The sequence below is a fragment of the Bos mutus genome, chromosome X (assembly GCF_027580195.1).
Source record: "Bos mutus isolate GX-2022 chromosome X, NWIPB_WYAK_1.1, whole genome shotgun sequence".
NCBI lineage: Eukaryota > Metazoa > Chordata > Mammalia > Artiodactyla > Bovidae > Bos > Bos mutus.
The window spans coordinates 68,251,593-68,323,681 of NC_091646.1; the positions used below are offsets into that span (position 1 = coordinate 68,251,593).

The 72,089-nt window shown below is 36.4% G+C and overlaps 1 protein-coding gene across 6 annotated transcripts; it reads right to left on the minus strand.

Annotated features, from left to right (window-relative positions):
• Window positions 1-7,732: 7,732 nt before the first annotated feature.
• On the minus strand, window positions 7,733-55,132 carry CHIC1 (cysteine rich hydrophobic domain 1). 6 transcript variants are annotated; one of them, XM_070365793.1, is made up of 8 exons: window positions 54,285-55,132; window positions 40,310-40,364; window positions 34,467-34,622; window positions 28,338-28,370; window positions 15,823-15,879; window positions 15,523-15,582; window positions 15,365-15,413; window positions 7,733-14,213 (listed from the first exon to the last, which is right to left on the minus strand). In XM_070365793.1, exons 1-7 carry the CDS (start codon window positions 54,581-54,583, stop codon window positions 15,387-15,389), a joined length of 687 nt encoding a protein of 228 aa, XP_070221894.1. In that variant the 5' UTR covers window positions 54,584-55,132; the 3' UTR covers window positions 7,733-14,213; window positions 15,365-15,386. The 6 variants fall into 6 exon arrangements, with proteins under 6 accessions (XP_070221894.1, XP_070221893.1, XP_070221895.1 ...); XM_070365792.1 differs by lacking the exon at window positions 15,365-15,413 and having other exon boundaries at window positions 54,285-55,125; XM_070365794.1 differs by lacking the exon at window positions 28,338-28,370 and having other exon boundaries at window positions 54,285-55,123.
• Between the last annotated feature and the right edge of the window lie 16,957 nt (window positions 55,133-72,089).

Genomic DNA, 72,089 nt, shown 5'->3' on the forward strand with positions numbered 1-72,089 from the left:
GAATCCAACAAAGGGACTGGGAATCCTCAGGAAATCTGACCTTGAAGACCAGACTTCCACACGCCTGGGGGAAGCAAGAGACTCCATTATTGGAGGGCACATACAAAATATTGTGCAAACCAGGACCCAGGGGAAAGGAGAAATGATCCCACAGGAGATTGACTTAGCCCTACCTGTGAGTGTTGGAGGGTCTCCTACAAAGGTGTGTGTTGGCAGGTATGATAGAGAAATCAAAAGTTTTCCAGGTAAGCAAAAGTTAAGAGAATTTAGCACAACAAACCAGCTTTACAAAAAATAATAAAGAAACTTCTCTAGGCAGAAAACACAGAAGGAAAGACCCACACAAAATAAATCCAGAACAACTAAGAAAATGGTAATAGGATCATCAGTTCAGTTCAGTTGCTCAGCTGTGTCCTGCTCATTGTGACCCCATGAATTGCAGAACACCAGGCCTCCATGTCCATCACCAACTCCCGGAGTTCACTCAGACTCACGTCCATCGAGTCAGTGATGCCATCCAGCCATCTCATCCTCTGTCGTCCCCTTCTCCTCCTGCCCCCAATCCCTCCCAGCATCAGAGTCTTTTCCAATGAGTCAACTCTTCGCATGAGGTGGCCAAAGTACTGGAGTTTCAGCTTCAGCATCAGTCCTTCCAAAGAAATCCCAGGGCTGATTTCCTTCAGAATGGACTGGTTGGATCTCCTTGCAGTCCAAGGGACTCTCAAGAGTCTTCTCCAATACCACAGTTCAAAAGCATCAATTCTTTGGCGCTCAGCTTTCTTCACAGTCCAACTCTCACATCCATACATGACCACTGGAAAAACCATAGCCTTGACTAGACGGACCTTTGTTGGCAAAGTAATGTCTCTGCTTTTCAATATGCTATCTAAGTTGGTCATAACTTTCCTTCCAAGGAGTAAGCGTCTTTTAATTTCATGGCTGCAGTCACCATCTGCAGTGATTTTGGAGCCCCCAAAAATAAAGTCTGACACTGTTTCCACTAGATAATTACCTTAACTGCAAATAGATCAAATGCCCCAACCAAAAGAAATAGACTGGCTGGACAGATGAAAACATGTGCATATATGCATGTCCACTTACCATGTTACTCTACTTAACCCCCCAAATTGTATGTAGTTATTTTATATTGTTAGGTTAATCATGTTTCCATTATAGTTTGCAAGTGTAATTATATTTTTTGTCTGGCTATTGACTGTGAAAACTGATAAACATCTTTTACTATTGTGATTATATAGCTATCATTTGCATAATACCATTGTAACATGATTGGTCAACCGAAAATAGAATTTTATGTTTTTCAATTTCTCCATCTCTTTTGGTTGCTGTTGTTCTTCTTTCTCAAGCCTTTATCAAGCATAGTAGAAAAGTTTTTGTGTATCCAAAATCACTGCAGATGGTGACTGCAGCCATGAAATGAAAAGACGTTTGCTCCTTGGAAGAAAAATTATGACCAACCTAGATAGCATATTGAAAAGCAGAGACATTACTTTGCCAACAAAGATCCATCTAGTCAAGGCTATGGTTTTTCCAGTGGTCATTTATGGGTGTGAGAGTTGGACTGTGAAGAAAGCTGAGCCCCGAAGAATTGATGCTTTTGAACTGTGGTGTTGGAGAAGACTCTTGAGAGTCCCTTGGCCTGCAAGGAGATCCAACCAGTCCATTCTAAAGGAGATCAGTCCTGGGTATTCTTTGGAAGGAATGATGCTGAAGCTGAAACTCCAGTACTTTGGCCACCTCATGTGAAAAGTTGACTCATTGGAAAAGACTCTGATGCTGGGAGGGATCGGGGGCAGGAGGAGAAGGGGACGAAAGAGGATGAGATGGCTGGATGGCATCACTGACTTGATGGACGTGAGTTTGAGTGAACTCTGGGAGATGGTGATGGACAGGGAGGCCTGGTGTGCTGCGATTCATGGGGTCGCAAAGAGTTGGACACGACTGAGCAACCAAACTGAACTGATATATATATATATATATATATATAGTATAATATATATATATATTTTAAAAATTTGTGAATTTTTGCCTAGCTAAAAAATTCATGACATTTTGATTCCACTTGTTTGTCTTAGTATGAATAAAATGCTAATTTCTAATCTATATTCACTGAAAACTTGATATAGTTTCATGTATTTTGGCATCTAGTATTACTGCTCAAAATCTAGAAAATTTATTATCTTAGTGATTTAAAAAAAATTGAATGAGGCTTGAAACTTCTAATCCAATTCTGAGAATATAAAGAAATGCTATGTTGTAAAATCAAAATCCAAAAATTAACAAGTGATACAGTATTATTAAGTACACATTTGTTCAAATTGCAAAAAATTTTGTTAATGTCCATTATTTATTTTCATACCTTATTCAAGATTCCATGTTGTATTTAATTACATTGAGTAGCTTCAGCTACATGCAACAAATTCTGGTAAATTTTTAAATTTTTATTCTATTACAAATATCTTCTAATTTTCTTTGTTATGTCTTCTTAGACACACCCATCATTTAAAAGTGGACATTTAATTTCCAATTATGGGATTTTGTTTAAAGTATCTTTAATATTAATTTCTCATTTAAATGCTTCTTCACAATCATCCTTTTTTTTTTTTCAGTCTAACTTTATTTGGGCTTTCAATGGCTAAATTGAAGATCTCTCTTGGTAAATGGTATATTGCACTTGAAAATGTGTGGGTTATTTTCAAATATCTTTTGATATTGATTTCTAACATAATTCCACAGTGATAAGAGAACAGACTGTATAATTTCAACATCTTTAGATCATTAAATTTTTGTATCTTTTTTTATTTCCTTAAATATATTCCAGTGTCTCCTAGTTTATAGTCTATCAGTTCAGTTCAGTTGCTCAGTCATGTCCGACTCTTTGCGACCCCATGAATTACAGCACGCCAGGCCTCCCTGTCCATCACCAACTCCTGGAGTTCACTCAAACTCACGTCCATCGAGTCGGTGATGCCATCCAGCCATCTCATCCTCTGTTGTCCCCTTCTCCTCCTGCCTCCAGTCCCTCCCAGCATCAGGGTCCTTTCCAATGAGTCAACTCTTCACATGAAGTGGCCAAAGTACTGGAGTTTCAGCTTTAGCATCATTCCTTCCAAAGAACACCCAGGACTGATCTCCTTTAGAATGGACTGGTTGGATCTCCTTGCAGGCCAAGGGACTCTCAAGAGTCTTCTCCAACACCACAGTTCAAAAGCATCAATTCTTCGGGGCTCAGCTTTCTTCACAGTCCAACTCTCACATCCACACATGACTACTGGAAAAACCATAGCCTTGACTAGATGGACCTTTCTTGGCAAAGTAATATCTCTGCTTTTGAATATGCTATCTAGGTTGGAACTTGAATAGAATTTGTATCCTACTGTTGCATGAAAATTGTATAAATCTTAATTATGGTGAATTGGTTCATAGTGCTTTTTAGGTCTACTATATCCTTCTACTTCTCTGTATATTCATTCTATTAATTTTTGAGAATTTGATATTGAAACTCCAACTAAAAACCTGAATTTACTTAAAAAATAATTGTAATATACAGTGGAACTATATGTAACTGTATTTTTCAAGTCTGTGTTATCATAATTTCATAATTTAAAAAAAAGACTTCAACCCTTTCATTCTATAATCCATTCATAAAAATATATCCAAAGGATCAGATTCAGGTAAAGATTTATGTATAAAGATACTCATGAAGTCATTATTTATAATATATAAACCACTGAAAACAGACTAAATACCAAAGTGAAATGAATAAATTATGGCATATTCAGACATTGTTCTGCTATTAGTTTCAAAGAGCATATATTGATATGGGGAAATATGAAAGTGTAAAAGCAATATACTTTGAAAAGTTTAATTATATACACATATACATAAAATTGTAGTATATAGTAAAATTATGGGAGATTTTATTTTTCTTCTTCATACTTCTATTTCATATATTTTCTAGTAGATGTAAGTATTTTTATAATAAAGAAAAACTAATCTTAATGGCCATATTTTCCATCCATCACACCCTAATACAGATCCCTATTTAAGCATAAACTGATTTATTTCTGGTTGCATTATCTGAACATATTGAATCTAATTTATTCTTGAAATGTTTTTCCGAATTAAAAAAATTAATATCATTTTGGTTCAACATAGTAAAAATGAGAAAAAATAATCAGTAGTCCTAGCTAAACAAAACACAGGACAGGTTTTATAGATTCTTACCTAGAGTTCTTAACATGGTGGTATCACCTTAGGCAATATTACTCTCGAGGATAACAAGGAAGGTGCTGTTTTGGGTGCATGGCAAAACTTTGTTGAAAGTTATGAAGTAAAGATCAGTTCTAACGTGTTGGTCCTACCTGCTTGTGGCTGTGTTTCTCCAGATGGGGTCTTTGATGCTATTGTTTGGAAGCCTGGTCAGTTTTATTAACACCGTCACTTCATCATCATAAACAGGCCCTCAAGGCAAAACAATTTTAAATACACCTATGTCACAAAATCATCTCATGGACACTCAGAATGTCAGATTTAAATGAGGCTGTAACAATTGTCTAGTTTATGGAATCATTAAATCAAGCGTCCATTATTACAAGGTAACATCAGTGAATGCAGTACGTGAATGTGAACGTGAAGTCACTCAGTCGTGTCCGACTCTCTGCGACCCCATGGACTGTAGCCTACCAGGCTCCTCTGTCCATGGGATTTTCCAGGCAACAGTACTGGAGTGGATTGCCATTTCCTTCTCCAAGGGATCTTCCCAACCCAGGGATCGAACCCGAGTCTCCCGCATCGTAGACAGACGCTTTACCGTCTGAGCCACCAGGGAAGTCCAATGAATGCAGTAGGTGCCGACTAAAAAAATGCACAACCTAACAGTTGAGAATTGTTTTATTTGGTGGACAAAATTGAGGCCTTAACCCCTGAACACAGCCTCTCAGGTAGCTCTGAGGGACTGCTCTGAAAGGGAGCAGGAGTTTTGCAATAAAAATCAGGTAGTTTGAACTTTAAATTAAAAAATTAGTTAATTAAAGAAAACCAGACTTCTAAAGTTGATGAATTAGGTGCTTTTGTGTGTATGGACTCATCAAAATTACTCTTTTGATATGCACCTTAACTTGTAGAGCCAGTATCCTGCTGGCCCATTGTAAATCACCTCAGGATGCACAGTTGGGGGTGGCTGCAGTGGCTGCTGGCTTGCAGGTTGCAACATCCTCCTTTGTTTACTGATATGGCAGGTGACATTTTTCATCCACATAGGTCATTAGTAAGTAAACACTTCCCTTCCACAAATAAGGCACTCTCTCCATACCTCCAACCAAATGAATATTAAATAATACATGTAGCAACCGTGGTCTGCATCTTTTCCTCAATTTTGAAAGAGATACGTGTTCAAGAAATATATTGCTTCCTTTTCAACTACATCATAAGACAAACAAAATAATCTGAGTCTCAGGGGGACAAGAGGGAATAGTATTACACTGGAAAAACAGAAAATAAATACTCCAATCTCACACCAGTCAGAATGGCCATCATCAAAAAGTCTACAAAGAATAAATGCTGGAAAAGGTTTGGAGAAAAGGAAGCCCTCCTAAATTGTTGGCAGGAATGTAAACTGGTACAGCCACCATGGAGAACAGTATGGAGGTTCCTTAAAAAACTAGAGTTACCATATGATCCAGCAATCCCACTCCTGGGCATATACCCAAAGAACACTCTACTTAAAAAAGACACATGCACCTCAATGTTCATAGCAGTACTATTTACAATAGCCAAGACATGGAAGCAATTTAAGTATTAATTGATAGATGAATGGATAAAGATGTGGTAATATACATACAGTTATAAAAAGAATGAAATAATGCTATTTGGAGCAACATGGATGGATCTAGAGATTAACATACTAAGTAAGGTCAGACAAATATATCACTTATATGTGGAATCTAAAAAAATTACATAAATGAACTTATTTATAAAACAGAAACAGATTCACAGACATAGAAAACAAACTTATGGTTACCAAAGGAGAAAGCGGGGGGCGGGGGGGAGACATAAATTCAGAGCTTGAAATGAACATGTACCCACTATATATAAAACACCAAGTTCCTGCTGTATAGCACAGGGAATTATATCAATATCTTGTAATCTATAATGGAAATAAATCTGAAAATGTATATGTAATAAAAGAACAAAAAGTATACACACATATAACTGAATCACTTTGCTGTACACCAGAAACTAATTCCACATTGTAAACCAACTATACTTCAATTAAAAATAAAAACCAAAACACAAATTGATAGCATTGCATTGTGTAAATGTACCAAAATTTACTTAGTTGGTCCCTCTTAATGGCTTTATTTTCCAAGTGTTCTGTTCTTATAATGAGTCATGCTGATGTCCATTTTCTTATTACACATATATTTGCACAAATGCTCCCCACACCCATTTGTTGTCATTGTCTTTGCTTGTGGTATGTATAAAGATCAATTTTGCTTCAACTGTATGTGGTCAAGTTTATCAAATATTAAAAAGAGACAAAAAGAAAAAATACTCCATCAAAAAGGGGCAGGTTGCTACTCAGCTCTTGCTGACTGTTTACATGTGGAATTTCTCACAAAGACAGAAATCTGGTTTTCTACATGAAATCACTTAATTGCTGGCAACTAATTCAAAATGTGTTAAAAAAAATTCTGCAGGTCAAAAAGACATGTATCTGAGAACTGGTTATAGTTTAGTTTGCAACCTTGCTCTAACCCAACTTCCTACCTTAGGGATGATGGATAAAATCAGACTAAATGACCTGATTTTTGCTAGAGGTCACTCGGGTGATAGAACAGGGATAACAACTCAGATTTATGGTAGTTACAACTGGAGAATTTTCTATCCCGCAGAGAATTTCCTACATTTAGGTAAGTGAAGTATCCCATAAACTGTTAAATATTATTTAATGGCAGATTTAAAGGCCTGGCTCTGCCCTCAACAATATAAAATGCAATGTAAAAGTATTTCTTACATAGCACATCCTATACCACATCCAAGAAATTATCAATGAAAAGTATAGATCTTTATCCACCCATATAGTAACATTTCAAAAAAGAATTTTAAAACAAAACATGAAACTTCTCTGTATGTTTAAGTGTGTCATCTTCAATTTAACATTTTGAAATTTACAGTCTTTGAAATGTTCAATACAATTGACAAAGATACTGGGAAACATTAAACAGTTTTTCTTGTTATGTTACATTTTGCCGTTTTGCTAAATTTGCAGGAGTTTGGAATAAGTTTTTAAAAATCTAGTATTATTGCATGTTAACCACCTTGAGTTAACACTTAGTGTCATATAGTCTGCTGACAAGAGTCAAAACTTTTGCCAAATAGCTTCACATTTCAACATTTCTTGTATTAAAACATTATGCTTAGTACGGTGGAAATCCACTTGTACTTTATTTTTATAATTCATAAGTAGGCATACAAGGTGAATGCAAAGTTGTTTAGAAACAAATTCCTACTTAGTCAAATGCCAAACCCTGGGCACAACAAAGGCCCACAAAACCAACAGAGAGCGTGAATTACAGTACTAGACATAACACTAGCAAATGTGGGAGGGGGCAATATGCAAGACAAACATTTTAAAAGGAATCCTTAGTTACCTTATAATGATGAAAGCAGGGACGGAAGAAGGAAGATGCACCAAAGAATACACAATTCATTAACAGAGATTTGCACTTTATTGTAATTTTGCATCCTGAGAGAATAAAATTTAATATCTGACAATTGAACAACAACAGAAGCAGCAGTGAAAGTTTCAGAGAGGCAGGTATCCTTCCTTTTGGCACAGGTATATAGGTTGAGTTTTTCCAGGAGAGTCACTCCGGAACTCAAGGGAGAAAAAAATGATTCATTCCACAGGCTATATAACAATACAAGATGCATGAAAGTTCTTGGCTTAAATGGACATATTCACTTTTACCCTTTTCTGGTAAAACTGTCTCAACAGGAATCCTCTGCCCCAAAGTAGAAATCCTAGGTTTTTCAGACAAATATTTTGATCAGTGCCCACCTTCTAGCAGGATTTCCTATTTTTGCAGCTGACTTACATTTGTACATGGTTAGTTCAAGGATGGCAAACTAGCTTGTAGATCATATAATTTCAAACATAGGTAACTGGTTTCAAAGTCCAGGCATTAAATCAATTTTATACTATTTGCTTACTATAAAATGAAAAATTAAAAAATTAAAGATCATAGCAAACAAAATAAGCAGGAATAAAAGAAACATTTGAGAAATTATTGCTTAAAGCAATAATTGACTTCATGTTGACTTTATACACAGAACTACTTTGAGACTCAGATATTGGTGTTTACTCCAGTGCTAGAAGACAACATTATAACACTTTCCACACTTGTAATCCTGTATGTGTGTATATGAATGATTTACACATATATACCCAGATAAATTAGCTCAATTATATCATCTTGAAACAAAAAAAAAAAACTGAAGGCAAATTCTAACCTGAAGTTATATAGCCCAGTCTAGCTAAAACACACACACATACTTTAGCATTTCATTATTTAGGGACTAGGTAAGCAACCTGTGGAGGTCAAATAATTTCGGTTCCTTTATGAAAGTGGCTCCTAACATTTCTGCCATGAGGATTCCTTTATTATTCCTTCCCCATATTTTCAAGTATTTATTAAACTGCATATTACAATAGGCTTTCTCATTTAAAAAATAATTAAAAGCCTAACCACCATTCACAGTTTCTGATCAATATAGATAACCAGTATTAGAATTGAAGAAATATAAGCAAAATGTGTAAAAATTCTGTCTTAGTTGGCTTCTGCAGTAGAAATGTTATGGGTAAATGCATGATTTCTAGTATACTTTTTAAAATGCTGAAAAAGGTTCAGGATGACCCCACTGCTATTTTCATCTGCCCCAAGTTGAGAACCATTGGTTTATATCCACGTGCTTTTCCTCTCTCAATCAGGTATTATAACACAATATAACACAATTATAACACAATTATCCATATTAACACATAAGGGATTAGTAACAAAATTACTACCAAAACTAGATTAATTGTAATACTCTTTCTGTAAGGTTTGACTGAGAAAGAAAACATAACAACATAGATTTAAAGGACTCTATTTAGAAGTTACAAAATTATGATATGCAATATATCCTTCAGTCAATTTCAAAAGCACATTTATATATGAAAAAATCCTCAATTCCCCTGTGAGGTAGGTCCAGATTATTGTCCCCACTTCCACCATGAGGACATGAGGTATAGAGGAATTAAGCAGCAGAGCTAAGAATTAAACCAGAAGTGACTTGGGTTTGACTTCTATACTACTTTCCTTTCTAATATTACTAATTTGTTCCAACAGATGTTTTTGAGGATATGGAAATAATTAAGACACTGAAGCAGATATTGGATGGGATATAAAATTCTTTTTCACATCAATGTCAAGGTGGGTCTTACCATACCTCCACATCTGTTGCAGCCGTAATTCTTGCTCAGGTACCAACTGCATATATAGTCAGATTCCACATAGGTAAAGCCCACAGACCTCAGTCCTCAGTTTCTAGAGAAACTACAATCATTCTTATCAGCAGGGAGGTGCTGAGATCTCACAGGCATCAGGTTCTTTGAGTCTGTATGATATGAACACATACCAGCTAGGTGCCTGTTGGCAAATCAAACTTTTATTGTGTGCAAGGCACTGCGAGAATTTCCACAAAGGGTAGTAGATTTGAGAAAAATCATTTCTGAGATTTTGTAGAGTAAAAACTTTCTAAGGATTCCTAGTATCACAGAATGTCAGGTGACCTCTAATTTTCTGTCCAGCTCTAGGTTAAATCTCATGATTTTACAGATGAAGAGACTGACATGTAATGTAAGTGACTTGCCTGGAGCACATTAGATCATTTCCTCATATAGTATGAATCTGACAAAGTTCACAGAAAATGGAACATATTCTCAGGTTGCCATCATAAAAATGAAAAGGCTGGCTCAGAATCAGGAAAAGAGAAACTGGGGGCAATAATAGGAAGATGTGTATATATAATATACACACACATACATATATATATACCACATATTACATGGACAGGTATTATTAATAAAATCTATTCATTATTCATTTTCTAGGGAAAATTTTCCAACAGTTCATCATTTAAAGTAACCCAAAGGATTTGACAATTGTTACACAATGGATTAAAGTAGAATTTTATAAGCATAAGAGGACTTAATTTCAGTGAATTTGAGCATCTTATTATCAAATTAGCAAAAAGTATTCCCACTATGTGAAACTGCTCCAATTAAATGGGTATATACAAATTTCTATATATCCTCTCAGGTCAATATAGTCAATTCTAATAAAAAACTGTTTGGAGGCTTTAAGTAGTGAGGCCTGATTTTTTGAGTGGTAATTTATAAACAAAATTAAAATGGTAATGATTTTTAAAGAGATTTTACATAAAAAAACCCATTTGTTTGAAGACTTACAAATGTTATAGAACTTCACTCAAATTATGATAAAACAAGAATAAATTTCATTAAAATGGTAGAGTGTTAAATAGTAACAGTTTGATTAACTAATCAGACATTAGTGTTTATAGGTCATGATAACATGAACAGTATGTTAAATACTTCAGTAGGCTTTAGTAGAGCTTCAGTCAAAGACTACTGCTATTACAGGACCATGTTAAATTACATGTTTACTAGCATTAGAGTTATACTAGTTTTATAAGTGCCTGATACTTCTGTAATATTTTGTCACTAATATATCTCATGATTGGGGAAAACCCAGGAAATAGGCTTTAAATAAGAAATAGAAGAAATACAATATACTAGTAAAATATTCTTATATTATACTTAGCTGAAAAGGATGGTTTTAATGTAATGATTTACCAATTCATTTGTTCTGCTTCCTTCAACATAAAATGTTATCTTTATTCAAAGACGACAAGGCACTTCTCCATCTACTTCTAACATTTGACTACAATGGTTTCTTCCTAGATTAGTATAGAGGGTAGAAAGAATCAAAGAGTAGCTTAAAAATGTTAAAGCTTATTTCATTTTATACACAATTTATGGGGGTAGAGATGCATAATGGAAAGTCAGAGAAGGAACAGTTTTAACTTGTAACCTCAAAACTTTGTAAGATTTATATAGTTCAGCAGATACATGTTATTTTCTCTGGAAACATCCATAGCAGGTTTCACAAATGAATATTATATAACAAAGAAAACTCAAATTTGTTTCTTTAATCTAAAAACAACTGGCACAAAAATACTTCATTAACTTAATGTGCTCTATCCTGAGGATATAAGAAAAAAGTCAGTGAGTGAGAAATTAATGTCCACAGTGTACTCTGTCATTTCAGCATTCACTGCTGCCAATATCACTGAAAAGAAAACAAGTCTCTTAAAGGACTCAAAAATACTCAACTGCTAATTAGTCCCCTCCAAAGGAAAAGAGCTTGAAAAAGTAGTCATAGAAGAAAGAAAAAAATTGGGTATTTTCTGAGTAGTTCAAGAAAATAAGTCAATCAACATAATGAATAATAAGATAATAAATTTAAGAGTTACTAGAATAGGTTTTAAAATTAAGTTTACACATGCTGGTAAATTTTTTTATGATAAATACTACTGTAACTTGAATTATATACTCTGTTACCTCCAGATGCACTCTATTCCTGTCTCAATATTTGTTTTATAGAAACAATTCACCACTTCCTGCTGTTCTTTGAGCAAAACAAGTGTGATCTATACATGGCAGAAAAAGTTACTATGACCATCATATGGCCAAATTCTAAGTTTACAGGAAAAAAATGAGATTATAAGGGTTGACTCAAAGTAATTATTCTATCAGTGATAATTAGAAATTTTGTATTATGCTGAAATCAATTTTGGTATTAAACTGTCATAATTTGAAACCTAAACATGATATTAGCTGGAACATAAACCACAGATGCAATTTTTCCCCGTATTAATCTATAAAACAAGACATTTGGTATACATTTTCAGAGGTTTCCACTTTGTCTATAAAAATACACCTTCAATTTTGCAGCAGACAGACAAATGATATTTGCAGGCACACACAATATATTAAAAGTTAGAGATTCTGGGTGGTATGGGGGTAACAGGGTTCTACAGAGAGAGGTGGAAAAGTTGTTCATGCAATTATATTCACATATCAAAAATCTCTTTTTTCCCCTCTTCTTTTACTGGTCCAGGACTGTGGATTTCAAATTAGGCATAAATTTTAAAAGTGGCTTTAAAAGGCTTGACCTTGTATGAAAAAATGATTGCTTTCTTCATTGGGATTAATGTTTGCCTAAAAAAGTTAACTAATAGACTAAAATAATAAATAAAATATTATTCAGTCTCAGATACTTTTATTTTTAACACTAGGAATTACAAATAGTGTCTGCATACAGGCATAAATTTGCAGTTGAACTAATGCAATGTAAAGCTTTCATTATGTTAAAAACTCAAATTCTAGAAGAATTAAGAGTGCCTGCTCTTATTCCAATGTGAAGAGAAATAGAGAAATATGCACATACCAATGAAAAGGCTGCATGTGTGGCTACTTTAGAAACTATTTTAGTTAAATTCTTGTCTTTCCTCATTAATAGTATCCATACCTTTACAAAAGATCCCCAAAATGAGGATTAAGAATATTTAATCAATTACGAATCTGCCACTTTAGGTAGAGCTTTTCAATTAGCTCTCTCTTTCTCAAAGTGGATCATAACTCCAGATAGGGGTTAGCGGTGGCTTTCCTGGGGATGGGGTCTGCTGCTGCTGCTGCTAAGTCGCTTCAGTCCTGTCTGACTCTGTGTGACCCCACAGATGGTAGCCCACCGGGCTCCCCCATCCCTGGGATTCTCCAGGCAAGAATACTGGAGTGGGTTGCCATTTCCTTCTCCGATGCATGAAAGTGAAAAGTGAAAGTGAAGTTGCTCAGTCGTGTCTGACTCTTAGCGACCTCATGGACTGCACCCTACCAGGCTCCTCCGTCCATGGGATTTTCCAGGCAAGAGTACTGGAGTGGGGTGGGTGGGGTCTAGATACTTTCTAAAACACCTGAAACTTGAGACACTCCTTAAAAGGTCATAATCCTGTGTATTTCCAAGTGAAGAAAAGGATACATAAAGGGAGACAAATGAGGAGAGTGAGGCTGTGAAATGTGTCAGACGTCAAATGAATTCTTTTGTAAGTGGAAGACAAAATGGGATGTATTGAACTAAATGGAAAAAATAAGGTTCTTGGTTTCAGGTGCAATGCAGAAGATCTCAGACAATGATTTCAATTTTAATCTTCTCATTACAAAGGGCCATCCTGCCCACACCTGAAATTTTTAACATACTTATTATGGCTTTGCCATAACACAGCATGTTAACAATCTATACATTCGAAAGGATGCTTGCAAACTTCATTCACATTAAAATTTATGCAGAATTGTTGGCAACATATTAAGAATAACAGTACATTCTGTAAACCATGACATATCACATTTTTTTACTTTATGCAAAGAAACAATATTTACAGGTCTTTAGGAGTTTAAGTATTTTATCTACTAATGTAAGTGATAATTAAGCAAAGTGCAGGACAAAACCAGTGCTATTAACCGCATGTCCTTTAAAAGCAGGTAAGAGTAAAACCGTTTCTAAAAGCTACCAAAAGCTTATTTATGTATGTTCAGTAAGGGATTACAGAGCATTAAATAGCCTAGAAAAATGATGCATATTTAGAAACAGTAAGTATGAAAATTATAAGGCAGCATGCTCAGAACATGTTTTTGTTTTTTAAACACCTGCACTGATGTTATATTTAGTGGCAACTATATATATATATATATATACACATATATACACACACACACACATATATATGTGTGTGTATTTATTAAAAATTGACAGTGCAAAATACAAGCCTCATTTAACAACAACAAAAGGATGTGCAAAATTTCTTCTTAAACCAACACAAATGAAGTGTGAGGAGAATATTCTACCATTATAAAGAATAAATTGAAAACAGCAAAGGAGACCATCTTCATTCCAAAATCATCTACAAGGCACTAAGGGTAGGAAATGACAGGTAAAACAGAAGTGACTGAATAAAATTCCTCAGTCAGGTCGGAATATGGGATATTTTGGTAAGAATTCTATTAGTATTACCTGTAAAATAAAAATAAATAAGAATATATTGACAAAATTTTCATTTACTGTAACTTATACATAACCCAAAAAGTCTATAATCATTTCTCACAGGACTATGTTTTGGTCTTATACTATAAAGCAAGTGAAATATATAAAACAGTTACAAAAGGAACTTACCACAAGTTATTGTTAGATTGGCAATTAAACTGAAAAACATAATTACTTGCTATAGCTCATAGTTTTTATTATCTGATTTACAGTAACCGTTTAGTTAACAGAAAAGCAAACCCTATTATATTTTAATGTCTTTTCCATTTTCCCTTGGTTCCCTTTTTTTGTAGCAAAGTGGAAGGGATTAAATGGGAAGGATACAAATTTTATTAGAATCTCTAACAAAAATTTATTAGGATTAGGATTAGAAAAAATACCTTCACTTATATTACATTTATATATTTTTCAATTAAAACAGCTGATATTGGTTGAGTATTACTATCTTTTAGAAGCTTTTTTGTAAAAAATAGTGTTCAAATGGATTGATTAAAACATTTTAATTTAAAAAAGGTTTGGGAATAAAAACAATATATTTATAAAGTTACATAAAGTTACAATAATTTATACAAGGTTTTACCTACAGAGAATTTTAGATTTGTGGTCATTTGCACATTATCCTCAAGACTATTCAAAGTGGAGAAAGATACATAATAATCCTTACTTATGAAATAGAAATGGAATGTTTATTATTAAATATATATTACATGTCAGCAACTTAAAGTTTGGATAAATTTCATATTCTTTTGAATGTTAATGATATTCAATTTATCACATTGGCTATATGTGACTTTATGCATTGTGACTAAGATCGCAGATCTTTCAGTTTAAAAAAATTAGAATCTATAGTTTCTTCACTGAAAGCTATTAATAAATATCAGCTAAGGGAACAAAAAAAAGCCAGGAATATGAATCCAGAAGTCAATTCCTATTTTATGTAAGTTTTGACAAGATTACATTTAGGAATATTTGTTCATCTGCACCCATCAACATGTGTTATGGTTTGCACCCACGTTAGAAGATTAAGGTTTTATCACGTTTTCATCTGAGCATAGTAGCTAAAGTTTCTCTAAGATATAAATAATTGTCAGCTTTCAAGATATTTTATGTTGGCTACAAACCTAAAAATGTGGAAGGAAATCTCTATGTTCCAAATGACAAAAGTTCAAGCTGAGAAGAAAAAAGGTAGAAAGAAGATGTGACAAATGATAAATACAGTAAAATGTAACATTCAGGATGGAATCCAAAAATATGCAATTAAAGATAACTGCATACTTACATACTCCATCATATTGCTAGTTTCACATTTCCTTTTAGTCAACTTCCAGTGCAAAGCAAGCTAAGAAGGTAAAGTTTGTTGAGAATTTTAACAACAATTTATATTAATTATTACCTACACATTAGAATAAACCACTGAACAACAATCCAGGAATAAGATACTTTTAAAAACACTTTGTAAAGAATAAATATTAAAAAGTGAGTATTCTCTAATCCATGCTTTTGTGGCTGAAAACTTTCCATTTTTTCAATTTATTAATGCAAATATGAATGGAATACTTATTTGCTTAAACTTTCTTACCTTGTGATACAATCTGTTATTTTCCCATTCTAACAACTTCTGAATTGATCTTCTGGTCTATGAGAAAGAATAAGACTTTGTTACAAGATGAAGAGCTTTGTAAACTATGTGTATATTCTTCTGCATACTTGTAAGATCCCATTATTTTCTCCTCTTGCCTTTTCTTTTCAAAACAAAATATGTACAAATTACTCTGTGTTGTGAGTCCATTAAATGGACTATATAAAAACATTACCAGTACTGCTAGTAGTCCATTTATGAACCTAAATCTAGACTTTCGTATATCTATTCACAAGGTTAGTTTTTTAATATACATATAATATGCCAAGCTAATCTGATTACTCATCAAATGTTTTCCTATCAGAGTTCTTAGCATAATACCTGACAAATAGTAGTCAAGGTCTACAAGTTGAGTAAAACAAACCAACACATATCAGAATTTACACTGAAAAGAAGTACAAAATCAGGCAGTTGAAAAATTTGTATTTAGAGGAAAAAGTAAAAACAAGAGAAGCAGTACTGTAGTAAACAGGAGGACAGAGGCTGAGTTTATCATTTGGAGTGCATGTATTTTGAAAGGAATAAGAAAAGTTTGCAAAATGTTCCAAAACATTAAAAGACTGTTAGGCATTTTTGATTTTTAACCAAACTTGGGTCTCCTGCATTGCAGGTGGATTCTTTACCATCTGAGCCATCAGGGAATCACAATAAATGGAGAGAGACTAAATATTTTCCTCCTAAGATTAGGAACAAAACAAGGATGTCTCCTCCCGCTAGTTTTATTCAACAGCATATAGATGTTATAGCCAGGGCAATTAGACAAAAATAATAAAGGCATCCAAATTGTAAAAGGAAACATGAAACCATCTTCATTTGCAGAGGACATGATCTTGTATAGAGAAAACCCTATGGAATCTAAAACATTACTTGAACTAATAAATAAGAATTCTGGCCCCCATGATCTTTACTTCCTGGAGTTACACCTGTGAATGTTATACTACATTGCAAAAGGGACATTGCAATTGTAATTAAAGTTATTAATCATTTGGCTTTAAAATAGGGAGATTATTCTAGATTATTTTGGCAGACCCAATGTAATTCCATGAGCCCATAAAAGCAGAGAATTTTTTCCAGCTGATGGAAGAATACCCAGAGGGGTCTGAAACACAAGAAGTACTCGAACCATCATTGCTGGCTTTAAGATGGAAAGGTCACATAGAAAGTCTAAGGAGGAGATGATTTCTGAAATCTGAAAGAGGCTGGGAGTAAATTCTTTCCCAGAATCTCCAGAAAGGCATGCAGCTTTGCCAACACCCTGATTTTGGCCTTATAAGATTCTAATAAAAAAAAAATGTGAAAGTGAAGTCACTCAGTTGTGTCCAACTCTTTGTGAATAAGAGAACCCAATTAAGCCACACTGTACCTAGACTTCTTACTGTGAATTAATAAAATAGTGTTAAGTCATTAAGTTTGTGGAAATTTGTTATGCTAGACAAAAAAGTAATACAAGGTTCTTACATATAAAAATCAATTATATTTCTATATACTATCAGTGAACAATCTGAAAAAGAAAGTAAAAGATTAATTCCATTCACAATAGATTTTTCTTTTTATATGTTAATCCCATACTCCTAATTTATCCCTATTCACAACAGATTTAAGTATAAAATATTTAGGAATAAATTTAACAAAAGAAGTATAAGATGTGTAAGGTGAAAACTAAAATACATTGCTAAAGGGAATTCCCTGGTGGTCCAGGGAGCCTGGGTTGGATCCCTGGTTGGGAAATTAAGATCCTGTAAGCTGCACAGTGTGGCCAAATAAAAACTCCAAAGAACAAAAAACACTGCTAAAATAAATTTCAAAAGAGGTAAATAAATGGAAAATATCCCATATATATATATTCATGAGTCAGTCCTCACATTGACATTCTGGGTGGGCTCTTACTAACTTGATGTTATATTTGACACATAAAAACTTTTAATTTGATTAAGTCAAATTTATCTTTTAAAGTAGTGTATGCACAAAACTAACTTAAAATGGATCAAAGACCAAGTCATAAGAAACATTAAAACAACTAGAAGAAAACACAGGAGTACATCTTTTAAATCTTGAGTTAGGCAAAGCCCTCTTAAGATATGATATAAAAGGCACAAGCAACACTATTTTAAAAGATAAATTTGACTTAATCAAATTAAAAGTTTTTATGTGTCAAATATAACATCAGGTTAGTAAGAGCCCACCCAGAATGTCAATGTGAGGACCTTAGGGAAATCTCTTTCCTGGAGAGACAACTATTAAGCTTATCAGTATTACCAAGTACAATCATTCAAATGTTCTAGAGATTGATCAAAGGGTTTACAACAGATTGAGAAGTAGTTATTCAACAAAATCTATGGGAAATAAGTAATAACTGTGGGAAGCCTTGGCATTGGAGCTAGACACTATACTCATATCTGCCTTGTGGAAGAACTGCTTCAGTGTAAGGCAGTTTCCACATCTCCCAGATACGTGGAGTAGAACAGTTCTTCTGGTTAGTTTGGGCAGACAATGAAAATAGGTAGATCCCATTTTCTATAGTTCTGTGCAATAAAAGGCCTAAATCAAGTGGGTGATGTCAGGAGAGCAGCACCTATTTCCCTACCCACAGCTTCTGAAAAATAGGCAGGATAGTTGGCAAAGAATGCAGTCCCTCTTTCTGGTACACATCTATGTTGTAGGTGAGCTGTTACAGTTGCTCTGACAACTGAGTGGCAGTTGCTATCTTCCCAGCGTCCTATGGCAGACATATTCTGGGTAGATATGAAAGATGGGGAATATTAGCAGACCCCACTCTCCCTGGCTTTAGGTTAAGAAAAAATCCACAACTAATATCATACTAAATGGTGAAAGATTGAAAGCTTTTCCTCTAAGACAGAAAGAAGACAATGATTGCCACTTTTATTCAACATATTACTGGAAATTCTAGACAGAGAAATTAAGCAAGAAAAGAAATAAAAGGCATCCAAATCAAAGAGGAAGAAATAAAATTATCTCTCTTTGAAGGTAACATTATATTATGTGTAGAAAACCTTAAAGAATCCACAAAAAACCCTGTTAGAGCTAGCTAACAAATTCAGGAACATTTCAGAATATGAAATCAACATGCAAAATTCAAATGCATTTCTATATAACAGCAGTAAACAATTCAAAAAAGGAATTAAGAAAACATAACATTTCTAATAATATCAAAAGAAGAAAATACTTAATAATTAATTTAAGCAAGGAGGCAAAAGACTTGTACATATAAAATTATAAAATGATACTAAAAGAAACTAAAGACTTAAATAAATGTAAAGAATCCCATGTTCATAAATTGGAAGACTTAATATTGTTAAGAAGACAATATTATCCAAAATGACCACAGATCCAATGCAATCCTTATTAGAATCCCAGTGACTTTTTATATAGAAATAGAAAATTTCGTCTTAAAATTCACATGGAACCCCAGAAGACTCTTATTAGCCAAAAAATCTTGAAAATGAGAAACAAATATAAAGGACTCACATTTCCTGATTTTAAAACTTATTACAAAGCAATAATAACCAAAAGAATATAGTACTGGCATAAAGATAGACATATAGACCAACGGAATAGAACAGAGAGCCTAGAAATAAACCCCTCAAATAAACAGTCAACAGATTTCTGACAAAAGTGACAACCGTTCAATGGGGAAAAAGGACTTTTAAATACTGCAAAAACTAGATATCCATATGTGAATGAATTAAGTTGAATTTTAAATTTATGCCATATGCAAAAATTAACTCAAAATGGATCAAAGAATTAAACATAGGAATGACAATCACAGAAGTCTTAGAAGAAAATACAGGAGACAATCTTCATGACACTGAATTTTGCAATTATTTCTTAGATATGACACTGAAGCACAGGCCAAAAGGATGGCAGAAAATATCTGCAAATTACATATCTATAGGGAATTAATAACAAGAATATATATGCCACACCTCAACAACAAATAACTAAACAAGCTAGTTACAAAATGGGCAAAGTACCTAATAGACAAATGGTCAATAAGCAAATGTAAAATGCTCAACACTACTAGTCATTAAGGAAATACAAATCAAAACCACAATGAGATATCACTTCACACTCATTATGGTGGCTATTATCAATAAAATGGAAAATAGTGAATGTTGGTGAAGATATGGAGAAACTGGAAACCTTGTGCACAGTTTACCAGAGTAGAAATGCAGAAGAGGAAAACTCTGTGGGAACTAGGACTAGGATAGCAATTTTTGTTGTTGTTGTTTGTTTGATATCAATGCCTGAACTTTAATTGATGAATTGTTGGAAGCTCAGTGGGGACAAGTTTGAGAGTTTGAAATTCCAAAGGGGTCCAGTCTTGGTGGAGACTCCCACACTTTTATGACTTTATTACCAGGAGACCTATCAGGTTCTCACAGTGATTGCAGAAAAATCCCCTCATCCTTCCAGCAGGAGAAAGGGAAGAACAGTCAGTCACATTTATATATGCCCATAACATTCTGTTCTTCTTAGCAAAGCCTGCTCTTCAGAGAAACTACTGTACCAGAGCCTAATCTACTAGGATATTACTAGAGCCTAACCAATCTCGGAGAAGGCAATACACAACTCTAGCATCCTCTAGCTTTCCTGTCCCACCTAAAGGGGAAAACAAAACAACAAAAAATCTGAGAAGCACTTCTGTAGGGTACAGCCGAGGAGCACAGTCTCAATAAAAAATTAAGCCTAGACAGAATACAATAGAACATGTCCAGTCCCCCAACACCTTGTTTAGTCGTTAAGTTGGTCCTACTCTTTGAAACCCCATGGACTGTAGCCTGCCAGGCTCCACTGTCCATGGGGTTTCCCAGGCAGAAATACTGAAGTGGGTTGCCATTTCCTTGTACTTGGGATCTTCCCAACCCAGGGACTGAACCTGCGTCTCCCTCATTGGCAGATGGATTCTTTACCACTGAGCCACCAGGGAAGCCTCCTTCCCCAGCACCTTACCACTAAATCAATAAGGCTTCTGTATTATAATACAAGGAATACAATTAAAAGAACTGTGCATCTCAGATGATATCTAAGAAGTCTGTAGGGAAATCCAAGGAAAATAGGCCAGACAAAAACAAGGACACTAAGAAATATTTAGCCTTCGATTTCTAATAGCTATGTGCACGTGTGCTCATTTGTGTCAAACTCTTCGCAACCTCACAGACTGTAGCTCTCCAGGCGCCAGTGTTCATAGAATTTTCCAGGTGAGAATACTGCAGTGTACTGCCATTTCCTACTCTAGGGGATCTTTCCGACCCAGGGATCAAACTTGTGTCTTCTGCATTGGCAGGCAGATTTTTTTTTATCATTGCACCACCTGAGAAGCCCTGTAACAGCTACAGTAAACAGTAACACAGTCAAACAAAAAAATAAAATCTCACTTTAAACGCCTATTTATCTCAGTTCCTTTTACCTAGGACATCATGTATAGCTTTCAAACAAAAGTCAGAAGTCATACTAAAAGACAAAAAGTTTGAAAAGACAGAGCAAGCATTAGAATCAGACTCAGAAATGGCAGAGATGTTGAAATGATCAGACTGGGAATATAAATCAACTATGAAAAATATACTACATGCTCTAATGAAAAAAGTAGGTAACATGAAAGAACAGATGGATAATGTTAGAAGAGAAATGGAAACTATAAGAAAAAAATCAAAAGGAAATGGCAGAGAGCCAAAATATCATAACAGAAATGAAGAATGCCTTTGATGGGCTCATCAATGATTGGAAATGGCTGAAGAAACCACCAAAGAAGATTGAAGGCATATCAGTAGAAACTTACAAAACTAGAAGAAAAAGAAAAGAAAAAAGAAAAACAAAACAGAATATCCAAAAACTATGGGACAATTACAAAAGGAGCAATAGACCCATAATAGAAACTCTACTTCTGTGCCACCAGGGAAGCCCTACATAATAGAAATATCAGAAGGTAAAGAGAAAAAAGAGGAGATGAAATAGTTAAAGCAATAATGACAATACAATTTCCCCAAATTAATGAAAGGCATCAAACTCATAGATAGAAAAAGCTCAGAATACAAAGCTGGATGGTGGTGGTAGTTTAGTCGCTAAGTTGTGTCCCGACTGTTGTGACCCCATGGACTGTAGCCTGCCGGGTTCCTTTGTCCATAGGATTCTCCAGGCGAGAATACTGGAGTGGGATGCCATTTCCTTCTCCAACAAAGCTAGATAAATACTCCAAAATCTACACCTAATCATCTCATATTCAAACTACAGAAAGTCAAGGAAAAATGTTCAAAGATGCCAGGGGAGAAAATACCTTACATATAAAGAAGCAAGGATAAGAGTCATATTAGCCACCTCCTTAGAAACTATTCAAGCAAAGAAAAAAGTGGAATGAAATGTTTAATGTTTTAAAATAAAATACTACCAATCTAGAATTCCATCTGTGCCCAGCAAAACTGTCCTTCAAAGATCAAAGGGAAATAAAGACTAAGACCAAAAATTAAGGGCCTCTGTTGCTACTAGACCCTCCTTGCCAGAAATGTTAAACTAAGTTTTATTTAGAAAGAAGTAAAGCCTGACGTGCTGCGATTCATGGGGTTGCAAAGAGTCGGACACGACTGAGCGACTGAAACTACTGAACTGAACTGAAAACACTACAACTAAGAAATCTGGATCTACATACAGAAAGAGTGTAGAGAAGAAACAAATGGATATAAAATAAAATCTTTTATTTCTTCTATTCTCAACTGATCTAATAGCAGTTTGTTAATAACAATAATGTATTCCATGATTATAGCTTATGGATAAGTAAAGTGAATGACAGCAATGTTATAAGGGATTGGAGGGAAGAGCTGGGAATATTCTGTAATAAGGTAATTGTTCTACCTGGGAAGTGGTACTGTGTTATTTGAAAGGGGACCTGGATTGGTTTTATATGTATATATATTGCAAACTCTCTTTAGTGAGCAACCACTAAAAAGATTAAAAAGTAGGATTAGTGATATAGTAAGGGAAGATAAATAATACTGTCATACAAAAATAATTAAGCAGAAGGCAAAAAGACTGCAAGATGAAAATATGAACAAAGAACAAGAGTAATGAATAGAAAACAGTAACAAACAAGGTAAATATTAGTCAAATTATAACAATAATCACTTTAAATATCAAAGGTTTAAATATATCAATTAAAAAACAGAGACTGTCAGAAGGGATCAAGAAATAAAACAACTAAGTGCTGTCTACAAGACAACCACTTTAAATATGAAGACATACAGAGACTATAAGTAAAAAGACGGAGAAAGATACACCATAGTAATACTAATCAAAGGAACGCTAGAGTCACTTTAGCAATTTTAAACAAAGCAGACTTCAGAGTAAAGAAAATATTCAGAAATAAAGAGATATTACATAATGAAAAAGGGTCAACTTTCTAAGACATAACAATTCTTAACTGAATTTAACTCAGAGGACCATTATATTACTACTGTGGGCAAGAATCCCTTAGAAGAAATGGACTAGCTATCATGGTCAACAAAAGAGCCTGAAATGAATTACTTGGATGCAATCTCAAAAATGACAGAATGATCTCTGTTTGTTTCCAAGGCAAACCATTCAATATCATGGTAATCCAAGTCTATGCCCCGGCCAGTAATGCTGAAGAAGCTGACGTTGAATGGTTCTATGAAGACCTACAAGACCTTCTAGAACTAACACCCAAAAAATATGTCTTTTTCATTATAGGGGACTGGAATGCAAAAGCAGGAAGTCAAGAAATACCTGGAGTAACAGGCAAATCTGGCCTTGGGAGTACAGAATGAAGCAGGGCAAAGGCTAATAGAGTTTTGCCAAGAGAACGCACTGGTCATAGCAAACACCCTCTTCCAACAACACAAAAGAAGATTCTACACATGGACATCACCAGATGGTCAATACCAAAATCAGATTGATTATATTCTTTGCAGCCAAAGATGGAGAAGCTCTACACATTCAGCAAAAACAAGACCGGGAGCTGACTGTGGCTCAGATCATGAACTCCTTACTGCCAAATTCAGACTTAAACTGAAGAAAGTAGGGAAAACCACTAGACCATTCAGGTATGACCTAAATCAAATCCCTTACAATTATACAGTGGAAGGGAGAAATAAATTCAAGGGATTAGATCTGATAGACAGAGTGCCTAATGAACTATGGACAGAGGTTCATGACATTGTACAGGAGACAGGGATCAAGACCATCCCCAAGAAAAGAAATAGAAAAAAGCAAAAAGGCTATCTGAGGAGGCCTTACAAATAGCTCAGAGAAGGCAATGGCACCCCACTCCAGTACTCTTGCCTGGAAAATCCCATGGACAGAGGAGCCTGCTAGGCTGTGGTCCATGGGGTTGCTGAGAGTTGGACACGATTGAGCGACTTCACTTTCACTTTTCACTTTCATGCACTGGAGAAGGAAATGGCAACCCACTCCAGTGTTCTTGCCTGGAGAATCCCAGGGATGGGGGAGCCTGGTGGGCTGCCGTCTATGGGGTTGGAAAGAGTCGGACATGACTGAAGTGACTTAGCATAGCATAGCATACAAATAGCTGTGAAAAGAAGAGAAGCAAAAAGCAAAGGAGAAAAGGAAAGATATACCCATTTGAATGCACAGTTCCAAAGAATAGCAAGGAGAGATAAGAAAGCCTTCCTCAGCAATCGATGCAAAGAAATAGAGGAAAACAACAGAATGGGAAAGATTAGAGATCTCTTCAAGAAAATTAGACATACCAAGGGAACATTTTATGCAAAGATGGGCTCAATAAAGGACAGAAATGGTATGGACCTAATAGAAGCAGAAGATATTAAGAAGAGGTGGCAAGAATACACAGAAGAACTATACAAAAATTATCTTCACGACCCAGATAATCACGATGGTATGATCACTCACCTACAGCCAGACATCCTGGAATGTGAAGTCAAGTGGGCCTTAGGAAGCATCACTACAAACAAAGCTAGTGGAGGTAATGGAATTCCAGTTGAGCTACTTCAAATCCTAAAAGATGATGCTGTGAAAGTGCTGCACTCAATATGCCAGCCTATTGGGAAAACTCAGCAGTGTTCCACAGGACTGGAAAAGGTCAGTTTTCATTCCAATCCCAAAGAAAGGCAATGCCAAAGAATGCTCAAACTACCACACAATTGCACTCATCTCACACACTAGTAAAGTAATGCTCAAAATTCTCCAAGCCAGGCTTCAACGTAAATGAAGCATGAAATTCCAGATGTTCAAGCTGGATTTAGAAAAGGCAATAGGAACCAGAGATCAAATTGGCAACATCCGCTGGATCACTGAAAAAGCAAGAGAGTTCCAGAAAAACATCCATTTCTGCTTTATTGACTATGCCAAAGCCTTTGACTATGTTGATCACAATAAGCTGTGGAAAATTCTGGAAAATATGGGTATATCAGACCACCTGACCTGCCTCTTGAGAAATCTATATGCAGGTCAGGAAGCAATAGTTAGAACTGGACTTGGAACACAGACTGGTTTGAAATAGGAAAAGGAGTACATCAAGGCTGTATACTGTCACCCTGCTTATTTAACTTATATGCAGAGTACATCATGAGAAACGCTGGGCTGGAGGAAGCACAAGCTGGAATCAAGATTGCTGGGAGAAATATCAATAACCTCAGATATACAGATGACACCACCCTTATGGCAGAAAGTGAAGAAGAACTAAAGAGCCTCTTGATGAAAGTGAAAGAGGAGAGTGAAAATGTTGGCTTAAAGCTCAACATTCAGAAAACTAAGATCATGGCATCCAGTCCCATCACTTCATGGCAAATAGATGGAGAAACAGTGGAAACAGTGTCAGACTTTATTTTTTTGGGCTCCAAAATCACTTCAGATGTTGATTGCAGCCATGAAATTAAAAGACACTTACTCCTTGGAAAAAAAGTTATGATCAACCTAGACAGCATATTAAAAAGTAGAGACATTACTTTGGCAACAAAGTTCCATCTAGTCAAGGCTATTGTTTTTCCAGTAGTCCTTGTATGGATGTGAGAGTTGGACTATAGAGAAATCTGAGTGCCAAAGAATTGATGCTTTTGAACTGTGGTGTTGGAAAAGACTCTTGAGAGTCCCTTGGACTGCAAGGACATCCAACCAGCCTATTCTAAAGGAAATCAGTCCTGAATATTCATTGAAGGACTGATGTTGAAGCTGAAACTCCAATACTTTGGCCACCTGATGCGAAGAACTGACTCATTTGAAAAGACCCTGATGCTGGGAAAGATTGAAGGCGGGAGGAGAAGGGGATGACAGAGGATGAGATGGTTAGATGGCATCACTGACTCAATGGGCATGAGTTTGAGTAAACTCCAGGAGTTGGTGATGGACAGGGAGGCCTGGTTGCTACAGTCTATGGGGTCGCAAAGAGTCTGACATGACTGAGTGACTGAAGTGATGCCTAACAAAAAAGAGCATCAAACTACATGAGGTAAAAACTGATGGAAATGCAAGGAGAAACAGAGGAGTCCCCTATGATAGTTGGCAAATTCAATAGCCCTCTATCAGAAACAGATCAAGTAGGCATAAAGTTGGTAAGGACACAGGTGAACTCAAGAGCACTACTGATCTACTGGATATATTTGACATCTACAGACTACTTTATCTAACAACAGCAAATGATAGATTATTCTCAAGCTGAGGTGGAACATATACCAAGACAGACCACATTGTGGGTCATAAAACACATCTTTAGAGATTCCAAAGAACAGAAATCATACAATATATGCTCTCAGACCACAAGAGAAAAATAGTGGAAAATCCACAAACACTTGGAGATTAAACAGCACGCTTCCAAGTAACACATGGCTAAGAAGACATCTCAAGAGAAATTTTAAAATATTTTGAACTAAATGTAAATGAAAACAAAACATCAAAATTTGTGGGATGCAGTAAAATCAGTAGCACTGAATGTATATATTAGTAAAGAAGAAATACCTTGAATCAACCATACATACTTACACCTTAGGGGAAAAAATAGCAAACCAAAGTAAGAAGAAAAGAAATAAAAATTAGAGTAAAAATCAATCAAACTCATAATAGGACTTCAATAGAGAAAAGCCAACAAATAAATAACTGGCTCTTTGAAAGATCAGTAAAATTAATGTGTCTAGGCAGGTTAACTACAAAAAAAAGAAAGGAGACAAAAATGTTACAAAGTTTCAGAAACAAAATACGGGTTATCACTACTGAAGCCATGGAGATCAAAAGGAAAATATAGGAACGTTATTAACAAATCTATGCCCATGAATCTGATAAGCTAGATGAAAAGGGTGGATTATGTGAAAGACACTGTCTACTAAAGCCCATGTAAGGAGAAATAGACAATCTTGATAGGCTTATATCTATTAAAGAAACTGAGTCAATAATTAATAACCTCCCCAAATAGAAAACATCATGCCCAGATGGGTTCAAACATTTAAGGAAGAAATACCAGTGCTCTACTGTTGCAGCCTGGTGGAACAGAGACCAGACTCGAGGGTGTGGCAGACTGTGCCCTTGTGATCATCCAAGTATGCCGAACAGACATTCTTGGGGTGGGACCTGCTCTCTGCTCCACTTCACTGCATAACCCTGCATCCATCTCCATGGAAACAAAACAAGATATTCCTGATCAACAGCAGAGCCTGTGCTAATCAAACTCCCCAGTATAGCTATTCCCTAATGAGCTCATGTGACTTCTGCCAATAAAAGTGCAGGCTGAAAGGAGCCATTTTGTCTTCCTGCCATGGAGAGCAGGAGGGCCCCCTGATTCCTCATTTGTCAAATTATATGTGTCTGTCTTTTCATTATGTGCTCACCCCTGTTTTAGGTCTTTCTCACCTGTTGTGCTGGATGTGGCACTGTACAATCTCTTCCATAAAACAGAAACAGAGAGAATATTTCCTAATTCATTCTATGAGGCCAGTATTACAGAACCAGACAAAGGTATTATATGAAAAGAAAACTGCAGACCCAATATTTCTCATGAACATAGATGCAAAAACCTGTACAAAACATTAGCAAAGAAATACAATATACACTACAATAAGTGGGTTTATCTGGTTTATGTAAATCTGGTTCATCATTCAAAAATCAATTAATATGTAAGCCATCCCATTAACAGATTAAAAAATAAAAATCACATAATCACATCAACGGAGGCAGAAAAAATATTTGACAAAATACAACACTCATTTACGATAAAAATTCTTGGCAAACTAGGAAGACAGGAACTTCTTCAAGTTGATAAAGAACATCTTACCAAAAAACCTACAGTTAATATCATACATGATGATGAGAAACTCAAAGCTTTCCTATTAAGATCAGGAACAAGGCAAGGATATTCCCTCTCACCACTGCTTTTCAATATCATTCTAGAAGCCCTAGGTAACGCAATAAGATAAGAAAAAAAGGTATACATAATAAGAAAGAAGAAATAAAAATTATCTTACTTCATAGATGACATGATTGTCTATGTAGAAAACCTGAAAAATCAACAAAACTCCTTGAATTAATATGCAATTATAGAAAGGATGCAGGATACAAGATTAACATACCAAAGTATACTGGTATACATGATGGTACACATCTTTATACATCGTCAAAACCCATGGAATGTACAACATGAAGAGTGAACTCTTATGTAAACTATGGACTTTAGTTAGTAATAATGATGTGTCAATACTGGCTCATCAGTTTTAACAATTGTACTTCAATAGAGCAAGATGTTAATAACAGGGAAAATTGGGGGTTGAGTGAGGGAAGTATATGGGAACTTTGCTTTTTCTCAATTTTTTCTGTAAACCTCAAATTGTTCAAAGATAGTCTATTAATTAAGATATTATCTATAAAAAGTACTAATGAAATGATATTCTTGGATAAAAACTGAGAGAATCCACTGCCTACAGACCTACCATATAAGAAATACTGTGGGGAGTTCCTCAGGCTGAAACCACAGCACATCAGGTATTAGTATGAGTCCACATACAGAAAAAGGAAAACTGAGAAGCTCAATGAATTCCAAGTAGGATAAACTCAGAGACCAATACTTATAGAAACTTTATTCAAACCTTTGAAAGCCAAAAACAAAAAGAAAAATCTTGAAAGCAGCAATAGAGAAGCAACTTATGTATAAAGAGCTCTTCAGTCAGATTAACAGCCAATTTCACATCAGCAACCAAGAGGTTCAGAAGAGGTAGAATGACATTTTTAAAGCGCTAAAGGAAAAAAAAAATGTCATTCAAGAATTCTATACTTAACAAAACTATCCTTTCAAAAAAAGGAGAAATTATGATACTCCCAGATAAGCACCGAGGGAGTTCACTGCTATTAGAATTGCCTATAAGAAATGATCGGAGAAGGCAATGGCACCCCACTCCAGTACTCTTGCCTGGAAAATCCTATGGATGGAGGAGCCTGGTAGGCTGCAGTCCATGGGGTCGTTAAGAGTCAGGCATGACTGAGCGACTTCACTTTCACTTTTCACTTTCATGCATTGGAGAAGGAAATGGCAACCCACTCCAGTGTTCTTGCCTGGAGAATCCCAGGGACGGGGGAGCCTGGTAGGCTGCCGTCTCTGGGGTCACACAGAGTCGGACACGACTGAAGCGACTTAGCAGCAGCATAATAAATGATAAAAACTGTCCTTCAGACTGAAATGAAAGAACACTGGACAATAACTCAAGCTATATGATGAAATAAAGAACATTAGTAAAACTGAATAAATAAATACAAAAGCCAATATTGTTGTTTTTGTTTTGAAATTTATATTTTCATCCTATATGATTTAAAAGACAAATGTATAAAATGATAATTATAAATACATATTAAAAGATATATAATATATAAGATGCAATTTGTGATAATAACACATATGGGGAGGTATATGCATGGACAGAAGCAGAATCTGTGTATTACTGAAGTTAAAGTGGTATTAATTCAAACTAGTGTGTTATAAGTTTAAGATATTAGTTATAAACCCCAGGGTAACAAATAAGAAAATAGCTAAAAATACATACAAAAAAGGAAATGAGAAGGCACATGGCACACTATAAAAATTATTTAAATATAAAATAAGGAAGTAATGGAGTATAAAAAAAAAGATATGACACATGGAAAACAAAAGACAAAATGACAGAAGTCCTCCCTTATCTATTACAGATTGAATTATGTTCCCCCCAAATTCATATATTCAAGTGTCACAATCACCAGTACCTGGGAATGTGACTATATTTGGAGATGTGGGCTTTAAAGTGGTAATTAAGCTAAAATGAGATAATTAGTGTTTGTGTGTTTAGTCACTCAGTTGTGTCCGATTTTGCAATCCCATGGACTATAGCCCACCAAGCTCCTCTGTCCATGGGGATTCTCTAGGCAAGAATACTGGAGTGGGTTGCCATGCCCTCCTCCAGGGAATCTTCCCAACTCAGGGATTGAACCCAGGTCTCCCACACTGCAGGCATTTTCTTTACGATCTGAGCCACCAGGGAAACCCCAAAATTAGGGTTTGCCCTAATCCAATATGCTGCTGCTGCAATATGACTAGTGTCCTTATAAAAAGAGATTAGGACACAGATATGTATAGAGGGAACCAGGTGAAGGCACATGAAGACCCAGGGAAAAAAACAGCCATCTATAAGCCAAGGAGAGAAGATTCAGGAAAAAAAATAAAAAGCATCAGCTTTCCGAAAACCTTGACTTCAGACTTACAGCTTCTGGAACTTTGAGAAAATGCATTTCTGTTGTCTAAACCACCTAGTCTGTGGTACTTTATTAAGGCAGCCCTGGCAAACTAATATATTATCATTAATGACTCTAAATGCAAATAGATTAAACTCTCAATTAAAAGGGAGAGATCTACAGCATGGATATAAAAATATGATCCATGAGTCTACAGGAAACTCAGTTTAGATTCAAGACACAAGTAGGTTGAAAGTGAGAGGACAGAAAAAGACTTTCCACTGTAAATAGTAACCAAAAAAAAAAAAAAAGGGCTAGGGTAGATAGTACTGGACAAAATAGATTTCAACTAAAAAAAAGTTACAAAGATGCTCAGTATATGTGTTAATATACTCAGGCTACTATGACAAAAGACCATATTCTAGGTGGCTTAAACAACAGCTCTAAAGTATGGGAAGTCTTAGATCAGAGTATCAACATGGTTGGTTGAATTCTTATGGGAGCACTCATCCTGGCTTATGAATAACTTCCTTTTTGCTGTATCCTCACACAGTAGAGAGATAGAGAACAGCTCTCTGATCTTTTCTTATAAGGGCATTAATACACCATGAGGACCCCATGTTCATGACTTTATCTAAATCTAATTACCTTCCAAGGGCCAAAGTACCAACCACCTGTAAATACCATTAGATTAAAGGGGAGGGCTGGAACATATGACTTTTGAGGGAACACAATTCCATAACAATATATAGTGATGAAAATAAAATCTTTCATTTCTTATACATGTTTTAATGCCATTCTCCCAAAAAAATAAAATAAAATAAAAAAAAAAAAAAAATAAAAAATCTTTCAAGAGGAAATGACAATTATAAACATATATACAACTATCAACAGATCTGCAAAATACATGAAACAAAAACTGACAGAACTGAAGGGAGAAATAGACAATTTTACAATAATAGCTAGGACTTCAATACCCCACTTTCAATAGTGGATAGAACAATTATGCAGAAGATCAATACAGAAAGGCAGGACTTGAACAACACTGTGAAACAACTAGATCTAACAGGCATATATAGAACCTTCCACCCCACAACAATACAATTTTCTTCTTGAGTGTACATGGAGTATTCTCCAGGATAGGCTATATGTTATACCACTAAATAAGCCTCAATAAATTTAAAATGATTAAAATCATACAAAGTATCTTTTCTAATAACAATGGAATTAAATTAGAAATCATAAGGAAAACAACATTATTGGTTCATGTTGTAAGCCTGAGATAATAGTCCCTTCCCTCTGAACATCCCTCTCAATTTAGTAAATATTATAGCAAAAACAAAGGTAAATGTTAAAAGTAATTTCAAATTTAAGGATGGTAGTATGCTTAGGCCTGAAAATTGATGTAATATCACTGTGGTAAATACAAAAATGGTTAAGTGAAAACCTTCATTTCATATATCATGTAGCCATAGAATCCTATCAGAGCCAAGAGAGACTAGGAGCAGCTCAGGGCATTCTGGTTTGTATTTCTTTTCTTTCAACTAATTTGCTAGAAAAATAACCATGATGTATACTGGCAAAAAATAGTTTACAAGGCAGACTGTTTACATAGTTCTTTCTTGGAAACATTTTATAATCATTCATTTATACAGCAATGACCTTTGACACAGGGCAGATTAATTATATTATTTCCATTTTATTTTGTGGCTAAACACAGACATGACTTTCATGAAGCTAGATTCTCATTAGAAAGGCAAGAGCCGCTCTTAAATTGTTGCATTTTATTTTTTATTTCTCCATGTAGACAAAAAAAGCAGTGAGGTATCTTAAATCTCTTCATCTTCACAACCACCTTAAAGTAAGTAATATTATCTGGATTTTATAGGTGAAGAAGTTGAGGCTCCAAAAAGGACAGTGTCTTGTACAAGGTTACTAGAATATGCTTGCTGCTTCATTGTCTAGTGTGTTTAACAAGTTAGTATGTACAACATTGAGGGTCCTAACGATAAAGTGTACAGAGCAAGGCAGATAATGTAAATGCTGGGTAGTTCTGTGGTGAATCAGAGACCACATGTCCTATTTAAAGGAAGCAGCCACCACTCAGCAAGGGCCAACTGCTGAAATGTAGGCATGTGGGTCCCATATTGCCAGACTTTTAGATTTGACAAGAGACACTGGCTATTTCAAATTTTATTTATATATGGAATTTAGAAAGATGGTAACAATAACCCTGTGTACGAGACTGCAAAAGAGACACCGATGTATAGATCAGTCTTATGGACTCTGTGGGAGAGGGAGAGGGTGGGGAGATTTGGGAGAATAGCATTGAAACATTTATAATATCATGTATGAAACGAGTCGCCAGTCCAGGTTTGATACACAGTACTGGATGCTTGGGGCTGGTGCACTGGGACAACCCAGAGGGAGGGTAGGGGAGGGAGGAGGGAGGAGGGTTCAGGATGGGGAATGCGGGTATACCTGTGGCGGATTCATTTCGATATTTGGCAAAACTAATACAATATTGTAAAGTTTAAAAATAAAATAAAATTAAAAAAAAAGAAATATTCTAATTTTTAAATGCTAGCAATTGATTTAAATGTTTAAAGAACAGAGTGGGCTGGATTTAGCCCACAGGACTACAGTCTGCATATCTGTACTTAATAGACTGTAAAAATTGACAGATCAGTGATCTAAGAATATACTGATACCTTAATTTCAATATGAATACTTAATTAACCATAGAGGGCGTAGGGAGAAATCATAGCATCAGCGTTAATGTCAAATCAGTAGCGCTCATAGTGAAATCACATGACTGAATAAACTGCTTCTATTTCAGGCCTTGTGGTGGAGGTGTTAATAAACAGGCAACTATGTAAACAGGTCATCAGAAAAAAAGATCCTGGATAATATTAAAATCAAAAACTCTGTTCTTAAAGTAACTGAAATTGGCTATATCTGTGTGATGAAAAAAATCCCATAATTTAACTTACAGAAAGCCATTTGAGAACACTGTTCATGCTTTGACAAACAATAAACTAAGCTCTATTTAAAATAAAGCTCTGACCTACTGGTAGTGACCAAAACGATTAATAAAATGTCCAATTTTCCATTCAAAAAATGATAGGGGTGGCAGCATTTTATTTTTTGAAGCAGACATTAAGAAGGGCAGGAGAAAGATGGAGAGGAAAATATGAGTACTTGGTGGGAATCTTTCTGGTTTTTATGAAACAACTGTACCATTAATTATACCCCATCAAGGTGCTGTGAATTTGAATATGCTTATTATTTAGAAGTTTAAGTGAATCATCAATGTTGTACAGGGAAAAGAATTGGAGGTAAATGAATTAATTTTCCTCATTGACTTGAATTAAAAAGTGTAAAGATATCTTTCCAGTGGGTAAAATATCATTCTGAAGATCAAAATAAAATTTTAAAGAAAATCAGATTAAGATAGTAGTCTTAAATCTATGCTGCAATGAGTAATGTCATGCCAGAACGTTGTTTCAACATGTTCAAAACTAACCAAGATTTCCCCCACCAACTTTGTAGATTACTTTCACTTCTTCAGATCAAGAAAAAACTCTCCCATACACTTGTGACTTGGAAATACTTTAAATCATAACTTCAGATTTTGTAAAAAGAATAAGTAGCCAAGTTACATTTACTTAAGTACTCCACTTACTTTGTACTTTTTTAAAATAATGACTGGAACCCATATTAAGTAATAAAATGTTGATAAAGATTGGACAAATGGCTCAATATCACTGGCCCTGAGTTTCTTTATGTCTAGAATGAGGACAGCATTGCTAGGAGAATTAAATCCTGTAAAGTACTTGGCACACAACAAGTGTTCAATAAATGTTAGCTCATTATTATTACACAATAAAATGGTTACTCACTCTTTTGTTGAGACAAATAACAGGCCACAGGCTGCAACCCAACGTGCAACAGCAGCAGAGACAACCACAGAGCAACCATTTCACATTGACTGGGAGAGCCTTTTTCAAACATGCATTCACACGGCCAATGCTGGTCTTAAATTCTTCTGGGGCCACCTACAACAAGGGCACAATCTTTAACACTTTGAGGGCAGCTTTCTACTATTTATCTCTAAACCTAAATAAAATGTTTGTCTTATTACAAACACTTTAAGGAATTAACATATTTATTTCCTCCCTATCTTTTCCTATAAATAGGTATTACACGCTCTTGGATGACATTAGAAAGCAAAACAATGTAATTTCATGTTTACAGAACTTATTCTGATGTTTGAAAACAATCTTCTGAAATTACCAATAATAAAATGACAACAGTAAAATTCGTAGTAAAGGATACCATCACACAGTTTTCTTACCAGTTATTCTCATTATTATGGCAATATTATTTATAGTTTCCAGTCACTCTGACTAAAGGTTGAATAAGACTAGAAGCATAAAATAACAATAAAACCTCAATACTACTAGAGGAAATAGAATTAAATTTAGACCTCGGTAATATTCCTGGATTACTTTTAAAAAGGCAACTCTCAAATCTTTTCTCCCTGGTAAATTTGCAACATAACAACTTAAACACTTGCCATTGTTTGTAGGGAAAAGGTACATTAACAAAAGACAGTGAGAAATGATCACATTCAAAAAACACTTTAGCATAAAATGGATTCATAACTGCTGTAAATTTTAGAAGTTGAGAGATCCTTAAATATACAAATTTAATATTTTTAATTACTACCTCCATTCCTGGAAGTGGATGCTTATGGTTCTCTGTAAACAACGACAAAGTCAGTTCAAAGGCACGATCATGACAAGCATAATTAGATTTATACCGAAAATTCTGCTTGAAGATTATACAATTCAAAGGTATACTAAAAAGACTGCTTTCAGTGAAATCACATTTCTAGATCACAAAAATGATTCCCTTTCATTTAGAAAGCTGTCACACTGTAAAATCTATAAGAAAAAATTCTACCATCTGGCTATGCAGGCAAAAATTAGGAAATTGTTAAGAAAAATAAGTTGCTGTAAAATAAAAATCCCATTAGCATGTTTGGCATCAAAAATATAGAGCTCCACAAACCTTCTAAGTAAAAACTGTTCTACAGGAATCAAATTATTACATTTTTGTCTTTTAATAGACATGTCTTAGAATCAATAATACATACTGATTAATGGATGTTAGAAAGATACACGACCACAGAATTCAGTACCATCATGATTAAAACATTAAGTAATTATATTAGCTTTATTAGAATTGTTCATGCTACCTAATAATGCTACTTGCTTAACCTATAAATTTTCCTTTTCTCCTAATATGTTAATTAGTTATGAAATTGTAAGGCTCAAAATTATATTTACAAGAGGAAAGTAAATTTATTTCATTCTCCAATATGATTTAAAGACAATCACCGAGGAAAAAAGAGTTCCAAATAAATAACTAAATTTCTAGAGTCAATATGAAAATAAATTCAGGGAACTATGGCTGACAACTGGAAACAAAACACCAACAGGCTAAGCACATTAAGACAATAAATCAAGATCTAGATTCTTTCTTATTAGTTATAAAAAATTCTAGGTAAGTTCATTTAATTTTTGTGAGCTTTAGTCTCCCATCTGTAAAATGAGAAAAATAATATTTCTATTATATACCTCATGGGGAATGGAAATTATACCTTAGAAAGAACCTCCTGCCTAGAATGCTTTGAAAAAGGACGATAGTGAATCATATCTCTGATTAGATTTGGGGAAAAAAAGCAAGGCTTTTTTTTGCATGGAGTATCAACTGAAGGTTTGGATCAGGTAACTTAACAGTGTTAAACTCCACAGGTTTTCTACACATTCTATTCTACATAAAAGGATAATCTGCTACATTTTGAATGCAAATTTAATGGTTTTCAATTCTTTAGAGAAAAAAATGTTCTTTTTTAAAATCTAGGTACTAAGTTGCTATCTTCATTTACCTCTTAAACAGTGACATTCAGCTTCTTTTTTCCTAGTGAACCAGTGAGCAACCAAATGGAAGCTAAAATAAGGAAAATGTATTTATATATTTAGCTCTAATCTGTAATATACCATTATCAATTTTCTTTAAATTGTGTATCTAGAAACACTAATACATTTTTAAAATATGGCAAATTTTGATATACTCATATTAAATCTATCCATTTACAAATTTAAGTACCTGTAATTAGAATTTAAATTTTGTTTAAAAAGTAAAATTTTTATATATAACTTTTATTTAAAAGTGTGTAATGTAAGCACAGGTTAAAAAAAGTAAAGAATGAGGCTAAAGCCAGAAAAGAATCAATCCAAAAAGTAAAACTTGGTTTTTGTTTAAAACACTGTGAATGAAATAAATTGCATGCCAAGGTATGTAAAATTTGTTATAAGATTTATCTGTCATTACATGCTTCTGGAAATGAATTAATAAAACCATTTCTAAAATGTGGCAATTTTCCTTCTTCCCCACCAATATTTTCCATATGTAATACATAATATTCATAGCTTGTACTCTATCACTATGGACAAATTAAAAACTAAAACATTCAAGTTTCTAAAAATGACAATTCAAATTTTTTGAAGTCATAACATAAACATACCGAAAATAAAACTTTTACTAGAATTTCACACAATAAACTAAAATCTGCATTTTGACTTTAAAAGGAAGCCAGAATTGTCTTTGAAAAAAAAAAATCTGTATTTGAATAACAGTAAAAGTCATAAAACAGAAATAAAGGCATAGGAAATGAGAACTGGTTAACTCCCAATTTTAAACAATGTGAAAGAAATGTTTAGTTAACTGTGTGGAATCAGAGTTAATAACATTTTACTCATTTACTTCCATATAATTTGAGTATCACTAGTAATGAAGGTTAGATGGAAGTCTTTTACTTTGTAGCTGAATGGCAGGTTGCAAAGAAACATTTAATTCCTCTTGACTTTCTTAGAAAAAAGAAAGTCACATCATGAAAGTGGGGGAAAGGGTCATAATATTTTATAACAGGATGCAAGAGACTTTGCAAACAGAAGAAAATCTAAGCAAAACCCAGCAGGACTGATTTGCCTCCTTCAGTCATGGGGAACACAACCCCATCAATCACTTGTCATACTGGATCACAATAGTAAAGGTGGATTTTATGGTTTACAATTCCCAACACTGCACGCTAATTTCCTTGTAACACCATTTAACTGTTTCAAGCTGAGGGCTGAAAGCTTTTATTTCTTTTCTGAAATTCTGTGGTTCTTTCATTTTCTGGTCACCAAAATTTGTATGTACACACCTGTTCCATACATCCTATCATGACAGGACTTATCTTAGTGAAAGATGGAAACAATCTTTGCTTAATTTAATGTAAAAGATTATCTTTTTATTTATATTAAAAGCACTAACACATAAGAAGCACAAAATTAATACTAAGCCATAGAGCTTAACAAAATGGCTTTTGAGATTTTTGGAATTCACCCTGCAATTTTGCTTAGTTTAGGCATAAAAGCTATTTAAGAATTCCATTCATGCTAGAATACTGGTTTTATAAAATACAGATTTAATTTTCTATTTTAGCTACTGCATTTATTCATTGTGAAATATATTTACACTGCTGCTCAGTCTGGAATTCAAACTTTTTTTCTTTAGCTTTTTCCTGAAACATGTAAATTTTTTTTTCTGCTTCTTCTTCATAGTTATCAGAGATGCATTTTGATAATCCAGAATAACCTTTACACGTGAAATAGTGCCTACTGGAGAAAAATAATCTCATGAAAGGGAAAATAAAGAGAAAACAAAGCCACCATATGATTTTTCAAAATCAGATTTTCAGAATTCCTTCAGCGTTTTCCATCATCAAACACTAAACTAGGATCACTGTATCATTTATGCCTCATTCAACATATGAAAAATTTTGTGCATTTAAATAATGTACACTAGAATAAATATCCAATCATTATGTGTTACAAAAATGGTCACCTGAAAAGAATGGATGTCTTTAAGAACAGTTCATATCCAGCTTAATATTCCTGGTGCTGCTGCTTAGTTACTTCAGTTGTGTCTGACTCTGTGCGACCCTATGGACTTCAGCTTGCCAGGCTTCTCTGTCCATGGGATTTGCTAGGCAAGAGTACTAGAGTGGGTTGCCATGCCCTCCTCCAGGGGATCTTTCAGACCCAGGGATCGAAACCAGGCCCAGGTTGCAGGCAGATTCTTTATCAATGAGCCACCAGGGAAGTCCAATATTCCTACTTCCCTAGTTTAAAGAACTGTACTATTCTTTGCACTGGTGGAATTTCAGTTTTTAGAAGACTTGGAAAGGTGAAGAAATATTCTGAAGATTACTTGAGCATATAAAACTGGCCAATTTCAAAGATGGAAAGATGGATAAGTCTTATACCTGGAAACTCTATTCTCTGACTTTTTCAATTATTCAGTTTTTAGAATTACTTGGAATTGTAATTCAAACTCTTTCTAACTAAACCAATATTAAAACTGGATGCAACTGCTAAGACCACACATTTGGCAGCAACAAGGGAAATATAAAGAACAAGTTTTCCATTGGAGACATCTTAATTCACATTGTCTTTAATTTTAATATTGAATTTGCCATCTTTCTACAAACCAATTATTATTCAAGAGATTTTTTTTCCCATAGCTATTTTTCCTTGGAAAAAAAGTTTATCTAAAACAAATCTAAATCTGAACTGCTGCTTAAATTGGTGAACTATTCTATATGATCAGGACAGGAAGGTATAACATACTAGAAAATGAGGCCAAAATCTCAAACCAAAGGGCTCTTTGTAACCTAAAAAGATAAATGGCCACATATTTTCTAATGTTCACTTAGCCAGGGACTATCACTACTTGTTTATTACTGTATGGAATGATTTGACATCATATATCAGGAGAGAGAACAAATTATTGGTGGGACTGAGAACAAAAAATTACTCAGAAGAACAAGGTTAAAGTAGCAAAAGCAATTAAAATGGAAAGATGTTGAGTAGAGAAAACTGGAAAAACAATCAGGGTGAAACTAGGATATACTGATGAAGAATTGTCAATAACAATCACAAACTTACACTGTGAAACTAATAAGTACCTGACAATACACTAGGCGTTCTATATACTCTCTTTTGTCTTATCACAGCCTTTTCCTTTGGGCTCAGAAGTTAGCATTACTGTTGTAAGAGGATTTTCCAAACACTTTTGAATCCTAGAAGCTCTCTGAAGATTGAACCTCAATGCTAGAAGATACTACTGAGTGTAGAGGAACCAGGAAACAAAAAGGTTGGTAACAATTAACTGCAGTGAGTCTAATTATAGAAACTCAAACTGTCTAAAGTGCAGAAAATTTTGATTTTTTTTTTTATGTACTGGTATAACAAATCACATCACAGGATACTTTAAAATTCACAGAGTGATACAAAGTTGAACAATAATTTTGTTAACTCTAAAATCACTGGAAATTACTGATCTAAATTAAAACAATCATAGCTACCAGTGCTGAGAAAAAAAAGCAAAACTGGAAAAACTGAATAGATAAGTAAATGATAGCTGGCATTATTAGACAATGAACAAAATAACTGGTCATAGGCTAGTAGTCACGGAGACAGTTTTCAGTCACTAATGATACAGCCTAAAATTATCCTGGCCTCTTACTATTAGACTTCATTACAGTGCATCAAAGCACCTGTCATAACACTAAATCAGCCATACACCAATGCTTTTAGAATTGAAAAGTTCAATGCAAACTCTCACTTACCTTCCCTGTTAGAACTGAGGGAAATTCAGTATCAAACTTGTTGCTCAAGCCAAACCTTAAAAACAAAGAACAAAATACATTCTACCCAGCGTATTTAACTCTTTTCCTTAAAAAAGTTACAAAGCCATGCATTTTTCCTTTGATTCTGTGACCTAAAAGCATGTCCTATAAATAATTTTATATTTATAGAAAATAAGTGTTTGACTATTAATCCAAATTAAAAGTAAAAGGAACTTAAGGAGCCAATGTTAAAGTAGGATTCCAACAAGAGCCATGATATGAGATTAAAAAATAATACAGAAACACTGATATAGAGCTGGAAATATTATACTTTTTGATTGAAATATTTCTATTAAAACCCATTGTAGTTGATAACTGTTGGAACTGATGGGTTGTATGCGGGAGTGGATTATACTGTTTTCTTCTACTTCTGTGGATATTTCTGGTAAAACCCATTTTAGTTGATAACTGTTGGAACTGATGGGTTGTATGTGGGAGTGGATTATACTATTTTTTTCTACTTCTGTGGATATATAAAAATTTTCCTAATAAAAATTAATGCAGCTTTTGGAACTATAGAGCTTGATAACTTATGATCAGTGACTATTCAGATAATCAAAGGTTGATCCTTATGAATGGCTTTTATGTATATGCAACCAATTTTAAGAAGACAGATCCCAGCCTCAAAAGCTCTGACTTTCTTTAAGTACACTTAACTGAAATCTGTACTATGTCAAGATGATTTTTATAAGCCTTCCTTCACCTCCTTGTTGATTTCAGTAGGAACAACAAAAGTCACTTCCTGCACATTAGATGATATATCAGAGCGACTACAATTTATGTTAGTGTAAGCAAAAGGAAAAAAAAAAAACATCCAACAGTTAATAAGAACTCATTGTGAGGTAGACAATAATAGTAACAGTTATTAGTAACTATCTATTTACCATGAGTTAGACACTGTTATAGGTAAATATATTACCTCTAAACTTTACAACCCTGCAATAGAGGTATTGTTATCTCTGTTTTACAGAGAAGGAATCTGACAGAAAATTTTTATTTCAAAAAGTAATTAAATGATTTGCCCAAAGTTATTATAGTAAGAGATTGTGCTTATTTATTTATTTTGTATTCTCTTGTGCTCAGTCGCTCAGTCGTGTCCAACTCTTTGAGACCCTGTGGACTGTAGCCCACCAGGCTCCTCTGTTCATGGGGATTCTCCAGGCAAGAATACTGGAGTGGCTTGCCATTCCCTCCTCTGGGGGATCTTCCCAACCTAGGGATGGAACCCAGGTCTCCCACATTGCAGGCAGATTCTTGACCCTCTGAGCCACCAGGGAATAAGGACAACCAAAATTCAAATGCTAATCCTTAAATTCTTTCTGTTCTATATTAAGCTCCTGAAGAACAAAAACTATGGCTTATTTACTTTGCTATCTTCCATTATGCTTAGCAGCACAATGGAATCTAAGTGCTTAATAAAAGTTTGTTGAAAAATGAGCTACTGTGTGTACTGTTTGATTCTACTGATGTATGGCATTTCGGTCTTAGGGTCATTTTATAGACATCTTAAGAATCCAATGTCCTATTAAAACTCTGTGAGAATATCATAGTCTCCTTGTATTATTTATGCTAATAGCTCCTTTACAAGGACCCAAGTGAGTCTTAAACACAAAGACTCTATACTTAGTAGCTAGCAGCAAGGAACACATCCATACATAAATAAATTTTACTTTATATGTTTAAAATGTATTTTAAAACAAAAAATTCCAGTTTTTAAAAGAGTTGAGAAAATTAATTAGCAATTATAAAAAGACCATAACTTCATTAAAAATATCATTACTTCTCTAGGTGTCAGTACATGTAATGAAAACATAGTATTTTCAGGATAACATCCTCATAATAACATTTTCTTTAAGTCTTTACGTAGAGGAGTACAGTCAAACTTAAAACAGTACTCTTGTACATAAATTTTTATGACAACTTTCATGTGCTGTTAGAGAAATTGATAACTCTAGTATTATTTATATATTTGCAACTGTGTACTAAGTGATCAGTAAAACAGCAAATATTTAACAGAGCAAGAAACATTTCATTTAAATAATATTTAGCTAAACAGTGGCTTTATCACTAGTCAGGAAGGTGTAATTCAATTCATTATTCCACAGAATTCTTATTGTATAACAAAGAAACAGATATAGTTTTCATGAAAATAGACATGATACATTTGAAAGTAGAGTTCTATTTCCATTCTTTTACCTTGTCTTTTATTTTTCAAATCCAATTTTATTTATGTATTCATTTATGACCATGCCACCTGGATGTTAGTTTGACAGGGGATCAAACCCATACCCCCTGCAGTGGAAGTGTGGAGTCCTTTTCCTTCTTGTCTTTTAGATGCAATGTTTATAATTTGTTTCTACCCCTATTAGAGATTGCCGCCATTATAGATTTTTCCAAGTTGCCATTCTTTTATCATATACCAAATACATAGAGGATATAGACATATGTGTTCCTCAAAATGTATGGAATATTTCTATTATTAAAAAAATTAGCTTTGCTATTCTCTCTTTGCATTTATCATCAGACAAATGAACTCAGACAAAAGAACTTTTTGTCTCTGTTTCCATTTCCTTAATATTCCATCCTTTAATCTTTTGGTTTGTCTTTTGATATTATTTTACTGAAAATAATTCCTTATTTGGCAAATTTATTTAGAAAGACAAGTTCATCTTACTGCTAAGTCTCTTCAGTCATGTCCAACCCTGGGCGGCCCCATAGATGGCAGCCCACCAGGCTCCACCATCCCTGGGATTCTCCAGGCAAGAACACTGGAGTGGGTTGCCATTTCCTTCTCCAATGCATGAAAGTGAAAAGTGAAAGTGAAGTTGCTCAGTCACGTCCGACTCTTAGCGACCCCATGGACTGTAGCCTACCAGGCTCCTCCATCCATGGGATTTTCCAGGCAAAAGAGTACTGGAGTGGGGTGCCATTGGCTTCTCCGAAGTTCATCTTATTTATTGCTAAATTCAATACCCTCTTTTCAGAACTTCCCCTCCTGACTTTGCACTCTGTGATGCTGTTTACCACTCCCTTCTCAACACTCTCCCATTTGTTCACTCTCTCCTAATACTCTTATCTTTTCCCAAAATTTAGCTTTTAGTCATCTGCTTCTCTTTCTAAAGGAATTATAACAGTTCATCTATTTTAATAGCTTTGAAAAATCACTTCTATTCTGATGACCATCAAATCTATATCTCCAATTCTATATTTCCCAACATGCTCTAGACCCTCACCTCTAACTGCATACTAAAAATTTCCATTTGGAAATAATGCCTTTTGCAACAAGATGGATGAACTTAAAGGTTATTTACTAAGTGAAATAAGTCAGAAAGAGAAAGACAAATACCATATGATACCACTTATATGTGGAATCTAAAATATGACACAAACAAACTTATTTATGAAGCAGACACACAGACATAGAGAACAGACTTATGGTTGCCAAGGGGGAGGGGAGTGAGGGAGGGATGGAGTAGGAATTTGGGGTTAGCAGATGTAAACTAACATATATAGAATGGATTAACAAGATCCTAATATATAGCACTGCTGCTGCTGCTGCTGCTAAGTCGCTTCAGTCGTGTCCGACTCTGTGTGACCCCAGAGACAGCAGCCCACCAGGCTCCCCCGTCCCTGGGATTGTCCAGGCAAGAACACTGGAGTGGGTTGCCATTTCCTTCTCCAATGCATGAAAGTGAAAAGTGAAAGTGAAGTCGCTCAGTCGTGTCTGACTCTTCTCGACCCCATGGACTACAGCCCACCAGGCTCCTCCGTCCATGGGATTTGCCAGGCAAGAGTACTGGAGTGGGGTGCCATCACCTTCTCCGAATATATAGCACAGAGGACTATATTCAATATCCTGTGATAAACCACAGTGGAAAAGAATATGAAAAAGAATACATACATATGTAAATGAATCACTGTGCTGTACAGCAGAAATTAACACAACATTGTAAATAACTATACTTGAATACAATAAATTAAAACAACAACAAAAATAAAAACTTCCATTTGGATAGCTTTATACCTCATGTGAACACATGTAAAATTAAATGTTACCTTTTATTTGAAACTGGCTCCTTCCTTTCAAATCCTTCATCTCTTTCAATGGCGCATTGACTCTCTTTAACCTAGATCCTGGTATCATTTTTGTACCTTTTATCTCCTACTTTTCACACCTTGCTTATATCCAAGTGGTCCCAAATAATGTTATTTGTTCCTTTGAAATCATTCTTATAACATTTACTTCCTTTCCACTGCCACTGTTACATTGGCTCTTTGCTTATGAGGTTTCTCTTGCTTCCTCAGTTCAGTTCAGTTCAGTCTCTCAGTTGTGTCCGACTCTTTGCGACTCATGGACTATAGCACGCCAGGCTTCCCTGTCCATCACCAACTTCTGGAGCCCACTCAAACTCATGTCCATCGAGTCAGTGATGCCATCCAACCATCTCATCCTCTGTTATTCCCTTCTCCTCCTGCCTTCAATCTTTCCCAGCATCAGGGTCTTTCCCAATGAGTCAGTTCTTTGCATCAGGTGGCCAAAGTATTGGAGTTTCAGCTTTAGCATCCTCTTGCTGGTTTTGCTTCCTCTCCCTGGTTTAAATCCAGTGCAGTCTTTATGGCTCAAGCCAAGTTCCAACCCTTGCTGCAAGTCTTCATGGATTTCCCTTTCTCTGAAAACTGATAGCCAATTTTAATCTGTACTATACAATTCAAAAGTATTAAAGATATTTTCCTTTATTCTTTGCTGATCCACATGAGTTTCTTAAAGGCAAATTTCCTGTAACTTTGTAAAGCAAGACCTATACTTTGCTTTTTCTGTATTCTTCATAGTGTTTATCTCAGTGCTCAGGTTCTCAAAAAATTCTTTCTAAATTCACATTACAAATTTTCTTCTCTAATATAAAAAGAGATTGTTTTTTCTAACACATAAAAAGTATATTAGAAATGGTAAAGCAGGGAATTTCCAGGCAGTCCAGCGGTTAGGACTTCGTGCTTTCACTGAGGAGGGCCCAAGTTCAATCCCTGGCTGGGGAACTAAGACCCCACAAGCTGTGCAGCATGGTCAAAAAAATTCAAAAAATAGAAACGGTAAGGGAAGGGAAGGAAATGGTACGGAAGTCATTTTACTTCTTAAAATACTCCATTATGGCCTACATTTATCTACTTTAAAAGGTATAAAGGTAGGCAAACTAGGGCCAATATATTCTCATGCTACTGCTAAGTTGCTTCAGTCATGTCCGACTCTGTGCGACCCCTTAGATGGCAGCCCACCAGACTCCCCCGTCCCTGGGATTCTCCAGGCAAGAACACTGGAGTGGGTTGCCATTTCCTTCTCCAATGCATGAAAGTGAATAGTGAAAGTCAAGTCACTCGGTTGTGTCCTACTTTTAGCGACCCCATGGACTGCAGCCCACAAGGCTGCTCCGTCCATGGGATTTTCCAGGCAAGAATACTGGAGTGGGGTGACATTGCCTTCTCTGATATATTCTCATAATTTTGGCTAAAAGGCAGTAGCAATTGCATTCTTGCCTACCAGCGTTTTTTTCCCTTAACTTTTACATTAGATATTTATTAAGCACCTAAAATGAGGACTTAAATAATCTGTGGCACAACATTTTACTTAGTAGTTACTAGGAAAATGTTGAAATGGCTACTGCTAAATGATGAACATCTCAGCACCATTAAGTTAATAAGATCTGTGAGTTCACAGAGGTTAGACAAACTCATCTACCCATTAGTGAGTGATCAGTGAGAGACATGAGTAAAGATGTGGAGTTTGTCAGCATTAGACAGAAGAATTTGAGAACTGCTCACATTTTCATTTTATCAGGTTCATTAAATAAAGAGCATATTATGTGTTTGAAGCTGACCCACTGGTGGTTCTTAATGATTGTATTTGTCAAATGTCTGCAATGTCCCAAGTTTTAATTTCTTGGACAATTCTTTGCAGTAAAGGAAATTGAGGCAAAGAAATGTGGGTCCTCTAGTTGCTCTTCTGCTTTTCTTCCTCTTTACACCTTGCACTGTCTTTAATTCTTTTGAAAATGGCTGTACATCAGCCTCTGAAAATCCTGCACAAATTTTAAGTTTATATGTTAAGTTGTTTAAGAAAACAGATAAAATGTATTAAAATTCTGCCAAAGAAAAACACATTTCACTAGAAAACTTTGCACTTATAGTAACACTGTTTCTGAAGCATGTGCATTGAATTCTATTTACTACACCAAGAAAAAGGAAAGTCTATGACATATGATTAAAAGATATTTTGAAAAATTAAATTTCTCTAATCTTCCATATGGAAATATGTCTTGCTGCTTTGTAAAATGACAAATTACTATAGCTTCAGTATTCTCAAAGCCTAAAATCTTATAAAAGATTTACCTTATACAAACATAAATTAACAATGCTTCACTGTTATTTCTCAAAGACAGCTGTTTACAGAAAAGGCAACATTTGCATTGCTATTTAACTTTTTGCAGAAATGCACTGTTTGACAAATTTGGCTATCTTTTGAAATTCTATATGTAATAACTTCAGCTTTTTTAGATTAATTTTAATGAGAATTTTATATATCTGAGCATTGACAAACTCTCATCTCTACTACTATATACCTCTACTATAGAGGAACCAGAGATCAAATTGCCAACATCTGCTGGATCATGGAAAAAGCAAGAGAGTTCCAGAAAAACATCTATTTCTGCTTTATTGACTATGCCAAAGCCTTTGACTGTGTGGATTATAATAAACTGTGGAAAATTCTGAAAGAGATGGGACTACCAGACCACCTGATCTGTCTCTTGAGAAACCTGTATGCAGGTCAGGAAGCAACAGTTAGAACTGGACATGGAACAACAGACTGGTTCCAAGTAGGAAAAGAAGTACATCAAGGCTGTATATTGTCACCCTGTTTATTTAACTTATATGCAGAATACATCATGAGAAACGCTGGACTGGAAGAAACACAAACTGGAATCAAGATTGCCGGGATAAATATCAGTAACCTCAGATATGCAGATGACACCACCCTTATGGCAGAAAGTGAAGAGGAACTCAAAAGCCTCTTGATGAAAGTGAAAGTGGAGAGTGAAAAAGCTGGCTTAAAACTCAACATTCAAAAAACAAAGCTCATGGCATCCGGTCCCATCACTTCATGGGAAATAGATGGGGAAACAGTGGAAACAGTGTCAGACTTTATTTTTCTGGGCTCCAAAATCACTACAGATGGTGACTGCAGCCATGAAATTAAAAGAGGCTTACTCTTTGGAAGGAAAGTTATGACCAACCTAGATAGCATATTCAAACGCAGAGACATTACTTTGCCAACAAAGGTTCATCTAGTCAAGGCTATGGTTTTTCCAGTGGTCATGTATGGATGTGAGAGTTGGACTGTGAAGAAGGCTGAGCACTGAAGAATTGATGCTTTTGAACTGTGGTGCTGGAGAAGCCTCTTGAGAGTCCCTTGGACTGCAAGGAGATCCAACCAGTCCATTCTGAAGGAGATCAGCCCTGGGTTTCTTTGGAAGGAATGATGCTAAAGCTGAAACTCCAGTACTTTGGCCACCTCATGTGAAGAGTTGACTCACTGGAAAAGACTCTGATGCTGGGAGGGATTGGGGGCAAGAGGAGAAGCGGATGACAGAGGATGAGATGGCTGGATGGCATCACTGACTTGATGGACGTGAGTCTCAGTGAACTCTGGGAGTTGGTGATGGACAGGGAGGCCTGGCGTGCTGCGATTCGTGGGGTCGCAAAGAGTCGGACATGACTGAGCGACTGATCTGATCTGATAGAGGGTAAATAATTATATACTTTAAGAAAAATAAGGAGTTTAATAATACCTAAAAATAAGAAAATAATCTCATGAGATAAAATTTTTCTTGTATTTCAATACACTGGATCCAAATATTTACCCTAAAAATATCAAGAAGAAAAATCATAGCTATTAAGCTATATCACTCAGATGTACAGTGTTTTTGAAACAACTCTTACAAGAGACATTTCATTATTTCTGTTTTCTAAAACCTTAAATCTGTGGGAGCTAATTTAGCCATGTATGTATTTTGGAAAAAGATCATTAAATATCCATTTATGATCATCATCATCTCAGATTTAGAACTACAATTATTGTGGTTAGGTTATTCGACTTCCCCAAAATTATAATTCATTGATAAGGTATTAAATAACTCTTGTTAAATATATTTAATATTAATTAGAGACTAAAGATCTCTTCAAAAAAATTAGAGATACCAAGGGAACATTTCGTGCAAAGATGGGCACAATAAAGGACAGAAATGTACGGACCTAAAAGAAGCAGAAGATATTAAGAAGAGGTGGCAAGAATACACAGAAGAACTATACAAAAAAGATTGTAATGACCCAGATAACCACGATGGTGTGATCATTCACCTAGACAGCCTGGAGTGAGCGGTCAAGTAGGCCTTAGGAAGCATCACTACGAGCAAAGCTAGTGGAGATGATGGAATTCCAGCTGAGCTATTTCAAACCCTAAAAAGATGACGCTGTGAAAGTGCTGCACTCAATATGCCAGCAAATTTGGAAAACTCAGCAGTGGCCACAGGACTGGAAAAGTCAGTTTTCATTCCAATCCCAAAGAAAGGCAATGCCAAAGAATGTTCAAACTACCGCACAAGTGCAGTCATCATACACGCTAGCAAAGTAATGGTCAAAATTCTCCAAGTTAGACTTCAACAGTACATGAACTGAGAACTTCCAGATGTTCAAGCTGGATTTAGAAAAGGCAGAGGAACCAGAGATCAAATTGTCAATATCTGTTGGATCATAGAAAAACCAAGAGAATTCCAGAAAAACATCTACTTCTGCTTCATTGACTATGCTAAAACCTTTGACCACATGGATAACAACAAACTGTCGCTGCTAAGTCGCTTCAGTTGTGTCCGACTCTGTGCAACCCCATAGACGGCAGCCCACCAGGCTCCCCCGTCCCTGAGATTCTCCAGGCAAGAACACTGCAGTGGGTTACCATTTCCTTCTCTAATGCATGAAAGTGAAAAGTGAAAGTGAAGTCGCTCAGTTGTGTCCGACTCTTAGCGACCCCATGGACTGCAGCCCACCGGGCTCCTCCATCCATGGGATTTTCCAGGCAAGAGTGCTGGAGTGGGGTGCCATTGCCTTCTCCAACAAACTGTGGAAAATTCTTAAAGAGATGGGACTACCAGGCTACCTTACCTGCCTCCTAAGAAATCTGTATCATGTCAAGAAGCAACAGTTAGAAACGGACATGGAACAATGGACTGGTTACAAATTGGGAAAGGAGTATGTCAAGGCTGTATATTGTTACCCTGCTTATTTAACTTAAATGCAGAGTACATCATGAGAAACGCTGGACTGGAAGAAACACAAGCTGGAATCAAGATTGCTGGGAGAAATATCTGTAACTTCAGAAATGCAGATGACACCACCCTTATGGCAGAAAGTGAAGAGGAACTCAAAAGCCTCTTGATGAAAGTGAAAGTGGAGAGTGAAAAAGCTGGCTTAAAACTCAACATTCAAAAAACAAAGCTCATGGCATCCGGTCCCATCACTTAATGGCAAATAGATGGGGAAACAATGGGAACAGTGACAGATTTTATTTTCTTGGGCTCCAAAATCACTGCAGATGGTGACTGCAGCCATGAAATAAAAAGACGCTTGCTCCTTGGAAGAAAAGCTATGAGCATGCTATGAATAAGAAAATACAAGCAGTAAAGGGAAATGTCAGGAGATCAGGCTGATGGATAGGCAGGGTCTAGTCATATATTCCATGCTTTAAAGCTTAGACTTGATCCTACAGATGAAGAGAAAATGACAGAAGTCTTAAACAGGAAAGTGGTGTCTCCATTTAGCAGCAGACTGAGGGACGACTCGATGCACATGAGTTTGGGTGAACTCCAGGAGTTGGTGATGGACAGGGAGGCCTGGCGTGCTGCAATTCATGGGGTCGCAAAGAGTCAGAAACGACTGAGCGACTGAACTGAACTGAGGGATCGATGTGAAGGTGATTAGGATGAAGACAAGATGATGAGTAGAGTGGTGAAAGGGGCTTGAATCAGGGAAGTAAGTGGTGGTAGGGAGGAAAAGAAGAAAAATTTAAGCCATATATTGTTTATACTCACTGATTTCTTAGATGTGAGAAGACTGAATGGGGAAGATGAACCACTTGCCAGAGTTAACTGGGTTGGAGAACTCAGAAATAGAAGGAATTTTTTGAGGGGTTGGGATGGGGGTGTGAGGATATGTTGTAGGAGAGGGGAGGATGAGTTCTGTTTTGAACACGTTGAATTTAAGATGTCAGTGACTCATTAGGTGAGGAAGCCCAGATAAGAGTCTTAGCAGAGTCTGGTATAGCAATACATATTTGGGAGACATCAGATAACTGAAACCATGGGAATCAAGATGAGGCCACCTATCTAGAGTAAGGAATGAGAATAGTGGGATGAGAACAAAACTCTGGAGATCACTGGTATTCAAGGAGCAAAGGAGGAAGAAAAACCCATGAATGAGACAGTTCAGGAATAACCAGAAAAATAAAAGGAAACCAGGGAGAGTAAAGTGGCCAAGAAATTCCTAGGTTTGTTTGGCTGGTAAAATGTTTTGTTTTTTAACAGAATTTGAAACCCCTTAGGCAAAACACATACCTTCCAGTTCAACTAAGGCCCATCATTACTCAAGCTGCAACCATTTTCTGTGACCTGTCTTGCCTCTGAAGGCCTGTGTGTTTGTGACCCCTGGAGTAAAAGCCTCTAAGAGAGAGTCATTATAAGTCTCATATGCAATAGAGAGGACCAGAAAGATAGAAAATGGAAGATGCCCATTAATTTAGCAACAGAAGGTCATGATGATCTTATTGATGCCAGTTTGTCTGAGGTCATGGTGGCAAAATCCAGGTAACAGAAGGGTGAAGAGGAAATAGACATGGTGAATGTAGCTACTCTCAAGAAATCTGGAGAAAGAAAAGAGATTAGACAGTAGCTAATGGGGAACATAGGTCTAAGAAGGCTATTTTATTTTTAAAGAATTAGATTCTGAATACAGTTATAGGCTGAGCTAATAGAGGACAAGTGAGGTAATAGTATATAGAGAGGGGCTGCCTGGAAGGAGGTTGCAAAAGAAGGTTTTGGAAGGCATCAGTGGAGGGGTGAGCTCTGAACAAGTGGAGGGACTCCTTGACCTCTGAAAGTGGAGAAGGAAAGCATAAAATTCAAACCTAATTAAGATCCAATGCAGGTTTTTCAGCAGGAAAGTGACATTTTAAACTGTGTTTTAAGAAAATTAGTTTGGCATAAGCATCCAGATGGATTGGAGTGGGAAGACGCAGCAGACTGTGGCTGCAATTCAAGTAGAAGATGATGATGACCCAAACTAGCAAGGTGCCAGTAGAAATGGAGAAAAATGAATAGTCTAATAGACTTTTTAAAAGGCATGAAGACATAATTCTGGGACAGACTAGCAATGGACAATTGAAGGAGAAGGAAGAGTTAAAAATGACTCAATAACTTGAAATATTACCTGGGAAGATTGGAATGGTAGTATCAGAGTCAGAAATGGGGCAACTGGAATACACAGACAATGTAAGGAGAGAAAATATTAGGTTTAAGATATACTGAATCTGAAGTGATGGTTCTCAGATCTTAAACTTTGAAAAGAAACAACATCCTCTAAAGAACAAGTGACTACACAAAGAATGAAAAAAATAAGGATGGGAGAGAATAAGAAATATTTCATTCAGATAGGGCAACTAATACTCCCATGTCAGAAAAAATTAAACAAAGGCTGATATATTAGACATTTCAAAATTAAATTTACTATTTCCTAAGGACTTTACTTTATCTGTTGTAAGGAAGATTTTACTATCACAGAAAGACCAGTTTCTCAGATCCAGTAAAACTTTCTCCTAAACATTCAACCTTTTTTTTTTTTCTCCAAATCTCAGACATTTAACATCAAATGTTCTCTCTAGGTCAGAGAACATGTACAACGAAATACTTTTCCAAACTATGTACATTGGTTAGCAATTCAAGTACTGGTTTGCTGCTTTTCAGGTTTTGCCTTCAATTAATGCCAACAGTTACTAAGAGCACCACTATTTCACGCTCTTTATTCCATAATTATTAAGCTAGGAGGGACATTACACTTATCAAAAGGGCCTGAGCATGGCAAGTGTCATGGCAAGTGCTTTTAATTGAAAATAGATTTATAAGTTGTGTGAAGAGTAAAATGAAACCACAAATAAGTTTTGGAGAACTTAAATTCTGTTTTCTTGCTTGTTCTTTGTTTTCTGAATTTTAGAAAATAATGAGGGGAAGGAGTGTTGGAATATAAAATTACAGACTAGAATAAAAAGTCTTTTTCTGTTTAGTCATGTGAAATAATCTGCATGAAAGTAAACTTTGGTGCCAGAATCATAATCAATTTGAGTAATAGATTGTCTCCATAGTGATGAAAGGAATCTAAGTAAAACTGTGTAGTAAGCTGGCATCTGAACATTGTAGACTATCTGCAAAATTCTTGAACCAAAAAAATTGTGTTAAACTTGCCTAACCAAATGGCAGATCTAAAAATCTCCTCACATTCTTCCACAATTTCAAAATCTTTCTTGCAAAATCTTTTCATGCAAAGATCACAAAAGTATATTACAATCAAGATACTCAACATCTTAAAATTAAAAGCTAACATGATGGGGGGAGGTGGTGCATATTACATGATTTCAGATAATATGGACTCAATTTAAAGTCAATGTGGTAGGTGAGGCATTATCAAAATTATAGGCAGCATGACTTAATAGGAAAAAATAGTCCTGTTTTTTAAATGCAGTAAATGACAGCATATTTAAGATGATGAACATGATATAATACTCAAACTTTCAAGTATTTACAGTCCATTGCATTACATAAAAATGAGAAAGCACTCTTCAAAGCCCAGAAAACCACTACATTTTTCTTTGGCTTTGCAACTACTATGCTATGAGGGCCCTCTCCCTTTTATTTTCTCAAATATGATCCAAGATTTCAATTTTTAAAAACTCTGCATAAGTTTTCAAAAAATCATCCTCAGCTCCTAGGGGATTCATGTCCATACATATTTAATGTTTGCATATTTACTATTTGCACATACAAAATCTCCTGAAGGTATCTTAAATTATCTCAGAGGTGAAAGAGTTTAGAAACCATCTAACTCCAAACCCCTCATTTTATGGATAGAGATATTACGGCCCAGAAATACGAAGTAACCTGACCAAGGTCACAGGGCCAGTAAGAAGTAAAGCTGGGACTAACATACAAGAGCCCTCACTCTCAATCTATTGCTCTTTCAACGTTTCATAGCTGCCTCTCAACCTGAACATCTAATTGTGTGTTTTCAAGGAATGTCAGAGTGATCAACACATAGAAAGGATTATTGTATTCATTTACATAAGAATTAAACAGAAGAATGGATGCAAACGTAGGTGAGTGGATATTCTATAACGTTATTCACAAAATATATCCTGTTTCTGTTTTGAAGAGTCCAAGCCTCAGTCTTGTCACTTGTTACAGCAGTCACCGTTTTCCACTAGACACCAATCTTAACAGCAAAGAATCCGCTGGTACATCCTGCAGTTTAGACTATTCTCGCCAGCATACACAGAAGCAAGGAGACTCACCTCTACTCCAATCCCTCTGGCTCCGAACCCCAGACTTCCCTGTCTTATACTCACTCTTTACCTGGTGTTGGTGCATCGCATTTGCATTCTCCTCACTTCCTTTACACCTATCTCCCTCAGTTTCTCCATTTAGACTAGGTGTCCTTTTCTAACTGTATGCCTCAGTCACCCTCCCCCACACCACACGCCCCTCGATCGCCTTATTCCTCTGTCGCCAAATCTCAGCCTTTTCAAACCCCATAGCTCCCTCTGGCTTACACAGTGATGTGGCCGGCGCCCCGTACCAATACAGGGTCGGGGGCATATCTCCGTAGATGCTCTTCGCTCACTACCCGAGGCGGGGGCGGCGTTTCCTCCACCTGCTCCTCTTCTTCCTCCTCCTCCTCTTCGTTTTCTTCCTCCTCCTCCTCCTCATCTTCCTCGTCATCGTCAGGCCCTGATACCGACGACGACGACGACGGCGACGACGACGACGACGTTGCCGCTTCTTCTTCCTCCTCCTCCTCCAGTTCCGAGATGGTATCGAACTCCGCCATGTTGGGCAGCAAGATGCTCATCACGTGACCTCTCTATCGCCGCCACCCTCACGGAGAAGAGTGAACCTGCTGAGGTGCAGAAAGAGGAGGGAGAACTTAATGCAGGCAAACAGAAGGGGTGTAGGGACTGGATTTAAGGAGATGCGCCTGCGTGGTGGGGTGGACGTGGGGGTGGCGGGGGGAGGCGAGGGCACAAGGGAGAGAGGAGCAAAATCAGTGTACGCTTGCGCGGCTCCAAGGGAAAAGGGACGTTAGAGGTGAACTCCAGGGAATTATCGAGGTCCGGTATGCGGGTGCTGCTCTTAATACTGCTGTTTGGGCTTCTGCTGCTTGTCTCCCAGGGATGTATCTTCTGATTTTACTTCCTACTAATTAATAATGGTATTATTACCCGGTTTGCCTCCAGTGCAGAGAAAGGATATTCTATAAAAGTGAGGTTAGAACTTTGCATCATATATCTTAAAATATTCACCAATCCCTTACACTTGTTCAGCATTACAGTTTAAAAGACTTGCTGCAGAACTTTGCCACACCTTGGGAGGCATTTTTATTAACATTTTACTGAAAGGGAAACTTTCTATTACTTCTTCTACTATGTAATACTTATGGAGGACTTACTAAGTGTCAGGGACTGTGCTAAGTGCTCTGTGTACATGTCTCATTTAATACTAAACAACCCTATGAAATATGTACCATGATTTCATTTTATGCATGGGAAACCTAGATGCAGAGAGGAGAAGTAACTTGCCCAATGCTTCTGATTCCAGAAGCCCAGCACTCTTAACTAAAGGGCTATACTTCCTAAAGTTGTTTGGAAGAGCTTCATGGAGTGGTGCCTTTTGGGCGTCTTGAAAGATGTTTGAATTTTGAAATTTATTTCTTTTTCCGCGGGGAGGAGGGAAATGGGGGGAGTAAAGGGAGCGTTCCAACCCAAGGAAACATCGATAAACATCATCCATTTTCCAGACATTGGGCTAGACTCTAACATACAATATCTCAATTAACCCTTAAACAATACTGTGGGGGTAGGCATCATCATCATTATTTTATAGATGACAAAGCAGTCTCAGGAAGTTTAAATAATGTATTAAGGTCTCTGGTGACCTTTCGTCTAAGATTTTCTTTTTCAAACACCTCCTTCCTTACATCTGCTAAATGTTACAGAGATCACATATTTTGAGTTTCCAATACATGTCTCAAACTATTTCATATTTGGCAATAGCACAAAAATTCATGCCATAATTCAAGGATCGTTAAGACAAAGTAACACAGCTGCTAAGTGATAAAACAAATACTGTAATCCAGGTATTCTAATATCAGTTTCACTGCTCTTTCTGCTACAAGACGGCTGCATCCCAATTAGTTGATGAGACTGAAGAACTAGATGTAGCCAAGCCACACTTTAATGTATGGTGAGTATTATATTAACAGTATAGCAGTGAAAACAAAGCATTTAGGCTGTCTGAGTCAAATCATCATTATTATCAAGGAATTTGTGTTATTAAAATAAAAAAAAAACTTGTACTCAAAAACTTGATTATTTTGCAACTTTAAAAATAAGTTGCAACACTCTCAGCAAAAAAATCTAGGTTTTTATAACAGAGAGAACTTTATCTACTAACCAGAAATTGTAATTAAAGATGGAATGTTAAAGAATTTTATAATAGACTTCTGTTAGGTCTGTTATCTTGGGCATTGATAATTTGTCATATGTCATTTATCAGAGCAAAATACCTTAGACTTAAGATCAAATCAATATTCTGCACCAGTTCTCTTTCAAAAAGCAAAAGACAAAAACAAAAAACCCCACAGGCAATATTTAAAAAAATTTCCAAACATCTTATATTATCCATGAAAGTCTACGAAGTCAATCTCTAGAGGGAAGTATTATGCTGATGACTACTTAACTGGTCAGTCGGTCAGTCAGTTCAGTCGCTCAGTCATGTCCGACTCTTTTAGTTTCTTCTTTTCACCACTCAGGATTAGACTAGGTAGGGATATTTGAAGGGAAAGGATTATAAGGAGTGTACTTGTGATAGGTATAAAATAGGTATTGGAACTATGGTGAAAGTGAAGAAATTAAGGCTGTGGGAGATGGGAGGGAAGGAGAGGAACAGTGAAATTCCATGGTCAAGATGCAAAGAAGCCCCTGACAGTCAGATGTCAAAAGAACAAAGCAGTTAAGAGAAGTGCTATGCTTTGAGAAACTCACAAGTATAGTTAAATTTGCGCATCTGTTTTTACTGTATATATGGTGGGCTGAAAAGGCATACATGATTTCAAGCTTAATTTGTTTTGCAGAACTGTAGAAGAATTTGGAATTGGTCAAGCTGAGAAAAACACATTTTTTTCAGCAAAACACAAGAACATGATTTTCAAATGATACTTTAGCTGCCATCAAGGATAGTAAAGCTAGGAGTGGATGGAGAAGAAAGTGCACAACTTCTGTCCAACGTGCTAAGCAGGGCATGGGGGTAATTGTCCCATCTGATGGCAGGGGACCTGAGGCAAGAGATCACAAGTTTAACTATTTGAGGGGGTGGATTTCAACCTTAAAACAGCTGAAACCAATTGCAACTTTTGAAAAACAACTTTCATCCTCCCTCCCTCCTTCTGTTCCTCCCTTCCTCTTTTTCTATTTAGATATTTATTTATTAAAGCATATGACTTGGTGATTTTAGTGAGTTTGCAGAGTTGTGCAACTATCACCACAAACTACTTTTAGAACATTTCTGTCACATTCAACAGAAATCACAGTCCCACTTTCAGTCATTCCTCACTCTACCCCAGCCCCAGGAAATAATTAATCTACTTTTTTTTTCTGTATAGATTTCTTTTCTGGGCATTTCAAATAAATTGGACCATACAATATGTGCTCTTTTGTGTCTAGCTTTTTTCACTTCAGTTCAGTTCAGTCGCTCAGTCATGTCTGACTCTGCGACCCCATGAATTGCAGCACGCCAGGCCTCCCTGTCCATCACCAACTCCCGGAGTTCACTCAGACTCACGTCCATCGAGTCAGTGATGCCATCCAGCCATCTCATCCTCTGTCATCCCCTTCTCCTGCCCCCAATCCCTCCCAGCATCACAGTCTTTTCCAATGAGTCAACTCTTCGCATGAGGTGGCCAAAGTATTAGAGTTTCAGCTTTAGCATCAGTCCTTCCAAAGAAATCCCAGGGCTGATCTCCTTCAGAATGGACTGGTTGGATCTCCTTGCACTTAGCATAATGTTTTTGAGGTTTGGTCATGTTGTGTCTTGTATGAATACTTCATTGCTTTTAATTGATGAATAGCATGCCTTTGTAAGGATATATCACATTTGGCTTATCCATTCACCAATTGTTGACATTTGGATTGCTTCTACCTTTGGATATTATGAAAATGCTGTTACGAAAATTCACATACAAGTCCTTGTATGAACATATGTTTTGATTTCTCCAGGGTGAATACCCATGGGTGCAATTGCTAGGACATATGGTAAGACTGTTTTGAATTTAAGAGAACTGACAAACTGTTTTCAAAGTTGCTTACTCAGTTTACATTCTCATCAGCAATGTATGAGGATTCCATTTTTCTCCACATCCTCTCCAACATTTGTTATTGTCTTTTCGGTTATAGCTATTCTTGTGGGTATGAAGTACTATTGCTTTGTAGTTTTACTTTGCATTTCCTGAATGACTAATAATGTTAAGCATATTTTCACGTGCTTGTTGTTCATTTACAAATGAACTTTCTTATACTTTCTTTGATAAAATGTCTATTCAAATTTTTTGGTCCATTTTAAAAAATAAACTTTAAGATAACTGGAGATTCATATACAATTGTAAAACATAATACAGAGAAGTCCCGTTTAATCCTTTACTTAGTACCCTGAATGGTAACAACTTCCATAACTATAGTACACTATCACAACCATGAAACTAACATTGACACAATCCACCATCTTACTCAGATTTCTAGTCATACATGTACTCATTTGTGTGTGTGTATTTAGTTCTATACAATTTTATCACAGATGTAGGTTCATTTAACCACCACCATAGTTGAGATACAGAAGAGTTACATCACCACAAGGATGCCAGTTGTTATCCTTTTATAATCACCTTCTCCCTTCTCATAACCATTAAGCTGTTTACCACCTTTAATTATTAGAGTTTCAAGAATATTATGTAAATTGTATTATACAGTGTGTGACCTTTGGGCCTTGGCCTTTTTCACTCATTATGCTTGTGAGAATCATCTAGGTTATTGAGTACATCAGTGGTTCATTCCTTTTTATTGCTGTGTACTATTCCACAGTATGACTGTACAGCAGTTTGTTTACTTATTCACCTACTATTGTTTCCCCACATTTTAAATATTATAAGTAAAACTACTATGAACATTTGTGTATAGCTTTTTCCTTCTTAAGACATTGGTTATTTGTTTACATATTATTGGGTTATTATTCTTTTTGATTTCTTTAGTTTAATTTGCTCTTTTCTTCTGTTTATTAAGATAGACATGTAGATTATTGATTTGAGACCCTTCATATGCATTATATTTACTCCTATTAATTTCCTTTTAGGGACTGCTTTAACTATCAGAGAAATTTTTCTCTGTGTGTTTTTGTTTGCATCTAGCTCAAAATTGTTTCTACTTTCCTTGGTGATTTTTCTTTGACCCATCGGTTATTAGGAAATGTTTCCATATATTTGAGGATTTCCAAAATTTTGTCTCTTGCTGATTTCTGATTTACTCCCAGTGTTGTTTGAGACCACAAATTGTGTGATAGCAGTCCTTTTAAATATATTGAGACTTGTTTCATGGGCTGTCATATCATTTACTTTTGAGAAAGTTCCATCTACATTCTGCTCTTATTGGTTGGATTGTTCTAAAAACGTCAGTTATGTGTACATTATAGTGCTCTTCATGTCTTCTATGTGTTGTTCAGTCACTAAGTTGTGTCTGACTCTTTGTGACCCTATGGACTGTAGCACCCGAGGCTCCTCTGTCCTCCACTATCTCCCAGAGTTTTCTCAAATTCATGTCCATTGAGTCAGTGATGCTATCTAACCATCTCATCCTTTGCCACCCCCTTCTCCTTTTGCCTTCTAATATCTTCTATACCCTCATTGATTTTTTGTCTCATTTTGCTGTTCATTTCTTAGAATGGGTCACTGAAGTCTCCAAATATTATTGGTGAATTTTCCATTTCTTATTCATTTTTGTTAGCTTTTGCTTCATGTAGTATGGGACTCCTTTGTTAGGTGTAACTATTTTTTCATACTGTATTTTAAATTGATCCTTAATAATTATATAATATCCCTTTATATCTCAAGTAAAAACATTATTTTTTGTATTACTGTAGATACTTCAACTCTCTTATTGTTGCTGTTTCCATAATATTTTTCCATTCTTCTACTTTATTAAAATTTTTATTGATATATCATTGATATATAAGTTTAAGATGTACAACATATTGATTTCATAAATTTATATTGCAAAAATATTGCCATTGTAATGATAGGTAACACTTCTGTCATATCACATAGTTATCATTTCTTCTAGAGGTGATAATTAGAACAATTAAGTAGAACAATTAAGATCTACTCTCTTAGTAAGTTTAATATTTAAAATACAGTTTTGTTGTCTGTAATCACTGTAGTGTATATTATATCTCTAGGATTTACTTATTTACTGCTTGCTAAGTATGTACCCTTAAACAACATCTCTCCAGTTCTCAGTCTCCAACCTCTGGTAACCACTATTCTACTTTCAATTCTTTTGCGATCCCATGGACTGTAGCATGCCAGGCTCTTCTGTCCTCCACTATCTCCCAGAGTTTAGATATCATACAGTAGTTTGTTTTTCTCTGTATGACTGATCTCAGCAAAAAGTATTCAAGGTCCATCTGTGTTGTTAAAAATGGCAACAACACCAAATCTTTTTTATCCACTCAGCCACTGATGGACACTTAGGCTGTTTCCATATTTTGGCTATTTTGAATAATACTACAAAAACCATGGGAATGCACATATCTCTTGAATAACTTGTTTCCATTTCCTCTGAATATATATCCATGTGGTAGTACTAGTTTTAACTTTTTCTCGAACCTCCATACTGTTCTCTATAGTGGCCGAACCAATTTACAATCCTACCAACAATGTACAAGGATTCCTTTTTCTCCACATCCTCACCAACACTTATCTCCTGTCTTCTTGGTAACCGCCATTCTTAAAAGTCTGAGGTGATATCGCATTGTGGCTTTGATTTGCCATTTCCTTGATGAATAGTGATGTTGAGTACCTTTTCATGACCTACTGGCCTGTTGGATATACCTGTTGGATTCTTTGGAAGAATCTTTATGTAGTTCCTCTGCCTATTTTTAATTAGATTGAGTTGTGTGAGTTCTTTATAAATTTTGGATATTAACCCTTTATTCAATATATGCTTTGCATATTTTTTTTATTCTGTATTTTTCATCTTGTTGATTCTTTTTTGTGGTGCAAAGCTTTTAAGTTTAATGTGCTCACGTCTGTTGATTTTTTGTTGTTGTTGTTTGTCGTTTTGGTGTCAAATCCAAAAAATCATTAACACCAAAGAGATTCTTCCCTATGTTTTCTTTTTTAAATTATTAAGATATTGTTGATTTACAATATTATGTAAATATCCAATGTACAACATAGTGATTCACAATATTTAAAGGTTACACTCCATTTATAGTTATGATAAAATATTGGCTATGTTGCCTATACTGTACAATATATCCTTGTAGCTTATATAATACATAGTAGTTTGTACCTCTTAATTCAATACCCTTATCTTGCCCCTCCTCCCTTCTCTTTCCACACTGATAACCATTAGTTGTTCCTTATATCTGAGTGTTTCTTTTTTATTATATTCACTATTTTGTTTTATTTTTAGATTCCACATATAAATGATATCATATAGTATTTGTCTTTCTCTGACTTATTTCACTTAGCATAATACCCTCCAAGTTCATACGTGTCATTGCAAATGGCAAAATTTCATTCTTTTTATGGCTGAGCATTATTCCATTGTGTGTATGTGTGTGTGTGTGTGTGTGTGTGTATGTAAAGAAGATGTACTTCTCTATCTATTCATCTGTTGATGGCCATCAATGTTGCTTCCATATCTTTGCTATTGTAAATGCTGCTGTGAACATTGGGGAGCCAGTATCTGTTCAAATTAGTGGTGTGGTTTTTTTTTTTTTGATATATCTACCCAGGAGGGGAATTACTGAGTCATATGGCAGTTCTAATTTTAGGTTTTTGGGAAACTTCCGTACTGTTTTCCACAGTGGCTGCACAAATTTACATTCTCACCTGCAGTGTATGAGGATTCCCCTTTCTCTGCATTCTTACCAACATTTGTTATTAGTGTTCTTTTTGACAAAAACCATTCTGGCAGATGTGAAGTGATACTTCATTGTGGTCTTAATTTGCATTTCTCTAATGATAAATGATGCTGAGCATTTTTCCTGTGCCTGTTCACCATCTGTATGCCTTCTTTGGAAAAATGTCTATTCAGGTCTTCTGCCCATTTTTCGATTGGATTGGGATTTTTTTTGATAATGGGTTGTATGAATTGTTCATGTATCTTGGATATTAACCTCTTGTTGGTCACATTATTTACAAATATTTTCTCTCATTCCAGATGTTGTCCTTTGGTTTTATCGATAATTCTCTTTGCTATGCAAAAGGTTTTTATCTGTTTAAAAACTTTAAAAATGTTTATTAGGTCCCATTTGTTTATTTTTTCTTTTATTTCTTTTGCCTTAGGAAACTTATCCAAAAAATTTGATATGATATATGTCAACATGTGTTCTGCCTATGTTCTCTTCTATGAAGTTCTGTGGTTTCTGTTCTTATATCCAGGTCTTTAAACCATTTCAATTTTTTACATGGTGTGAGGGAATATTCTAATCTCATTCTTTTACATATTGCTGTCCAACTTGCCCAGCACCACTTGTTGAAGAGACTGTCTATTCTGCATTGTATATTCTTAACCTCCTTTGTTATAGATTAACTGACTATAGGTGCAATTTCTGGGCTCTATTCTGTTCCACAGAACTATGTAACTGTTTTTATGCCAGTACCACACTGTTTTGACTACCATAGCTTTGTTCTTTTTTTCTCAAAATTGTAGTCTTTTGTGGTTCCATATGAGTTTTAGAATTATTTGTTCTAGTTCTTTGAAAAATGTCATGAGTATTTTAATAGTGATTGCATTATGTCTGTAGATTGCTTTGAGTAGTAAAACCATTTTAACAATATTAATTCAATACAAAAGCAAGGGATATCTTTCCATTTTTTGTATCATCTGCAATTTCCTTCATCAGTGCTTTATAGTTTTTAGGGTACAGGTCTTTCACCTATTTGGTTTATTCCTAGATATTTTATTCTTTTTGATGCAATTTTAAATGGGACTGTGTTTTTACTTCCTTTTCTGATATTTCATTATTAGTGTATAGAAATCCAAGAAACTTCTGTATATTAATTCAGCAAAATTTCTGAATTTATTTATCAGGTCTAATAGTTTTGATGTGGAGACTTTACTGTTCTCTATGTAAAGTATCCTGTCATCTGTAAATAGTGACAGTTTTACTATTTCCCTTACAGTGGGGATATCTTTTATTTCTTTTGCTTCTCTGATTGCTGTGGCTTGCCTTCTTGATATTCTGTCTGTGATCTATCCATTGATGTTAGTGGGGTTTAAAGTCCTCTACTATTATTTTTTTAGGACTTCCCTGGTGGCTCAGACGGTTAAGCATCTGTCTACAATATGGGAGAGCCAGGTTCAATCCCTGGGTCGGGAAGATCCCCTGGAGAAGGAAATGGCAATCCATTCCAGTACTATTGCTTGGAAAATCCTATGGACAGAGGAGCCTGGTAGGCTATACAGTCCATGGGGTCTCAAAGAGTCGGACACGACTGAGCGACTTCACTTTCACTTTCATTATTATTTTAGTTATGGCTTCCCAGGTAGCACAAGTGGTAAAGAACCTACCTGCCAGTGCAGGAGGTGTAAGCAACACAGGTTCAATCCCTGGGTCAGGAAGATCCCCTGGAGGAGGGAATGGCAACCCACTCTAGTATTCTTGTCTGGAGAATTCCAAGGACAGAGGAGCCTGGCAGGCTAGAGTCCATAAGGTCGAAAAGAGTTGGACACAACTGAAGTGACTTCGCATGTAGCACTTGATTTAAACTAAAAAACTTGATTTGATAGTCATTTAAGTTCAAACACACTCTAAAAGATCTATGTTTTTAATCCCCTGACCTACATTTTTGTTTTGATGTCATATTTTATATCTTTCTGCTTATTCTTTTACTGTTTATTGTAGTTATAGTTGCTTTAACAATTTTTTTTGTCTTTTAATCCATATACTGGCTTATTTAAGAAATTTTCGATTCTTACTATATATTTGCTTTTCCTATTGGGATTTTCTCTTTGCTATAGATTCTCACTTTTCATTTAGACAAGACCCTACAACGTTTCTTCTAGGGTAGATTTAGTATTGATGATTTTTTTTTAGTATTTGCTTGTTTGAGAAGTTCTTTCTCTCTCCTTCTATTCTAAATAATAATGCTGCTGAGTAAAGTATCCTAGGTTGCTGATTTTCCCCTTTCAGCACTTTGAATATATCATACCACTCTCTTCTGACTTGCAAAACTTCTGCAGAGAAATCAACTGATAGCATTATGCTGTTGCTGCTGCTGCTGCTGCTGCTAAGTCGCTTCAGTCATGTCCGACTCTGTGTGACCCCATAGACGGCAGCCCACCAGGCTCCTCTGGCCCTGGGATTCTCCAGGCAAGAATACTGGAGTGGGTTGCCATTTCCTTTTCCAATGTGTGGAAGTGAAAAGTGAAAGTGAAGTCGCTCAGTCGTGTCCGACTCTTAGCGACCCCATGGACCGTAGCCTACCAGGCTCCTCCACCCATGGGATTTCCCAGGCAAGAGTACTGGAGTGGATTGCCATTTCCTTCTCCAGATAGCATTATAGGGACAATTTTATATGGCTGTTTTTCTCTTGCTGCCTTTAGACATTTCTCTTTATTTTTAACTTTTGCCATTTTGATTATGATATGTCTTGATGTGTGTGGACCTGTTTGTGTTAATCTTGTTTAGGATCCTCTGTGCTTCCTGTACCTGGTTATCTGTTTCCTTCTTTAGGTTTAGGATATTTTCTACCATCATTTCCTCAAATACAGCATTAATCCCCTTCTCTCTCTTCTCCTTCTATAACCCTGTAATGCAGCTGTTGACACATTTAATGTTATCCCTTAGATCTCCATGTTGTTGTTGTTCAGTCACTCAGTCATGTCCGACTCTTTGCAACCCCATGGACTGCAGCACACCAGGCTTCCCTGTCGTTCATTATCTCTTGGAGTTTGCTCGTACTCATGTCGATTGAGTCAATGATAGCATCCAACCATTCTCATCCTCCTTCACCCACTTCTCCTCCTGCTCTCAATCTTTCCCAGCATCAGGGTCTTTTTCAATGAGTCAGTTCTTCATATCAGATGGCCAAGTACTGGAGCCTCAGCTTCAGCATCAGTCCTTCCAATGAATTTTCAGGGTTGATTTTCTTTAGGACTGACTGGTTTGATCTCCTTGCTGTCCAAGGGACTCTCAAGAGTCTTCTCCAGCACCACAGTTCAAAAGTATCAGTTCTTTGGTGCTCAGCCTTCTTTATGGCCCTACTTTCACATCTCAGATCTCTATGTTACTTTCTTTTTTATTTTCCATTTGTCTTTCTGTCTGTTGTTCTGATTGGATAATTTCCCTTATTCTATCTTCCAAATCACTTATGCATTCTTCTATGTCAGTTAGTCTGCTATTCATTTTCTTTAGAGTGTTTTTTAATCTAAAATATGGAGTTATCTGTTTTTGGTTGAGTCTTCTTTATATTTTCTAGCTCCTTATCAAGTTGATCTCTTTAGATTAATTATCTTACCTAATTCAGTTAGCATTTTTATTATCAATGTTTTGAAATCTTTATCTGATAGATTATTTTTATTATTTATTTTTTCAGAAGTTTTATCTTATTCTTTCATTTGAGAGTAGTTTCCCTGTCTTTTCATTTTACTTAACTTTTTCCTTCACTATGAATTTAGATGACAGAATTATTATTGTAGCCTTGAAGCTGTGTTCTTGGGTGGAGCATCCCTTTCCAGACTCTGTGTACCCATTGTGTTTGGTGAGAGGGCTGGATTTGAGGTGGATGCCAGTAATGTCTTTCCTTAGGGTGTGCTGGCAGCTATCATTTTTGTAGCAGGTGTGGCTGTGAGGTGGGACTTTTCTATTCAGTGGCTGCCACCATCCTGTCAGGGGTAGGGCCTGATTCCAGGTTGCTGGAGTGGAAGCCCTGAGAGTTGGTCTCAAGCTGGCTCTCTTTACTTTAATTGTGTATTTTTCCTTCTTCCCTAATGGGACTTTCATGCCAAAGGAGTGGAGTGCTCAAACAAGTGGAGCTTGTGCACTTACAGAGATTGGATGCTTTTCTTGTGCAGGCATCTGTGGTTAAGTTCAGGTGCAGCCCACAGTCACATCATTTCCCTGGGCATGACTATCCCAGATCTAGTGTTATACCATAACATGGAGTTTGTGGGGCTGGAGCATTTGCTTGGCTTGGCTGGAGTGCACAGTAAGGTAGATGTGAGAATTATGGTATCTGCACTGCCATCAGAATTCTGGGGTGCTTCTGGGACCCCATTTGAGCAAATGTCCAGCAGCTACTACACCCTGTCCTGGAATATGCCCTGGGTGGCCACTGTGTCCATAGGTCTCAGTCTTTTCCCAGGTTGTGGATGCCCTAGATCCAGTGCCAAGTTGTGGCCTGGGGCGAGCAGTGCTAGGGTGTTTACTCAATTCACGTTGGGCTGCATGGCTATGTTACAACCAGTGGGTCAGACCTCTCTCTGCCCTTCCTATGGGCAAGCCAATATCCTCACACTTCTCATGAGCTCAGTGTAAGCTTCTCCATCCCTTCTATCCATTTCAGTGGTTCTCTAAGTAGCTAAGGGTCTTGTCTCTTACGTGTAAGATCCCAGGACTGGGATTCCCAGTCTGTAGCTTCATCTGCTCACTCCCCAGGGAGAGTATCCACCCTTGTGATCTCCCTTTTCCTCTGAGTCCCCTACTTGGGGCACAAGTCCCAAAGCAATCACTCTTCTTCTCTTCATAATTGATTATATGTGTATCTTTCTTACTACCTTGCTTGTACAGAAGTCCTTCTTCCAGTTTCCAGTTAGTTTTCCATGTCTAACTGAAATAGCTGTCCCACATATATATGTATTTTTGATGTGTTCATGGGGGAATGTGAACTCCATGTCCTTTTATTCTACCATCTTGATCTCTTACATCTAAAAACCTATTTTGATATAGAGTTGCAATTTTATGATTCTTTCTGTATATTTATTCAGTTCAGTTCAGTTCAGTTGCTCAGTTGTGTCCAACTGTTTGCAACCCCATGAATTGCAGCACGCCAGGCCTCCCTGTCCATCATCAACTCCCAGAGTTCACTCAAACTCATGTCCATCGAGTCAGTGATGGCATCCAGCCATCTCATCCTCTGTCGTCCTCTTTTCCTCCTGCCCCCAATCCCTCCCAGCATCAGAGTCTTTTCCAGTGAGTCAACTCTTCGCATGAGGTGGCCAAAGTATTAGAGTTTCAGCTTTAGCATCAGTCCTTCCAATGAACACCCAGGACTGATCTCCTTTAGAATGGACTGGTTGGATCTCCTTGCAGTCCAAGGGACTCTCAAGAGTCTTCTCACCACAGTGCTTTTGAACACCACAGTTCAAAAGCATCAATTCTTCGGCGCTCAGCTTTCTTCACAGTCCAACTCTCACATCCATACGTGACCACTGGAAAAACCATAGCCTTGACTAGACGGACCTTTGTTGGTAAAGTAATGTCTCTGCTTTTTAATACGCTATCTAGGTTGGTCATAACTTTCCTTCCAAGGAATAAGCGTCTTTTAATTTCATGGCTGCAATCACCATCTACAGTGATTTTGGAGGCCCCCACCCCCAAAAAATAATCTGACACTGTTTCCACTGTTTCCCTATCTGTTTCCCATGAAATGATGGGACCAGATGCCATGATCTTAGTTTTCTGAATGTTGAGCTTTAAGCCAACTTTTTCACTCTCCTCTTTCACTTTCATCAGGAGGCCTTTTAGTTCCTCTTCACTTTCTGCCATAAGGGTGGTGTCATCTGCATATCTGAGATTATTGATATTTCTCCTGGCAATCTTGATTCCAGCTTGTGCTTCTTCCAGCCCAGCGTTTCTCATGATGTACTCTGCATATAAGTTAAATAAGCAGGGTGACAATATACAGCATTGACGTACTCCTTTTCCTATTTGGAACCAATCTGTTGTTCCATGTCCAGTTCTAACTGTTGATTCCTGACCTGCATATAGGTTTCTCAAGAGGCAGGTCCGGTGATCTGGTATTCCCATCTCTTTCAGGATTTTCCACATTTTATTGTGATCCACACAGTCAAAGGCTTTGCCATAGTCAATAAAGCAGAAATAGATGTTTTTCTGGAACTCTCTTGCTTTTTCTATGATCCAGTGGATGTTGGCAATTTGATCTCTGCTTCCTCTGCCATTTCTAAAACCAGCTTGAACATCTGGAAGTTCATGACTACAAGTTTTGTGTACTTTTTCCTTTTTGTTTCTGGTAGAAGAACTCCTTTCAACATTTCTTGTAAGGCAGGTCTAGTGTTGATAAACTCAATTTTTGTTCTAGGAATCCCTTTAGTTCTCCTTCATATCTGAATGATGACCTTACTGAATAAAGTATTTTTGGCTGACACTTTTTATCTTTCAGTATTTTGAGAATGTCTTTCTACTCTCTCCTGGCCTGGACAATTTATGCTGAGAAACCTGCTTATTGCACAACAGGGGTTCCTTTGTAGGCTTCCATCTCTTTTTTCCCTCTGGTTGCTTTTACAGTTTTCTTGTGGATTTTGACAGTTTTATTATAATGTGTCTTGAAGAAAATATTTATGTGTTTAATCAATTTGGTGTTTTCTTAGCTTCTTAAACTTGTATATTCATTTCCTTCCCCAGGTTTGGGAAGTTCTCAACTATTATTTATTTAAATAAACTCTGTTACTTTCTCCCTCTCTTCTTATTCTGGGATACCCATTACCATGATGTTACCCTTCCTAAAAAGGTAGTTCTAATGAAATTTCACTTTTTTTGAACTTTCTATTTTGTACTGGGGTGTAGCCAGTTAACAATATTGTGATAGTTTCAGGTGAACAGCAAATGGATTCACTGATACATATACATGTATCCATTCTCTCAACCCCCTCTCCCATCCAGGTTACCACATAACACTGAGCAGAGTTTCACATGCTATATAATAGGTCCTTGCTGGTTATCTGGAAAACCAGCTGTTAAATATAACAGTGTGCAAATGACCATTCTCCTCAAATCCCTAACTATCTCTTTTCCCTGGCAACCAAGATATACTGAGAGAGTCAATTCCTAGGCAGGTTGATAAGAAGTCCAGCGGTCCCCAAGGAGAGAGGGGTCTGAAATTCTCAAGGAGGAAGAAAGGACAAACTTTTTTCTTTTCCCCCTCTATATTCCTTAGGATTATATAACAAAAATGTATCCTGCTTGAGGACAGTCTCTGGAAAAAACCTTCTGGCTAATCCTGTTATCTTAAAATGTAAATTATGGGAGTGGGTCTAGTAAGGTCTTTACAACCTCCAGACATTCTTTTGATTCACTGTAATAACTAATTAAAAGTATATAACTCCATTGCTAACAGTAGCGAGGGGGTACTCTTTCTGCCCCCTTCTGATGTCTATGTCAGAAGCTTTACCCATCCCTTTTATACTTAAATAAAACTTTATTAAACAAAAGCTCTGAGCAATCAAGCCTCATCTCTGGCCCTGGATTGAATTCTTCTCCTCTGGAGGCCAAGAATCCTGGTGTCTTTCATGGTTCAGCAACAACCTTTCATCTTGGGGGCTCATCTGAGATTCTTCAGGACAAGGTAAGGATGCTTGGAGCTCTAGTTCTTTGTTCTCCTAGCGAACACATTTTTCTGCTGTACTTTACTAACTCTATGGTGTGCTTGTATGAATGAATGACATGGCATGTGTGAAGCAATTGAGGAGCCCTGCTCTCCAGTTCCATGATGACCTCATATGGCTTATGGCAGAAACTTGTTGGGGGTTTATACCGACCTGCCAATGCCAAGAGGCACCCAGCGTCTCCTTTGTGAACTGACCAGAAATGGGCAAAGCGTGTGGACCAAACTCCTTTATTGGTAAAACTTTCCAGTCTCTTTGACCATTTCATAACTTCTTGGGAATTAGAACTACTAACCTAATCTGTCAGATCATAGACTTTGAAGGGACTTGTGATCTATGCTGTTACTATGTACTCTTACTTAGGTCCCAAACTTGGATTGGTAGTCAGGAAGTGCCTAGCCTTGCTAGGGATTGAAAGTTTGGAAGTTAGATGGAGCTCTAGCTCCAAGAGCAACTCTGAGGTTAAAGGTTACTCAGATTGGAAGTGCAATGCGTTTCTTCCTTTAGTAACACTAGCTCTTAGTGGACCAGAGGAGGCTTTCCAATGGCTTTGGTCCCAAACTCCTTAGATATTCTTTCTGTGGAATCTGTGGGAATGGACTAGAAGGACTGGCCCTAATAACTTGAGGACAAAAATCACTTTTTCCTCACTGGCCAGCCTTTCACCATCTCTTTTGCTATTGCTTATACTAGAGAAGGAAATGGCAACCCACTACAGTATTCTTGCCTGGAGAATCCCAGGGACAGGGGAGCCTGGTGGACTGCCGTCTATGGAGTCGAACAGAGTCGGACACGACTGAAGCGACTTAGCAGCAGCAGCAGCATACTGGTGTGGTGACTCTTGGAAGGAACATCTCAGTTTTATGTTCGTACCAGTCTTACTGTGGTCAGGAATATACTCAGGGTTGTGCACAGGCACTCAGGTGATGAATGTTTCCCCCAGCAGTCTTAGCTTGGGAGGAATTCTGGAAGGTTACTCTGATTGCACCCCAGGTGGCATCAGAGGCAAGCAAGGTTTTAATGATGAGAAACTGGACATCAGCCTAGGATGCCATCAGGTCTACCCCTGGTGCATCTCTACCCCATCTTGGTGGTAGAACTGCGAGGGACGTGTATGGTGCCTGTGTCAGTAAGGGACAGACTAAGTCTGACCAGGGAAGGAAAGTTTTGGTGTAAAGTCTGTCTACACCCCCATCTAGAGCTGGGAGGAACACCTCTGGTAGAAAGATGGCACTGGTCACTTTTTTCTCTCTTACAGATGGGAGCTAACAATTAAAGCCTCACTCCTTTGAACTGTGTCCTGAAAAACTGGGATAGGTTCGATCCCCAGAGCTTAAAGAAGACACGCCTGGTCTTCTTATGTGATACTGCATGGCCACAGTATCCATTGGAGGATGGCAAATGGTGGCTGGTTGAAGGATCTCAATTATTGCTGTTCTACAATTAGACCGGCTCGGTAGAAAACAAGGGAAATGTGTAGAAGTAGCATATGTATTGCCCTTTTTCGCTCTGTGAGGTATGCCAGACTTATGTCTTAAGGGTATAGAGTTGGGTGTGAAACCTTCAACTCCCTCCTGTCCTCCTACTTTAACCCTACGGGGCTCCAAACTAAGCAAATTGAAAGTCAGGGAACCTCCCTAGGAAGGGTTGCCTTGGTCTCAGTAAAAACCCAGACTGAGATTCAAACAGCCCAAGTAGAGGTCCAAACAACTCCTGTCTCAGTATGACCTCAGACTACTCTGGTTTCAATAGAAACTCAGACAATTGAAGTAAGAGAAGCTCAGACAGTAAAAACTAAGGGTGAAATGCAGGATGAGATGGAGGACAGGAAGCAAAGAGATCAAGAAAAGCAGGTTTCTCCAATCTACCCCTGGGATTGTATGTGCAGAGCAGCCAGAGTGGCTGAGGAACAGCCACACAAGCTGGCCTCTTCATGAAGCACCCACCAGGAGAAGTAATCAGTCTATGAGAGTTAATAAGCCCTTTTCTTATCAAGAAGTACAAAGAATCAAGGAGGATCTGGGAGACTATTTAGAGGACCCAGAAAAATATATTAGAGCTTTTAAAGGTGTTTTATGACTGCTTTATGACCTTACTTTGAAGGATGTGATGTATATCTTGGGACAAACGCTGACTCCCGACTCAAAAAGTCGAGTTTTGGGGAAAGCAGTTGCCTATGGAGATGAATGGCTTGGTAATGAATCAGTAGGGAAGAGGGAGAACGAGATAGCTGCCCTCCCCACTGGGATTCAGGTGGTCCTAACTATAGAAACAGATTGAGACTATAACAAGGCTAAAGGAAGATGGGATCAGAGTCATTTTGTCATATGTATTCTTGAAGGATTCAGGCAAGTGCTTGCTAAGACTTTAAATGGTGCCAAATTGGCAAACATAGAACAGGAGGAGAAGGAAGCTCCTGGTAAATTCCTAGATAGACTGAGAGAAGCCCTTTGCAGGTTC

Excerpts from the sequence above, each read along its gene's own strand:
- CHIC1 (XM_070365792.1), bottom strand. The coding sequence starts at position 54,583 with ATGAGCATCTTGCTGCCCAACATGGCGGAGTTCGATACCATCTCGGAA. Across the intron at positions 34,623-40,309 it reads CCTCAGTTCTAACAGGGAAG|GTGGCCCCAGAAGAATTTAA; the intron begins GTAAGTGAGAGT and ends CCCTTGTTGTAG. Across the intron at positions 15,583-15,822 it reads ATAACAGATTGTATCACAAG|CTTGCTTTGCACTGGAAGTT; the intron begins GTAAGAAAGTTT and ends TTACCTTCTTAG.